Source organism: Rattus norvegicus, chromosome 5, assembly GCF_021556685.1.
Source record: "Rattus norvegicus strain SHRSP/BbbUtx chromosome 5, alternate assembly SHRSP_T2T, whole genome shotgun sequence".
Taxonomy (NCBI): Eukaryota; Metazoa; Chordata; class Mammalia; order Rodentia; family Muridae; genus Rattus; species Rattus norvegicus.
The window spans coordinates 95,249,261-95,321,349 of NC_141538.1; positions in this window are offsets into that span (position 1 = coordinate 95,249,261).

Sequence of the window (72,089 nt, forward strand, 5' to 3'; positions counted from 1 at the left end):
AGAAATTACAAAATGAGACATCCCTGGAGTTAGAAAACCTAAGAAAGAGATCAGGAGTCATAGATGCAAGCATCACCAACTCAATACAAGAGACAGAAGAGAGAATCTCAAGGATAGAAGATACCATAGAAAAACATTGGAACAATTGAAAAGAAAGTGGACAATGCAAAGAGACCTAAACCCAAAACATCCAGGAAATCCAGGAAACAATGAGACGTTAAAACCTAAGGATAATAGGTATAGAAGAGAGCGAAGACTCCCAACTTAAATGACCAGTAAATATCTTCAACAAAAGTATAGAAAACTTTCCTAACCTAAAGAAAGAAATGCCTATAAATGTACAAGGAGCCTACAGAATTTCAAATAGATTGGACCAGAAAATAAATTCCTCCCATCACATAATAGTTAAAACACCAAATGCACAAAACAAAGAAAGAATATTAAAAGCAGTAAGGGGAAAAGTCAACTAACATATAAAGGCAGACCTATAAGAATTACACCAGACTTCTCAGCAGAGATTATGAAAGCCAGAAAATCCTAGGCAGATGTCATGCAGACCCTGAGAGAATACAAATGCCAGTCCAGGCTAGTATATCCACCCAAACTCTCAATTACCATAGATGGAGAAATCAAGATATTTCATGCAAAACCAAATTTATACACTATCTTTCTACAAATTCAGACCTACAAAGGATAATAAATGGAAAATTCCAACATAAAAAGGAATACTACATACTAGAAAAAACAAGAAAGTAATATTCTGGCATCAAACACAAAAGAATAGAACCACACAAACATAATTCCACCTCTAACAATAAAAATAACAGGCAACAATAATCACTATTCCTTAATATCTCTTAATATCAATGGACTCAATTCTCCAATAAAAACACATACACTGTATGTGTAAAGAGTTCCCAACATTCTGCTGCATACAGGGAACACACCTCAGTGACAAAGACAGACACTACCTCAGAGTGAAAGTCTGGAAAACAATTTTCCAAGATAATGGTCCCAAGAAACAAGCTAAGTAGCCATTACTAATATGGAATAAATTTGACTTTTGACCAAAAGTTATCAAAAAGCTAAGGAAGGACATTCATATTCATCAAAAAATAAAATCCACCAAGATGAACTCTTTTTTTTTTCTTTTTTTTTCGGAGCTGGGGACCGAACCCAGGGCCTTCCGCTTGCTAGGCAAGCGCTCTACCACTGAGCTAAATCCCCAACCCCCCAAGATGAACTCTTAATTCTCAATATCTTTGCTCCAAATGCAATGGCACCTAAATTCATAAAAGAAACCTTACTAAAGCTAAAATCACACTTAGAACCTCATACAATAATTGTGGGAAATTTCAACACCCAATTCTTATCAATGAACAGATCATGGAAATAAAAACTAAACAGTGATATTGAGAAGCTAACAGAAGTTACGAACCAAATGGATTTAACAGATATCTATAGAACATTTCATTGTAAAACAAAAGAATATACCTTCTTCTCAGCATGTCATATTATCTTCTCCAAAATTGACCATATAATCATTCACAAAGCAGGCCTCAACGGATACAAGAAGACTGAGATAATCCAATGCATTCTATCAGATTGCCATTGACTAAGGCTGATCTTCAATAACAACAAAATTACAGAAAGCCCACATACACATGGAAATTGAACAACACTTTACTTAATTATAACTTGTAACTTGGTCAAGGAAGAAATAAAGAAAGAAATTAAAGACTTTTTAGAATTTAATGAGAGGGAAGGCACATCATACCCAAACTTATGGGACACAATGAAAGCAGTGCTAAGAGGAAAACTCATAGTTCTGTGTGAAAAAAAAAAATACCTGGAGAGAGCACACATTAGCAGCTTCGCAGCACTCCTAGAAGCTATAGAACAAAAAGAAGCAAATATACCCAAAAGGAGTAGATGTCAGGGAATAATCAAACTCAGTCAACCAAATAGAAATAAAAAGAATCAATAATAAAAGGAATCAATGAAAGCAGGAGCTGGTTCTTTGGGAAAATCAACAAGATGGATAAACCCTTAGCCAGACTAACCAGAGGGCACTGAGAGTGTATCCAACTTACTTCTGAGTTTTAGAGAGCATAAGAAATTAGAACATGACACACTCAAGAAACTAGAGCTGCTAGTTGCTCTGTGAGTCACAGAGAGTAAGATGGTTCAGCATTCTACTGGTCTCAGGAGGAATCTAATGTAAGGCATTTCGACAAGGAAATCCTGAACTATAATAATACATGAAGTTCAGATCTACAGTCTAGTGATTATCCCAGGTCTTTATCTTAGGCTTTGTGTTAAACTATAAAATCTGAAGCAACAGGAAAAAATATAACATCAGAGATAGTAGCATCTCAACAAAAGTGTTCATTTGAAGGCAGAAAGTTCTGAACTGAAAAATTTGAAAGATCTAAAACAACTTTGCCAGAATCCCTTCTTACGTCTATCTTAAAAGACAATAATATTTTTCAATGAAACAGTAATTCTTCCTCATCTGTTTGATACAAGATTGATTGTATCAAATATGGCTTTGTATCTCAGAGTCATTATCACTGAGAATTCTAAGCTGTTTTCACTGTCAAAACTATCTTTTCCCCACTTCTAGTATGATAGTTCTCATGTGTAACTGCCCTATATGCAAGTTAGACACTCTACTCCTTATAAAAAGTACAAACTTTGAGGAAGAAAATTATTTTGGAGTAAAGCTTGGCAAAACAATATCTTAAGTTGCCAACAATCTTTCCTGTAGGATTTCAAAACATTAACTTTTATTATTTACTCTCAAACTCAAGCCAATTTTACTTAAGGAAACACTATTGTTTGAGTTAAGAAAAATACCAAACCTAAACTGTGATTATGCATTTGAAATTCTTACTTTACATATGCAACCAATAGGTTTGCTAGTTGTGGTTATTTTTTTAATAACGTAAGCTTCACACAGTGTGTGTAGTGGTTTGAATGTGCTTGGCCCAGGGAGTGGTAGCATTATGAGAGATGGCCTTGGTGGAAGAAGTTTGTCAATGTGGTAGTGGGTTTTAAGACCCTTGTTCTAACTTCCTGGAAGCCAGTTTATTCCTAGCAGCCTTCAGATGAGGAGATAGAACTCACAGCTCCTCCTGCACCAGGATGTTCCTGGGCTCCTTCCTTGATAATGGATTGAACCTCAGAACCTGTAAGCCAGCCCAAATTAAAGGTTGTCCTTATAAGAGTTGTCTTGGGTCATGATGTCTCTTCACAGCAATGCAAACTAAGACAGTATGTACACATATAATCTTTTTCACATTCAAAAAGTTTTTTCACATTCAAAAATACAAATAATATGAAAATTTCAGGCAATTTTTTCAAAAAACCATCAGTGCTGTGAAATGTTCACCAATGAGAATTACCTTAATGAATCACAGGATACATAATTGAAAGAAACAATTATAAACATCATCAAAGAATTCAATGATTTTAAAGAACATATACACAATCTCAATTAATTTAAACAGTATATATATATAATGTATATACATACACACACACATATATATATATACATATATATTATATATGACTTGAGAATACTCAAACTTAAATGAAGTGGATAAAAACCAATAAGCAACTACAATTCTCAAAGAGAACCCTTATAAATGGGATGAATCAAGCATTAGATGACATAGCAGGACTTACTTAGCAGTAAAGAGTTTACACATAAGCAAACAATATTAAACTGTGTTTTTAAAACACAGGAGAGAAACATACAGGAGAAGTGAGACATTATAGAAAGACCAAACCTCCGAAATACAGAAATAGATGAGGGAGAAGAATTTAGGTAAGTAGTATAGGCCAGTTCTTCAATAAGATCACAGGAGAAATCTTATACACAGAGAAATGTTATACACAGAGAGATACAAGAAGAACACATATCACCAAATAGACAAGAGCAGAAGAGAAAATCCCCATTGGTAAAACATTAAGTATATAAAAATGAAAATATATTGAAAGCTGCAAGAAAAAATAAAAGTCATATGTAACAGAAAATACATCAGAGTAACATCTGGGAGAAACGGGGAAGCCAGAAGATTTTTGATCACTAATTTTCAAATTCTGAGAGACCATGATGGTTAACCAAAATAAATATTTGGGGCTGAAGAAAAGAATGAGCATAGCCAAGAGACTATTGCAAATTTTTGAAATAACTCCAGATATTCTATCTAATTAATAAGTAAACACACACACACACACACACACACACACACACACACACAAACTCTAGTAAATAGACAAATACTTGGAAATTGAAGAACATGTTACAAAATGATGACTTGTTCAAAGAAGAACTTGAAGAACAAAAACTGTCTAGAACACTAAAACCTCTGGAACACATTTGAAGCTCCAAATGTCTACATTGAAAACTCAGAACAAGCACCAAAAGTCCTTAATGATGCAACTAAAAATTTTAAAAAATGCAAACAAATGGAATCCAAACACAGTCAAAAGCAAGAGATAATAAAAATCAGAAAAGAAATAAAAATTAAAACAAAGAAAACATTGCAAAGAATCAATAAATCTTAGAGCAGGTTCTTTGCAAACATAAACAATATTGACAGAAAGCTGGCCCAACTAACAAAATTGACAGAAACAGATTTGAATAGGGAGACATTGTAACAGACATCAAAGAAATTTAAAATATTATAAGGGAATATTGAAAAAGAATAGTGTTCCAATAAGCTGGGAAAACCTTACAAAAGGAAGAATTCCTACATCAGCCAAACCACCAAAGAAAAAAAGAAGTCAACAACTTTAACCTCATAATGAATGAGGAGATGTAAATAGTAGTAAAAAAATTTCCAACTAAATATTGTCCAGGATCACATAGGTTTATAACAGAATTCCACTAAAATTTTAAAGATGTATATTCTATTACGATTAACATATTCAAAATGAAAACATAAAGAACACTCCCAAACTCAATCAATGAAGTCAGTATCAATCTACTACCAACATAGAGACAAGAAAACCAGAAAAAATACAGAACAATATCCCTGATGAACATAAAATAAAAAATACCCCCAAAATAATAATAATAATTGCAAGTTGAATATAGACATATGTGAAAAATCCCCTATGATGGATTTGGTTTAATTCAAATTTGCAAAGATCATTTAAATTAGGTAAATTTGGAATTGTAATAAGCTGACTACCTGAACTTAAAGGCAAAAATCACATTATCAATTCAACAGATGCAGAAAAATCCCTTAACATAATTGTGGCTATTGGAATAGGTTTTGCCCCCATAGATTTGTGTATTTGAATGCCTAGTCCCTGGGGAATGGCAGTGCTGGAGTTGTAGCCATTTTGGAAGTATGTCACCGTGAGGATGGGTTTTATGGTCCACGCAAATAGATAAGAGTCTCCTCCTGGATCCCTGTGAATCAACATGTAAAACTCTTGTCTCCCCTAGCACTAAGTCAACCTACACAGTGCCTTGCTTGACAAACCTGTAAGACAGTCCCAATCAAATGTTTGCCTTTATAAGACTTTCCTTGGTCATAATGTCTCTTCATATTAATAAAACCCTAATTAAGACAGTAATCCCACTTGCCTTCATGATAAAAAAAGAAACTTTCAGCAAATGGTGCTGGTTCAACTGGAGGTCAACATGTAGAAGAATGCAGATCGATCCATGCTTATCACCCTGTACAAAGCTTAAGTCCAAGTGGATCAAGGACCTACACGTCAAACCAGATACACTCAAGCTAATAGAAGAAAAATTAGGGAAGCATCTGGAACACATGGGCACTGGAAAAAATTTCCTGAACAAAACACCAATGGCTTATGCTCTAAGATCAAGAATCGACAAATGGGATCTCATAAAACTGCAAAGCTTCTGTAAGGCAAAGGACACTGTGGTTAGGACAAAACGGCAACCAACAGATTGGGAAAAGATCTTTACCAATCCTACAACAGATACAGGCCTTATATCCAAAATATACAAAGAACTCAAGAAGTTAGACCGCAGGGAGACAAATAACCCTATTAAAAATGGGGTTCAGAGCTAAACAAAGAACTCACAGCTGAGGAATGCCGAATGGCTGAGAAACACCTAAAGAAATGTTGAACATCTTTAGTCATAAGGAAATGCAAATCAAAACAACCCTGAGATTTCACCTCACACCAGTGAGAATGGCTAAGATCAAAAACTCAGGTGACAGCAGATGCTGGCGAGGATGTGGAGAAAGAGGAACACTCCTCCACTGTTGGTGGGATTGCAGACTGGTACAACCATTCTGGAAATCAGTCTGGAGGTTCCTCAGAAAATTGGACATTGAACTTCCTGAGGATCCAACTATACCTCTCTTGGGCATATACCCAAAAGATGCCCCAACATATAAAAAAGACACATGTTCCACTATGTTCATCGCAGCCTTATTTATAATAGCCAGAAGCTGGAAAGAACCCAGATGCCCTTCAACAGAAGAATGGATACAGAAAATGTGGTACATCTACACAATGGATACTCAGCTATCAAAAACAATGACTTTATGAAATTCATAGGCAAATGGTTAGAACTGGAAAATATCATCCTGAGTGAGGTAACCCAATCACAGAAAAACACACATAGTATGCACTCATTGATAAGTGGCTATTAGCCCAAATGCTTGAATTACCCTAGATGCCTAGAACAAATGAAACTCAAGACAGATGATCAAAATATGAGTGCTTTACTCCTTCTTTAAAAGGGGAACAAGAATACCCTTGGCAGGGAACAGAGAGGCAAAATTAAAACAGACACAGAAGGAACACCCATTCAGAGCCTGCCCCACATGTGGCCCATACATATACAGCCATCCTATTAGACAAGATGGATGAAGCAAAGAAGTGTAGGCCGACAGGAGCCGGATGTAGATCACTCCTGAGAGCCACAGACAGAATACAGCAAATACAGAGGCGAATGCCAGCAGCAAACCACTGAACTGAGAATAGGATCCCCGTTGAAGGAATCAGAGAAAGAACTGGAAGAGCTTGAAGGGACTCAAGACCCCATATGTACAGCAATGCCAAGCAACAGAGCTTCCAGGGACTAAGCCACTACCTAAAGACTATACATAGACTGACCCTGGACTCTGACCTCATAGGTAGCAATGAATATCCTAGTAAGAGCACCAGTGGAAGGGGAAGCCCTGGGTCCTGCTAAGACTGAACCCCCAGTGGACTAGATTGTTGGGGGGAGGGCGGCAATTGGGGGAGGATGGGGAGGGGAACACCCATAAAGAAGGGGAGGGGAAGGGATTAGGGAGATGTTTGCCTGGAAACCAAACCAGGAAAGGGAATAACACTCGAAATGTAAATAAGAAATACGCAAGTTAATAAAAAAAGAAAAGAAACTTTCTGGAGAAAGTAGCACTAGAAGGCACATCCATCAACCAAATAAAACTACATATGAGAAACAGCTAACATAATGCTAAATGAATAAAAACTTGAGGCAGTCCCACTGAAGTCAAACATGATACATGGTTGTCTATATCACCTACACTTTTCAGTTTTCTTCTTCAAGCCCTAGCTGCAGCAATAAAGCAATATAAGGTAATTAAAGGGATACATATATGAAAAGAATAAATCAAACTATTCTTATGTACAGATAACATGATGTTACATATTTGAGGTACCATAATGCCTACCAGAAATTACCATTAATTATAGCAAAATGGTAAAATACAGAATCAATTTTCAAAAGCTAATACCCTTTATTAATCAATAAGAAACATACACAGAAAAAGGTTGAGGACACTTATTCGCAGTCACTTAAAAAGAAAATAAAGTATGTGGGAATAAAACTAGCCAAGGCATTGAAGGAGTTCTACAAAGAAATGTAACCATCTGTAGAAAGTGATAGAAAAGGATTTTAGAAAATGGAAATATTATATACTTATAAGGTGATAAAATTAATATTGTGAAAATGACCACCTTAATAAATGCCATTTAATGGGTTGGGGATTTAGCTCAGTGGTAGAGCGCTTGCCTAGCAAGCGCAAGGCCCTGGCTTCGGTCCCCAGCTCCGAAAAAAAGAAAAAAAATGCCATTTAATCTTAATCAAAATCTCAATCTCTCATTCTTCACAAAAATAGAAAAAATGATTTAAAATCAACTTGAATCTACAGGAAACCCTGGACAAAAAATAAACCTAAGCAAAAATAACAGTGCTAGGACAATCATCATTCCAAATTGCAACATATATTAAAGAGTCATGATAATAAAAAAGTACGAAACTGCTATAAAATCAGACATATCAACCAATGGGACATAATTAAAGACCTAAACATAAGTATATGTATGGAAGTATATACAAACACTTAATACTTGCCAAGGTTTCAAAGATATGCTAAAGCAAATAACGAATCTTAAAAAGGAAAAAGAAAGTGCTGTGAAAGCTGAGTGTCCAAGCATAGAAAAATGAAATGTCATCTGTACTTCTCATCTTTCACAAAAACTAACCCCAAAATCGAAACTGAACCTTGAAACATGGAAATGATTACAAGAAAGTACCCTACATCTGTGTAGGAAAGGACTTTCTGAATAGGGCTACATTTGCTCAGGAATTAAGGTAAAATATTTATAAGTGATACCTCTTAAAACAGAACAAAACAAAATTTCTGTTCATAAGAAACAATCATTTAAAAAAGAGGAAACACATAGACTCTTAAGACTCTTTAAAACATTTGGCAGAGAATTAATATTCAGGATATATAAAAACAGAAGACAGAAAAATCAAAAACAAACAAAACAAAAATAACGTACTTAAATAATAGGTTTGGGTTCTGAACAGAGAGTTTTCAAAAGAAGAAATCAAAATAGCTGAGAAAAGTCTCGAAAAATATTCATCATTCCTGGCAATAAAGGAAATGCAAATCAGAAAACCTTTGGGTTTTTTTAGCACTACAATCACAATGGTAAGGATCAACAAAACAGCCAAAAACAATTGTTAGACAGGATGCAGTGCAAGGGTATCCTCATTCACTCCTGGGGGGAATTAGAAACTGCTGCAGTCATTGTGGAAGGCAGTGGGGAGAATTCTCAAAAATCTTAAAATAAATATACCATACAGCTGAGCTATACCATAACTTGGCACAAGCCCAAAGACTGAATATTTGGCTTTACAGACATTTAATCACGTTTATTGCTGTTCTCTTTACAATAGCAAAGAAATGGAAATATCCAAAATGTCATTCAATTGATGAGTAGATAATGAAGACATAGTACATATACTCTATGGAATGCTATCATTCAGCTGTATGAAATCATTTTGGAGCTCAGTAGATAGAACTTGAAAGGATCATATTCAGTAAGATAACCCAAACACAGAGACCAATGTCACATATCCCCTGTCATCTGAGGTTGCTAGCTTCAAAATTCAGATTAAAACATTTAGACTGCAGAAACCAGAGATTTAAAAACAAAAATAGAGGGGGATGATTTAGTTAGATATTGGTGGTGCATGCCTTTAATTCCTGCACTCAGGGGGCAAAGGCAGGCAGATCTCTGAGTTCAAGGCCAGTGTGATGTAGTACAAGTGTTCTGAAGGGGAACCAAGAAAGCAGTAAGCTTTAATTAGGGAAGGCAGAGAGAGATAAATACAGAAAAGGGAAAGGAAAGGCTAAAACAACAATAGGATATCTGAAAAGCTGTAAGAACTCATATTATTATCTACTTGAAAAAGCCTAGAATAGTTTGTATACATATATGTAGATAGTTACAAATGAAAATTTCTCATCTGGGCTGTCAATGCTCCATACCAGATCCATAGAATATTGAAGGAAAACACCAATGGCAAGTACTAAAAGCTCTCTTTTGTAGTTCTGAGTTGTCCAAGAGACTTTCGAAATATTGTAGACTATTACTTTTGTGTTTGGTTGTCTCTTATGGGTGGAAGGGAAGTCGCTATTGTTGAAGACATCATGTATTTTGAATGTAGAAACTAAATGACCTAAGCTGTATCTGACCTGAATGCTTATTCCTTAAGGATTGGCTTTCATGCTACCAGAAGTTACCGTGCAAGCTTCCAAAAGAGAAAAACGACCAACAGTTTTACATGTCTATAATGCCCAGGAACTTTCAAACAACCAGCACGGCACAACAAATTTAACGATTCATTAGTGGCAGGAATTCCTTTGTGATAACCAACAGCTCTCTAGCTGGACTTAAGACTCACTCAGCCAGGGAAAATCATACCTCAAAAATCTAGCAACTACCCAGGACTAGAAAAGTCATAGATCCTGGAAGAGAATCTGCAACCACTAATTTACTAAACTAAGACAATCCCTAACAATACTCTAAAACCCAACTATATACTCATTGGTGAATGAAGGCTTCACCCCTCATCAAAGAATCTCTGCAACAGATATTAAACATTACAGAAAACTACAACTGATCAAAATGCAGAGTTGTGCAGGTTAGTCTCAACTTCTACAACTATATCAAAAGTGCAACAAAAGAAGGGGAAAAAGATTTAAGAGCCAGATGAACAGGATATTTTCTGTGAACTGTGCATTCTAGAAATTTTGGAGAGGCCATTTATGAAATCTCACCATCATAGCTACTTAGACATGACCCAGATAAGAACAGCACTAATAGACATGTTAAAATGAAAAGGGGACTATAGTCATCCTCACTTGTGCCCTTTGGCTTTTTAACATTCTTGAGTTCAATCGCCCTTGAGAGGGAGAAGAAAGCCATCATGTGGAGCAGGCAGAGGGAGGGAGGAACCTGGATGGGAGGGAGGAGGGAGGGGAAAAAGGGAACATGATCAGGTTTGGATGATAGACAGTACTAAAGCCCTGAATGTCAGCAGAAAGAATGAAAACAGGCAACACCAGGAGGAAGGAGTAGGGGGCATAGAATGTACCAAAGACCTGGGAGGTGAGAGACTCTTAAGACTCAAAAGGAGGAAGAGCTTGGAAGGGCTTGAGACCCCATATGAACAACAATGCCAAGCAACCAGAACTTCCAGGGACTAAGCCATGACCCAAAGACTATACGTGGACTGATTCTGGGCTCCAACCTCATAGGTAGTAATGAATAGCCTAGTAAGAGCACCAGTGGAAGGGGAAGCCCTTGTTCCTGCCAAGACTGAATCCCTAGTGAACGTGATTGTTGAGGGAAGGGTGGTAATAGGGGGAGGATGGGGAGTGGAACACCCATATAGAAGGGGAGGGGGAGGGGTTAGAGGGATGTTGGCCAGGAAACCGGGAAGGGGAATAACAATCAAAATGTAAATAAGAAATACTCAAGTTAATAAAGATGGGAAAAAAAAGACTCAAAAGTAGGGACCTTAGATGAAATGTTTTACAGTAGAGAGAGGAAGTTGGGTAGTTCACCTCCAGTAAAAAGATAAGGCATCAAGTGGAGGGATCAGGTTGCCATCCCACAGTCAAAAACACTGACTCAGATTTGTTCCTGTCTAAAAGAACTACAGGGACAAAAAAGGAGAAGAGACTGAGAGAAAGAAGTTTCAGTGACAGACCCAAATTGGGATCCTGCTCAAGGGGAGGCTCCAAGGCCTGACAGCATAACCAGGCAGCATACAACATCTGATATGAGGCCCCCAACACATATACAGCAGAGGACTGCCTAGTCTGACCTCAGTGATAGAAGATGTACCTAACCCTTATGAGACTTGAGACTCCGGGGAGTGAGGAGATCTGACGAGATGAAGGTGAGAGGTTGGGGACATCCTCTTAGAGATGGGGAAGGAGGTATGGGATGAGGAACAGCTAGAGGGTAGACCAGGAAGGGGATAAAGACTGGAAGGTAAAAAAATAATTATAAAGATTTATTAAGGGGGAAAAAAGAACTACAGCAACCTACGGAATGCTGAGACCAGAAAAAATATTCTTTCCCAAGGAAGAACATATGAATTGGTTATACAATAACAATGGTCATCCTTGCAAACATATAAGGACATGTAAGACTATACAGAAAGAGCAGGCTGTATTTACATACTTAGGGACACACATATATGGAAAAATAACTGAAAAAGGAGAGGCTGTGATTTGAGAGAGAGCAAGGGAAGTATATATGTTAGGGGTTGGAGGAATGGTGTAATTACTATTTCAAAAAGATTAAAATTGTATATTTCAGTGTGTTTCATTTACCATTCTATTGTGCCCCAACCAGAACCATTAATGCTAGAATCTAAAATAATAGTCTGTAGAAGCTACATTTTTATGAATGTAAACCAAAAGGTTGCCAGTTAAAGGCTCACAAATGAACACCAAACTAAATATCCTGAACAGTTAGAAACTAAATTAGAGGAACATATCAAATTGCATCATGAATTTCCTTAACCTAAAAGAAAGAAGGGTCTGTATATTTGGTTTGATCTGGGGTGGGATTATTGTTTGTATGTTTTGTTTCATTTTGAGTTCCCCGTGTCCTAGGTTCTAGTTTTATGATGAATAGATTGAAAGCAATTACAGACTCTTAACTACTCCTGCTATTGCTTCTGAGCAATTGTACTGGAACAGCAAATGAAGGATTAGAGGTTAACTCTCCAGGGGCAGGGAAAGTACACATCAATCTGTCCCAGTTATAGTGTAATACAGAAGATATAAAGCTAGGCTGGCCAGAGATCATAGCGCAATGTGCTTTGAGAGGGAAGGGTCACTGTGAAGAAAAATAATAACAACTCTTTTCTTTTCATCTGTAACTGTTCAATGTTACTCATACCCTCATGGGCACACTGTTAAGAACAAAAGGCAGGAGGATCACAAGAAGTAGAGTGTGTGGTTGATTTCCAGATTGGTTCATACATTACTGCTCTAGCCTGACTCTGGGTATTAGCATAGGGTATGTTTGGTCAGAACAGCTCTTGCTTCTAATGGTAAAGATGAAGGTTCTTCAAAATCACCCTGGATGACTGCAGCTAAACGTATTTGCTCCAATTCACTCTCTGTACAGCTCACAGTTGCTGTGATGAGTGCTTTCAATGTGTTACTAATGGGAATGTATTCCAAATGTGAATCAGAAATCTTAGAAAGAAATTTCCTGGACATTTTCATAAATAGTTATATTGGTTTGATTTGTTTGTATTGTTGTACCTCTTGAGGGAAAAACAAAAGGGCGAGGGTTGCTTCTCTTCCATTCTGCAGACTGCAGTGCGTTTGGAACTTGAAAGCAGAAGCTGTGAAGATGAAAAACAATGAGGCTTGTTGGTTGCCTTAGAACCATATCAAAGACTAGATCTCAAAACAATGCCAGAAACAAGATACGGGGGCAAGGGGGAGATGCTTATACATAAAGGTTTTAATGAGAAAGACAGGAGGGAAAGAAGAAGGAGGAGGAGGAAGGAGAGGAGGAGGAGTAGATGGAGGAGTGAAGGAGGAGCAGGAAAAGAAAGACAGACTGTCCAACCTACCTTTGAAGATAAGATGATTCTTTCCTCATGAGCAAACGTACATTCCAACAAGATTACATAGCTACTTCAAAGAATTACGTTGGTGTCTTCGCTCTTCTCTTGCAGTTATGTGTGTATCTGGTCATGGGTTTAGCTTCTATACATCATCTGCTTAGGATTTATTTAGAGTTTTTCTAAATCCCAATACTGTAGAGCTTGCTAGAAGCTCAAACATTTGGCCTTACTTTCAAGCTCTGGATTTCCTAGCTGGATGAGCCTCAGTTTCAGTGCTACAAATAAAAGATTTTTAGGTTTAATGCTACCATTTTTTAACCTAATGCTACTTAGAAAGTTGCTTAAACTTCTGAATCAATTTCCATGTCAGTAAACAATAGTACCTAATTAAATTGTAGCAATCGTATAATTAATATATGCCTGCTTACAGAGCTTTCAGGATTGTGGCTGGCATGGTAAATTATAAAATGAGTCTTAATCATTAACATCCTTATCTGTACAATGTTATGGAGAAAATCTGAATGTAGCAGAACACATATACAGAGCATGATTTGGTATTATACCAAATGACATATCATAACTCTGTGTAACAATGTAAACATTCAAAGATGTGGATGATATTTAAAGGTACCATGCTATGGTTGATCCTAGAGTGAATTTAGATAAGCAAATAGTTCAAATCTAGAATAATAAACAAGGGCTTACATGAGCTCTCTCATCCTGTTGTTAAGCCTAAAAAAGTCAGCCAGTTCTGCTCTCAATTTGTCTCACACTCTGCAAGCTTACTGTCAAAATAGACATTAAGGTACATGCCACTTGAACTCCTGAAATGGATGTTTGAAATCACAAATAGTATTCACAAGGTAGAAATAGAAAAAACAAATCTCCTAATGTGATGACTTTTTTGTTCAGATGCTCTGGAAAGACATTTAGGTTAAGTTTTCATTTCTATTTGGTGAGAGTTCTACTCAAGCTATAATGAATTTTGTCAGTACATACATGAAGTCCCAGGAGGAAGAAATCTTCAGACAATGCTGAACATTCCAGAAAGCCATTCGACGAAGCCATGCGATCCTCAGTGGATCACTTGGTGTGCTAAGGCTTTAAGGGACACTTCAGAAGAATGACCTCAGTTGTAGTTCATATAATCAATCCCAGCCACTGTGTCCACCTTCTTCATTCCCTAGAGTGAAATAAGCTTATATAAAATAAATTAAAACTGTCTAATCAAGACAGGAAAGGCATTGCATGGAAATTGGAAAGAGGGACTGGAGAAGGGGGGATAGAGAACTAAGATAGAGGTGAGGAAAAATGATACATGATAGTCACTGCTTCCTCCTAAATGTGTCAAGAAGGGCAGTGTCTGACTAATTTTTATAGTACTGATCCATTTCTCATTATGCTTCTAACTGAAGATGTTCCATGAAGCCTTTATCAGTCTGGTATATGAGTCCCTTCTCTTTTGTTAGTATCTGATATGAGGGCAGTCACACGGAGAAAAAGAGATGCTTGGCTAGGAATTTTATCATCTGAAATAAAAGCCTTTTCTGCAACTGTGTCTGTAAGAGTTGAGCTAGTTCCTGTAAGAAAGTAACTAAGGCCAAGTATTTCTAGTTCAGTACTTGTTTATAACATGATCTAAGGAAAGAATAACTGACCTCTGCACAAAGCATTAGTTTTAACAGAAATGGCTCTCGTTGGATATGGTTGGGCACATCTCTAATCCCATCACTCAGGAGACATAGGCAGGTAGATATCTGTGAGTTCAAGGGCAGCCAGGGTTATATAGTGAGACTGACAGAGAGAGATGGGGAGGGAGCAAGCAAGAGCCCCAGAGTTCTTCAGGTAAATTCCATAGCAGAGTCAATACTGCCAACATAGAATAGAAATAAACTCCTGAGGCAAATCTACCAGTATACACTTTTAAATGCATCCCTACAATTTATATTTCTAACAAGTCTATTTGTCAATGAGGAAACATTGTATACAAACTTTGATTCACAAAGATATTTATTTCTCACCTCTGGAAAGTATCATCCTTCCAAAGCATTCAGTTGTAGGTAATGTCTAGGCAGACTTCCCATACCAAATATCATCCTCACCCAGGATCACAGCTGACGCCTTTGTTCCAGACCTAGCAATCTGGACCCTTCTTAAGGCATACCTGATAAGTTTCTGCTCCCATCACTCTGAACCACAATTTATCACACTTCACTCTATCAACTTTCCTTCTGCTAACTTCCATGATTATTGATCACTAATAAATATTTTGACCCCAAACCTCTTCTAAGCATTTGCTTCTAATAGCCCCATTATGCAAGTGGACTTGACCATAGCCTCTCAATGCAACTTGCTTGGCATTTTTTTCTTTTGCACATGTCAGCAGACATAATGCTCACATTTAGATAGTTTTAAATCACTAAAGTGATGTTCAAAGGAGTAACAGCATCAAGTACTTACTTAAATTAATAGTAGAGCTGGGAATAGAAATTCTCTATAAGTTCTGAAACCTCTGACTTCAGGAAGATTCCTCTCTCAAAGAAGGGAAAAGATTACTATGTATCTTGGAAAGTACATAACAGTGTTATATTGAACAAAAATAAGATTAGAAACAGGACAGAATAAAGTCCAGAAAGTTTAGGGAATAAATGGCAACAAAAGATACTAAAATCAAACTCATATCACAAAATAGCAAAATAGAATCACTTATAAGTGGAGGAGGAAATTTTCTTCTTTGTTTAATGTACACGGGTGTGTGGGTGGGTATGGGTGTGTATTTCCAAGGGTATACATGCCACCATTCGAGTGTGCAAGTCAAAGGGTTCAAAGACTTGTCTTCGTCTTCCACATTGAGATCATTTCTATTCTGTTGTTTGCTGTTGCACATGCCCATTTTCTGGCCTACGGTTTTGGGAATTTTCTTGTCTCTATTCCCATTTTTCTGGGATTACACATAGTTGTTCTCATATTTCGATTTGTGTAGTCTCTGGTGATCTTAACTCAAGTTCTCATGCTCCCATTGCCAGAACTTTGTTCACTGATTTCTCTCCCTAGCCAAGAAATTATTCTTTTCAGATAGTCTTCATAGTCTCATTTGAATATAAATATATATTTGAATGTTATTATGCATTACCTACTTCTAAGATGAATCCAATAAGCCAAAGAAAACTCTGACTCCACAGTAAGTTTTACTGTAGTTTCCAACTAATGCAGAGTAGGTCATTTTTGTGTCTCCTTGGTTACTGCTTCTTTGTTATGCTACTCTAACTTTCTATAGCCATCCTCAGCATGGTTTCACAGATTCCATACTCCCCACAAATGCATACACATCCCTTCTGTTCGGCTGAACCAGCTGCTTGCGATTCATCTGTTTGGTACTGGCAGATGGGAGCAGTGTGACCAAACAAGTATAGTCAGAGACTTGGATAAAATCCAGCTGACTGCTGGCATCCCTGTACCCTGTCAAAGTGAGCCAGGCCAATGTAACCTAAGAGTACATATAAATGAAGTGAAAACAGGGAAAGAATTTAAGCCTTTCTATTAGGGACTACTTAGGTAAATGCACTAATTCAAAAGAATACCATTTTTTGACCTGTCATTTTTGAAGGACTATAGTTTAAATAGTTAATGGATAAGGAAATAGAAGGTTAGGGGGATTCAGTGAGTTAGACAAGAGAAAAACATCATTCCTGAATGAAAAGGTATGAAAAGCGACAGGACAACAGTGAAAACTTTCATTACTGAAGACCTAAGTTTTTAATACACTTCAACCTGACTTTATTCTAACAATGGTATATGAAATTTCTGTGAACAGAATTTCTTTTTCCTATTCAGAATAAGTTTTGAAGAGGATACAAAGCTTGCTTTTATAAACTGCATCACTGGCTGAGTGAAAGGGCTGGAATCCAGGTTCTTTTAGTTCTGAGTCCAAGATATCTCCTCATTAGACCACGATGAATGTCTTCTAGGACAGAAGAGGCTGGATACTGTGCTGCCAAGAGCCCTAATCTATTTACAACCCAAAGAAAACTTGAAAGAAAACAAAGGACATGGTCCTTAGAAACAAACCATCTGTTAGAGAGCAGAGCAAAGCAGCCAGGCATACACACACCCAAGCAGTGCTGCCAGGACCTGGCTGGGGAGACTCTGCTGCAAGTTTCTTAAATGCTAATTCCTGTAAAACTGGAACAATATCAGCTGGTGAGTGACAAACTTGGGGGTGGTAGTACAAAAATGATACAACAAATTCTACTTGGTCTCGTTTTTTTTCTTCTTATGGAGGAGGGGCACCTTTATGTGGATCACTTACCAGGGCCTGTATTCCCAAGATGGGTATTCTGTTATGTTACAACTTTTAGACTATTTAGAAAGACTAACAAGGGTATTCATTCTTCTCTCAATGTAATGTTATCCTAAACTTCTCTGTATGCTTACCGTTTTATCAATGTCTGTAGCTTAGTGATATAAAAGACCTGAGAGCATGTGTATTGTTGTTTCTCCCCCTTTCTTTTTAACTCCAATTTGTCATGTCCATTTACCATTTTCATTTTGTTTGTTTTTGTGAGACAGGGCTTTACTATATACTCTAGGCGATTCTTCAACTTAAAAACTTCGTAACTCAACTTGCGAGGTCCTAGAGTTAAAGGTGTGAGCCACCACACCCCCATTTTCCCTTTGTTGTCAAAAACTATATTAAAATATTTAAAATTATTGTTGGTATTATAAACTGGTATAACCACTTTGGAAATCAAGCTAGTTGTTCCTCAAATATTGGAAATAGTGCTACCTGAATATCCAGCTATACCACTCTTGGACATATACCCAAAAGATTCTCTACCATAACACAAGGACATGTGCTACACTATGTTCATAGAAACCCTATTTGTAAGGGCTAAAATCTGGAAAAAAGCCAGATGTCTATCAAGCAAAGAATGGATACAGGAAATGCTGTTCATTGGAATGAAATAATATTCACAATGAATACTATTCAGCTATGAAAAACAAGGACATCATGAATTTGGCCAGCAAATAGATGGAACTAGAAAATATCCTGAGTGAGGTAACCCCGATCCAAAAGACAGAGATGGTTTGTACTCATTGACAAGTTGATATTCGCCAAAAATTACAGAATACCCATCTTACAACTCATAGACTGTAGGAAGCTAAACAAGGAAGGCCCAAGTGTGGATACCTCAATGCCATTTAGAGTGACGAACAACATAATCACCAAAGACACAGGAAGGAAGGGACCTGCATAGAAGAGAGGAGGGAGAGGGGGAAAGTGTGTGTGTGTGTGTGTGTGTGTGTGTGTGTGTGTGTTTGCGTGTGTGTGTGTGTGTGTGTGTGTGTGTGTGTGTGTAGGGGATGTTAGGCAGAATCAGGTATTGCAGGGAGGGGGGAACATGAGAGAACCCCAGAGGGCCAGAAGAATTTTTGGATATATCCAGTTCTGGGGTATGTGGGTTGGGGGAACCTCTACAAAGTCCCAGAACTCAATGGGGATGAGCTTAACTAAAATGTCCAACAGTAGGGAGATTGAACCTGAAAAGATCATCTCCATGGCCCCAGTTAAGTCATGGTGCCACCCACCCATCTTCAAAATTTTCAAGCCAGAATTGTTCTGGTGTAAAGGAAATGCAGGGACAAAATGTAACAGAGACTGAAGGAAAGGCCATACAGTGTCTGGCCTAACTTGGGATCCATGCCATGCTCAGGCACCAAACCCTGACACTATTACTGATGTCATGTAGGGCTTGCACGACTGTCCTCTGAGGAACTCTAGTAACCAAGTGAGACAGATGCATATACTTATAGTCAACCATTAGACTGAGGCCTGGGACCCCTAGGAGTTCGGGGAAGTATTGAAGGAGCTAAAGGTGATTGTAACCCCATAGGAAGAACAGCAATATCAAGTATCCCGGAACTCTCAGAGCTCCCAGGGACTAAACCATCAACCAAAGAGCATACATGGGCTGGCATGACCCACCCCTAGCATGTTTGTAGCAGAGGACTGTTTTGTCTGGCCTCAGTGGGAGAGGATATACCTAATTCCTTAAAAAATTGATAGCCCAGGGAAGAGGGATGCTAGTGTGGGTGAGGTGGAGTTTTGTGGGTGAGGGAGCACCCTTTCAGAAGCAAAGAGGAGAAAGATAGGGTGAAGAACTTGGAGAAGAAGGGAAAACAGGAAGGGGGACAATATTTGAAATGTAAATAAAACAATTTAATAAATAAAAAAGGGTAGGTATTGCCAACTATTTTTGAAAGCTTTGTATTTTCTTAAATATGAGTGATTTTTGATGAATACATGTATTCTTTTATAAGGTAGTATGAAAAATGATTCTTGAGAATGCCAGAAACAATCCTGTCTTAGGACATTGCAAATGCCTTTCCCTCTTCATAAATTCCTTCCCAGACAATTTTATTTCTTTTTCTCTCTTCTCTTCTATTTTTATAAATAATGTTAATCAAGTCTTTTCTGATCATTATTTCATGTGTGAAATCTCTTCTATATTCTATATCTTATTTTTTACTTATTTTTTTCTTATAAGAATCTTTGCATTTAATCTAGGTACACTGGTACATACCTAAAGTCTCAGCACCCAGGAACTTAGTCTTGAGAATTTAGAGTTAAAGGCTAGATTGGGGTGCAATACTAAGATGCTATGTCAACAAATGACTTTTAAAACTGCCTTTAAATTGGTTATTACTCTTAATAGTATTAATGTTTTGTAAGTGGGGTTGGGGAAGAGATAAGAGGAAAACCTTATAGAGTCTATTCTCTCCTACCTTTATGTACATTGTGGGGGTCAAACTCAGGCAATACGCCTTTAGTTCAATGCCTTTTAACATCCTCGGTAACTTACTTCATAACCTGAAACAGAAGACTGAGAAATCGACCCTGGAGCCCATCTGCTGGTTCAAATTTTGGCTAGGTCTTTTGCTAGCTCACCAAATCTAAGGCAAATTGCTAAACATTATCTACAAAATAGGGATTGGAACAATAGTAAGTTTCTCATTGGGAGATTGTAGCAAGTTGATTGATGCTTGGCACACAATAAGCACTATTAAATTGTTAGCTACTAAGTACTTATTTCCTGCCATTATTTTGTAAGGATTGTAGTTGATTTTGTCTCTTTTGTTCACTAATGTATCCCAATGAATAGATTTGTTCTTGGCACTTAGCAAATGAGCAATAAATATTTATTGAACTTATGAATGAATGAAGAACAAATGCCTGGGAGATGGGTTGTCCTTTTGTGTTCAGGCCTCCAATCTTAGTTAAATTTCACTACACACAAAGACACTGGATTTGTTAGTTTCTTATGACACATCTTTACTGTAGAAGCCTCTTATATATGTTAAAGGATCGACTTTTTATGTCTTCATATATTGGTTTTAATATCTATGTTTGTAATAGAAAAATTAAAATGAAAATTTATATTATATAAAAGTTTCAGTGTCTACAATTCCTCAAGATTTTTAGGTGTGGTTCGTCTATTTTTACATCTGCAAGTTTAGAGTTTCCTAACATGCAGCACGGTTGGATTAGAGAGAGAGCAGGAATGATTTAAGAAACAGGAACAACGCAATGAAAGCCAGGATGAAGAACAGATATTTCCCCACAGTACATAAGTCTTAAGCAAGAGAATAAAGCTGCAGACAACAGCATAACCTGGTCTATGTTAGTAGCCAATTTGCACAGTCAATGTGCTTCTCTTTTCCTCTTTGAAGTTACAAAAAAAAAAAGAAAAAAGAAAAAAGAAAAGAAAGAAAGAAAGAAAGAAAGAAAGAAAGAAAGAAAGAAAGAAAGAAAGAAAGAAAGAAAGAAAGAAAAGAAAAGAAATAAGGAAATGGAAGCTCAGTTATTGAGTCTCAAAATAAACTTTTGGATATGTGTCCAAGATATTGGCATGAGCAAAAAGAAGAAATAAATATTTTAAAAGCCTTGGTCTTGGTTTTGAATTACTCAATGTGCCATCCCAGGGGATGTGAGGCATAGAGTTCACAAACTGAACAATAGACAGGAAACAATGCTAAGCTGAAATGGGTGTAGTGTGGTTGGGCTATCTCATCTCACCTTAGCCTTGACTTGGGAAAGTTGGTTCTGCAGGCTCGAAGAGAGACATAAGACAGAGGAAAGCCAGAGCGTAAGAACACAGAATGGTCAGGAAAGGGGCCCTGTGCCTGTGCTACTTATTCCAGCTTAAAAGAGGATCTGGAATCTGAGAATCTCGGGTAATCTGGAATTTCTGATGGTGGCAACCACTTGTACCTTGCTTTGTATTTCAGCTTTGAAATGGCAGGCAACCTTGGCTGCCTATTTTGTGTCGAATTCAGGAGAGGAAATTTCTAGAAGAATCCACCCAGTATAATACAACCTTAGGAAAGTGTTCCTCTTCAGAGTGGTATGACAATGTTTACTTTTGACCATGTACTGCAAGCAATGAAAATGTAGCTGGACAACAGTGGATGTGAGAACTTGAGGTATTAAAAGTCACGTCTGGAGACCATGTTTTAATGCTCTTGGGAGGGCTACTCCAAACTGGGCACACTGGTTACTAAAGATGATGGAAAATATATCATCAGCTCAACACTATGTGGCTTTTATATCAAAATTAAACAAACAAAAATGATATCAAAAACAAACAAATAAAATGAACAACAAAAGAGAAACAAACAACAACAAGCCCCCCAAACAAACAAAGAAACAGTAACCCAAAAACAAAAAAAACAGAAAAGTCAGACTGACTCCAAACTTTCAATCCTTCTGCCCTAGCCAGTTAAGTCCTAGGACTCCAGGAGCATCGCTCCAGAAGAAACTCTGTGTTTGCGTGTGTGTGTGTGTGTGTGTGTGTGTGTGTGTGTGTGTGTGTGTGTGTGTGTATGTGTGTGTGTATATGTGTGTGTGTTTGTGTGTGTATATGTGTGTGTTTGTGTGTGTGTTTGCGTATGTGTGTGTGTGTGTGTGTGTGTGTGTGTGTGTGTGTGTGTGTGTGTAAAGAGTGAAGAAGCAGCTCCAGGTTCTGTGGTTTCATCTATTCACAGAAATTCATTTTGCCTTTTGCTTGTTAGTCTACACTGCACTTCATTTTTTTAATTACATATATAATTGTAATTTTTTTTAACTTTTTTCTTTATTAGCTTGAGTATTTCTTATTTACATTTCGATTGTTATTCCATTTCCCGGATTCCGGACCAACATCCCCCTAACCCGTCCCTCTCCCCTTCTATATAGGTGTTCCCCTACCCATCTTCCCCCCATTACCACCCCCCCACAACAATCATGTTCACTGGGGGTTCAGTCTTAGCAGGAGCAAGGGCTTCCCCTTCCACTGGTGCTCTTACTAGGATATTCATTGCTACCTATGAGGTTGTAGCCCAGGGTCAGTACATGTATAGTCTTTGGGTAGTGGCTTAGTCCCTGGAAGCTCTGGTTGGTTGGCATTGTTGTTCATATGGGGGCTTGAGCCCCTTCAAACTCTTCCAGTCCTTTCTCTGATTCCTTCAACTGGGGTCCCATTCTCAGTTCAGTGGTTTGCTGCTGGCATTCGCCTATGTATTTGCTGTATTCTGACTGTGTCTCTCAGGAGAGATCTACATCCGGTTCCTGTCAGCCTGCACTTCTTTGCTTCATCCATCTTGCCTAATTGGGTGACTGTATATGTATGGGCCACTTGTGGGGCAGGCTCTGAATGGGTGTTCATTCTGCCTCTGTTTTACTCTTTACTTCCCTATTCCCTGCAAAGGGCATTCTAGTTCCCCTTTTAAAGAAGGAATGAAGCATCCGCATTTTGATCATCTGTCTTGAGTTTCATGTGTTCTATGCATCTAGGGTAATTCAAGCATTTGGGCTAATAGCCACTTATCAATGAATGCATACCATGTGAGTATTTCTGTGATTGGGTTACTTCACTCAGGATGATATATTCCTGTTCCCTCCATTTGCCTATGATTTCATAAAGTCATTTTTTGAATAGCTGAGTAATATTCCATTGTGTAGATGTACCACATTTTCTGTATCCATTCCTCTGTTGAAGGACATCTGGGTTCTTTCAGTTTCTGGCTATTATAAATAAGGCTGCGATGAACATAGTGGAGCACGTGTCTCTTTTATATGTTGGGGCATCTTTTGGGTATATGCCTAAGAGAGGTATAGCTGGATCCTCAGGTAGTTCAATATCCAATTTTCTGAGGAACCTCCAGACTGATTTCCAGAATGGTTGTACCAGTCTGCAATCCCACCAACAATGGAGGAGTGTTCCTCTTTCTCCGCATCCTCGCCAGCATTTGCTGTCACCTGAGTTTTTGATCTTAGCCATTCTCACTGGTGTGAGGTGAAATCTCACGGTTGTTTTCATTTGCATTTCCCTTATGACTAAAGATGTTAAACATTTCTTTAGGTGTTTCTCAGTCATTCAGCATTTCTCAGCTGTGAATTCATTGTTCAGCTTTGAACCCCATTTTTTAATAGGGTTATTTGAGTCCCTGCGGTCTAACTTCTTGAGTTCTTTGTGTATTTTGGATATAAGCCCTCTATCTGTTGTAGCATTGATAAAGATCTTTTCCCAATCTGTTGGTTGCTGTTTTGTCCTAACCACATTGTCCTTTGCCTTACAGAAGCTTTGCAGTTTTATGAGATCCCATTTGTCGACTCTTGATCTTAGAGCAGAAGCTATTTGTGTTTTCTTCAGGAAATTTTCTCCAGTGCCCATGTGTTCAAGATACTCCCCCACTTTTTCTTCTATTAGTTTCAGTATATCTGGTTTGATGTGTTGGTCCTTGATCCACTTGGACTTAAGCTTTGTACAGGGTGATAAGAATGGATTGATCTGGTGCACTGAAGCTCCCGGAAGGGGCGGCACAGGTCTTCCTGGTTGCTGCCGCTGCAGAGAGCCCGTGGGCAGCACCCCACGAGCGAACTTGAGCCTCGGGACCACAGGTAAGACCAAATTTTCTGCTGCAAGAAAGCTGCCTGGTGAACTCAAGACACAGGCCCACAGGAACAGCTGAAGACCTGTAGAGAGGAAAAACTACACGCCCGAAAGCAGAACACTCTGTCCCCATAATTGACTGAAAGAGAGGAAAACAGGTCTACAGCACTTCTGACACACAGGCTTATAGGACAGTCTAGCCACTGTCAGAAATAGCAGAACAAAGTAACACTAGAGATAATCTGATGGCGAGAGGCAAGCGCAGGAACCCAAGCAACAGAAACCAAGACTACATGGCACCATTGGAGCCCAATTCTCCCATCAAAACAAACATGGAATATCCAAACACACCAGAAAAGCAAGATCTAGTTTCAAAATCATTTTTGATCATGATGCCGGAGGACTTCAAGAAAGACGTGAAGAACTCCCTTCGAGAGCAAGTAGAAGCCTACAGAGAGGAATCACAAAAATGCCTGAAAGAATTCCAGGAAAACATAAATAAACAAGTAGAAGCCCATAGAGAGGAGACACAAAAATCCCTGAAAGAATTCCAGGAAAACACAATCAAACAGTTGAAGGAATTAAAAATGGAAATAGAAGCAATCAAGAAAGAACACATGGAAACAACCCTGGATATAGAAAACCAAAAGAAGAGACAAGGAGCTGTAGATACAAGCTTCACCAACAGAATACAAGAGATGGAAGAGAGAATCACAGGAGCAGAAGATTCCATAGAAATCATTGACTCAACTGTCAAAGATAATGTAAAGAAGAAAAAGCTACTGGTCCAAAACATACAGGAAATCCAGGACTCAATGAGAAGATCAAACCTAAGGATAATAGGTATAGAAGAGAGTGAAGACTCCCAGCTCAAAGGACCAGTAAATATCTTCAACAAAATCATAGAAGAAAACTTCCCTAACCTAAAAAAGGAGATACCCATAGACATACAAGAAGCCTACAGAACTCCAAATAGATTGGACCAGAAAAGAAACACCTCACGTCACATAATTGTCAAAACACCAAATGCACAAAATAAAGAAAGAATATTAAAAGCAGTAAGGGAAAAAGGTCAAGTAACATATAAAGGCAGACCTATCAGAATCACACCAGAATTCTCGCCAGAAACTATGAAGGCCAGAAGATCCTGGACTGATGTCATACAGACCCTAAGAGAACACAAATGCCAGGCAAGGTTACTGTATCCAGCAAAACTCTCAATTAACCTAGATGGAGAAACCAAGATATTTCATGACAAAACCAAATTTACACAATATATTTCTACAAATCCAGCACTACAAAGGATAATAATTGGTAATGCCCAACATAAGGAGGCAAGCTATACCCTAGAAGAAGCAAGAAACTAATCGTCTTGGCAACAAAACAAAGAGAAGAAAAGCACACAAACATAACCTCACATCCAAATATGAATACAATGGGAAGCAATAATCACTATTCTTTAATATCTCTCAATAACAATGGCCTCAACTCCCCAATAAAAAGACGTAGATTAACAAACTGGATACGCAACGAGGACCCTGCATTCTGCTGCCTACAGGAAACACACCTCAGAGACAAAGACAGACACTACCTCAGATTGAAAGGCTGGAAAACAACTTTCCAAGCAAATGGTCAGAAGAAGCAAGCTGGAGTAGCCATTCTAATATCAAATAAAATCAATTTCCAACTAAAAGTCATCAAAAAAGATAAGGAAGGACACTTCATATTCATCAAAGGAAAAATAAACCAAGATGAACTCTCAATCCTAAATATCTATGCCCCAAATACAAGGGCACCTACATACGTAAAAGAAACCTTACTAAAGCTCAAAACACACATTGCACCTCACACAATAATAGTGGGAGATTTCAACACCCCACTCTCATCAATGGATAGATCATGGAAACAGAAATTAAACAGTGATGTCGACAGACTAAGAGAAGTCATGAGCCAAATGGACTTAACGGATATTTATAGAACATTCTATCCTAAAGCAAAAGGATATACCTTCTTCTCAGCTCCTCATGGTACTTTCTCCAAAACTGACCATATATTTGGTCAAAAAACAGGTCTCAAAAGGTACAGAAAGATAGAAATAATCCCATGCGTGCTATTGGACCACCACGGCCTATAACTGGTCTTCAATAACAATAAGGGAAGAATGCCCACATATACGTGGAAATTGAACAGTGCTCTACTCAATGATAACCTGGTCAAGGAAGAAATAAAGAAAGAAATTAAAACTTTTTAGAATTTAATGAAAATGAAGGTACAACATACCCAAACTTATGGGACACAATGAAAGCTGTGATAAGAGGAAAACTCATAGCGCTGAGTGCCTGCAGAAAGAAACAGGAAAGAGCATATGTCAGCAGCTTGACAGCACACCTAAAAGCTCTAGAACAAAAAGAAGCAAATACACCCAGGAGGAGTAGAAGGCAGGAAATAATCAAACTCAGAGCTGAAATCAACCAAGTAGAAACAAAAAGGACCATAGAAAGAATCAACAGAACCAAAAGTTGGTTCTTTGAGAAACTCAACAAGATAGATAAACCCTTAGCCAGACTAATGAGAGGACACAGAGAGTGCGTCCAAATTAACAAAATCAGAAATGAAAAGGGAGATATAACTACAGATCCAGAGGAAATTCAAAAAATCATCAGATCTTACTATAAAAACCTATATTCAACAAAACTTGAAAATCTTCAGGAAATGGACAATTTCCTAGACAGATACCAGGTATCGAAGTTAAATCAGGAACAGATAAACCAGTTAAACAACCCCATAACTCCTAATGAAATAAAAGCAGTCATTAAAGGTCTCCCAACCAAAAAGAGGCCAGGTCCAGACGGGTTTAGTGCAGAATTCTATCAAACCTTCATAGAAGACCTCATACCAATATTATCCAAACTATTCCACAAAATTGAAACAGATGGAGCCCTACCGAATTCCTTCTACGAAGCCACAATTACTCTTATACCTAAACCACACAGAGACACAACAAAGAAAGAGAACTTCAGACCAATTTCCCTTATGAATATCGACGCAAAAATACTCAATAAAATTCTGGCAAACCGAATTCAAGAGCACATCAAAACAATCATCCACCATGATCAAGTAGGCTTCATCCCAGGCATGCAGGGATGGTTTAATATACGGAAAACCATCAACATGATCCATTATATAAACAAACTGAAAGAACAGAACCACATGATCATTTCATTAGATGCTGAGAAAGCATTTGACAAAATTCAACACCCCTTCATGATAAAAGTCCTGGAAAGAATAGGAATTCAAGGCCCATACCTAAACATAGTAAAAGCCATATACAGCAAACCAGTTGCTAACATTAAACTAAATGGAGAGAAACTTGAAGCAATCCCACTAAAATTAGGGACTAGACAAGGCTGCCCACTCTCTCCCTACTTATTCAATATAGTTCTTGAAGTTCTAGCCAGAGCAATCAGACAACAAAAGGAGATCAAGGGGATACAGATCGGAAAAGAAGAGGTCAAAATATCACTATTTGAAGATGACATGATAGTATATTTAAGTGATCCCAAAAGTTCCACCAGAGAACTACTAACGCTGATAAACAACTTCAGCAAAGTGGCTGGGTATAAAATTAACTCAAATAAATCAGTTGCCTTCCTCTATACAAATGAGAAACAAGCCGAGAAAGAAATTAGGGAAACGACACCCTTCATAATAGACCCAAATAATATACAGTACCTCGGTGTGACTTTAACCAAGCAAGTAAAAGATCTGTACAATAAGAACTTCAAGACACTGAGGAAAGAAATTGAAGAAGACCTCAGAAGATGGAAAGATCTCCCATGCTCATGGATTGGCAGGATTAAAATAGTAAAAATGGCCATTTTACCAAAAGCGATCTACAGATTCAATGCAATCCCCATCAAAATACCAATCCAATTCTTCAAAGAGTTAGACAGACCAATTTGCAAATTCATCTGGAATAACAAAAAACCCAGGATAGCTAAAGCTATCCTCAACAATAAAAGGACTTCAGGGGGAATCACTATCCCTGAACTCAAGCAGTATTACAGAGCAATAGTGATAAAAACTGCATGGTATTGGTACAGAGACAGACAGATAGACCAATGGAATAGAATTGAAGACCCAGAAATGAACCCACACACCTATGGGCACTTGATTTTTGACAAAGGAGCCAAAACCATCCAATGGAAAAAAGATAGCATTTTCAGCAAATGGTGCTGGTTCAACTGGAGGTCAACATGTAGAAGAATGCAGATCGATCCATCCTTATCACCCTGTACAAAGCTTAAGTCCAAGTGGATCAAGGACCTCTACATCAAACCAGACACACTCAAACTAATAGAAGAAAAACTAGGGAAGCATCTGGAACACATGGGCACTGGAAAAAATTTCCTGAACAAAACACCAATGGCTTATGCTCTAAGATCAAGAATCGACAAATGGGATCTCATAAAACTGCAAAGCTTCTGTAAGGCAAAGGACACTGTGGTTAGGACAAAACGGCAAGCAAGAGATTGGGAAAAGATCTTTACCAATCCTACAACAGATAGAGTCCTTATATTCAAAATATACAAAGAACTCAAGAAGTTAGACCGCAGGGAAACAAATAACCCTATTAAAAAATGGGGTTCAGAGCTAAACAAAGAATTCACAGCAGAGGAATGCTGAATGGCTGAGAAACACCTAAAGAAATGTTCAACATCTTTAGTCATAAGGGAAATGCAAATCAAAACAACCCTGAGATTTCACCTCACACCAGTGAGAATGGCTAAGATCAAAAACTCAGGTGACAGCAGATGCTGGCGAGGATGTGGAGAAAGAGGAACACTCCTCCATTGTTGGTGGGATTGCAGACTGGTAAAACCATTCTGGAAATCAGTCTGGAGGTTCCTCAGAAAATTGGATATTGAACTGCCTGAGGATCCAGCTATACCTCTCTTGGGCATATACCCAAAAGATGCCTCAACATATAAAAGAGACACGTGCTCCACTATGTTCATCGCAGCCTTATTTATAATAGCCAGAAACTGGAAAGAACCCAGATGTCCTTCAACAGATGAATGGATACAGAAAAGGTGGTACATCTACACAATGGAATATTACTCAGCTATCAAAAACAACGAGTTTATGAAATTCGTAGGCAAATGGTTGGAACTGGAAAATATCATCCTGAGTGAGCTAACCCAATCACAGAAAGACATACATGGTATGCACTCATTGATAAGTGGCTATTAGCCCAAATGCTTGAATTACCCTAGATCCCTAGATCAAACGAAACTCAAGACGGATGATCAAAATGTGAATGCTTCACTCCTTCTTTAAATGAGGAAAAAGAATACCCTTGGCAGGGAAGGGAGAGGCAAAGATTAAAACAGAGACTGAAGGAACACCCATTCAGAGCCTGCCCCACATGTGGCCCATACTTATACAGCCACCCAATTAGACAAGATGGATGAAGCAAAGAAGTGCAGACCGACAGGTGCCGGATGTAGATCTCTCCTGAGAGACACAGCCAGAATACCGCAAATACAGAGGCGAATGCCAGCAGCAAACCACTGAACTGAGAATAGGTCCCCTATTGAAGGAATCAGAGAAAGAACTGGAAGAGCTTGAAGGGGCTCGAGACCCCAAAAGTACAACAATGCCAAGCAACCAGAGCTTCCAGGGACTAAGCCACTACCTAAAGACTATACATGGACTGACCCTGGACTCTGACCCCATAGGTAGCAATGAATATCCTAGTAAGAGCACCAGTGGAAGGGGAAGCCCTGGGTCCTTCTAAGACTGAACCCCCAGTGAACTAGACTATGGGGGGAGGGCGGCAATGGGGGAGGGTTGGAAGGGGAACACCCATAAGGAAGGAGAGGGGGGAGGGGGATGTTTGCCCGGAAACCGGGATAGGGAATAACACTTGAAATGTATATAAGAAATACTCAAGTTAATAAATAAATAAAAAAAAAAGAAATACTCAAGTTAATAAAAAAATGGTCATTTTGCCAAAAAAAAAAAAAAAAAGAATGGATTGATCTGCATTCTTCTACATGTTGACATCCAGTTGAACCAGCACCATTTGCTGAAAATGCTATCTTTTTTCCATTAGATAGTTCTGGCTCCTTTGTCAAAAATCAAGTGACCTTAGGTGTGTGGGTTCATTTCTGCGTCTTCAATTCTGTTCTATTGGTCTATTTGTCTGTCTCTGTACCAATACCATGCAGTTTTTATCACTATTGCTCTGTAATACTGCTTGAGTTCAGGGACAGTGATTCCCCCAGTAGTCCTTTTATTGTTGAGGATAGTTCTAGCTATCCTGGGTTCTTTGTTATTCCAGAAGAAATTGCAAATTGTTCTGTCTAACTCTTTGAAGAATTGGATTGGGAGTTTGAAGGGGATTGCATTGAATCTGATTTTGGTAAAAATTGGTCATTTTTACTATATTAATCCTATTAATCCATGAGCATGGGAGATCTTTCCATCTTCTGAGGTCTTCTTCAATTTCTTTCTTCAGAGACTTGAAGATCTTTGTACAGATCTTTTACTTGCTTGGTTAAAGTCACACCGAGGTATTTTATATTATTTGGGACTATTATGAAGGGTGTCGTTTCCCTAATTTCTTTCTCGGCTTGTTTCTCTTTTGTGTAGAGGAAGGCTACTGATTTATTTGAGTTAATTTTATACCCAGCCACTTTGCTGAAGTTGTTCATCAGCTTTAGTAGTTCTGTGGTTGAACTTTTGGGATCACTTAAATAGACTATCATGTCATCTGCAATTAGTGATATTTTGACTTCTTCTTTACCAATCTGTATCCCCTTGACCTCCTTTTGTTGTCTGATTGCTCTGGCTAGAACTTCAAGAACTATATTGAATAAGTAGGGAGAGAGTGGGCAGCCTTGTCTAGTCCCTAATTTTAGTGGGATTGCTTCAAGTTTCTCTCCATTTAGTTTAATGTTAGCAACTGGTTTGCTGTATATGGCTTTTACTATGTTTAGGTATAGGCCTTGAATTCCTATTCTTTCCAGGACTTTTATCATGAAGGGGTGTTGAATTTTGTCAAATGCTTTCTCAGCATCTAATGAAATGATCATGTGGTTTTGTTCTTTCAGTTTGTTTATATAATGGATCACGTTGATGGTTTTCCGTATATTAAACCATCTCTGCATGCCTGGGATGAAGCCTACTTGATCATGGTGGATCATTGTTTTGATGTGCTCTTGGATTCGGTTTGCCAGAATTTTATTGAGTATTTTTGCGTCGATATTCATAAGGGAAATTGGTCTGACGTTCTCTTCCTTTGTTGGGTCTTTGTGTGGTTTAGGTATAAGAGTAATTGTGGCTTCATAGAAGGAATTCGGTAGTGATCCATCTGTTTCAATTTTGTGGAATAGTTTGGATAATATTGGTATGAGGTCTTCTATGAAGGTCTGATAGAATTCTGCACTAAACCCATCTGGACATGGGCTATTTTTGGTTGGGAGACCTTTAATGACTGCTTCCATTTCATTAGGATTTATGGGGTTGTTTAAATAGTTTATCTGTTCCTGATTTAACTTTGGTACCTGGTATCTGTCTAGGAAATTGTCCATTTCCGGCAGATTTTCAAGTTTTGTTGAATATAGGCTTTTTTAGTAAGATCTGATGATTTTTTGAATTTCCTCTGATTCTGTAGTTATGTCCGTTTTTATTTCTGATTTTGTTAATTTGGACACACTCTCTGTGTCCTCTTGTTAGTAATGGCTAAGGGTTTATCTATCTTGTTGATTTTCTCAAAGAAACAACTTTTAGTTCTGTTGATTCTATCTATGGTTCTTTTTGTTTCTACTTGGTTGATTTCAGATCTGAGTTTTATTATTTCCTGCTTTCTTCTCCTCCTGGGTGTATTTGCTTCTTTTTGTTCTAGAGATTTTAGGTGTGCTGTCAAGCTGCTGACATGTGCTCTCTCCTGATTCTTTCTGCAGGCACTCAGCGCTATGAGTTTTCCTCTTAGCACAGCTTTCATTGTGTCCCATAAGTTTGGGTATGTTGTACCTTCATTTTCATCAAATTCTAAGAAGTCTTTAATTTCTTTCTTTATTTCTTCCTTTACCAGGTTATCATTGAGTACGCATTGTTCAACTTCCATGTATATGTGGGCGTTCTTCCCTTATTGTTATTGAAGACCAGCTTTAGCCTGTCAGGTGGTCTGATAGGACACATGGGATTATTTCTATCTTTCTGTATCTGTTGAGGCCTGTTTTAGTACCATGAGGTGCTGAGAAGAATGTATATCCTTTTGCTTTAGGATAGAATGTTCTATAAATATCTGTTAAGTCCATTTGGTTCATGACTTCTCTTAGTCTGTCTATGTCTCTGTTAATTCCTGTTTCCATGACCTGTCCATTGATGAGAGTGGGGTGTTGAACTCTCCTACTATTATTGTGTGAGTTGCAATGTGTGTTTTGAGCTTTAGTAAGGTTTCTTTTATGTATGTAGGTGCCCGTGTAATGCGAGCATAGGTATTTAGTATTGAGAGTGCATCTTGGTGGATTTTTCCTTTGATGAATATAAAGTGTCCTTCCTTATCTTTTTTGATGACCTTCAGTTGAAAATCGATTTTATTTGATTTTAGAATTGCTACTCCAGCTTGCTTCCTCCGACCATTTGCTTAGAAGTTTGTTTTCCATCTTTTCACTCTGAGGTAGTGTCTGTCTTTGTCTCTGAGGTATGTTTCCTGTAGGCAGCAGAATGCAGGGTCCGCATTGCATATCCAGTTTGTTAATCTCTGTCTTTTTATTGGGGAGTTGAGACCATTCATGTTGAGAGATATTAAAGAATAGTGATTATTGCTTCCTGTAATATTCATATTTGGATGTGAGTTTATGTTTGTGTGCTTTTCTTCTCTTTTTTGGTTGCCAAGACGATTAGTTTCTTGCTTTTTCTAGGGTGTAGCTTGTCTCCTTATGTTGGGCTTTACCATTAAATATCCTTTGTAGCACTGGATTTGTAGAAAGATATAGTGTAAATTTGGTTTTGTCATCGAATATCTCGGTTTCTCCATCTATGTTAATTGAGAGTTTTGCAGGATACAGTAACCTGGGCTGGCATTTGTGTTGTCTTAGGGTCTGTATGACATCTGTCCAGGATCTTCTGGCTTTCATAGTCTCTAGCGAGAAATCTAGTGTGATTCTGATAGGTCTGCCTTTATATGTTACTTGACTTTTTCCCTTACTGCTTTTAATATTCTTTCTTTATTTTGTGCATTTGGTGTTTTGACTATTATGTGCCTGGAGGAGTTTCCTTTCTAGTCCAATCTATTTGGAGTTCTGTAGGCTTCTTGTATGTTTATGGGCATCTCTTTCTTTAGGTTGGGAAAGTTTTCTTTACGTTTGTTGAAGATATTTACTGGTCCTTTGAGCTGGGAGTCTTCACTCTCTTCTATACCTATTATCCTTAGGTTTGATCTTCTCATTGAGTCCTGGATTTCCTGTATGTTTTGGACCAGTAGCTTTTTCAGTTTTACATTATCTTTGACAGTTGTGTCGATGATTTCTATGGACTCTTCTGCTCCTGAGATTCTCTCTTCTATCTCTTGTATTCTGTTGGTGATGCTTGTATCTATGGCTCCTTGTCTCTTCCTTTCGTTTTCTATATCCAGGGTTATTTCCCTGTGTTCTTTCTTGATTGCTTCTATTTCCTTTTTTAATTCCTTCAAGTGTTTGATTGTGTTTTCCTGGAATTCTTTCAGGGATTTTTGTGATTCCTCTCTATAGGCTTCTACTTGTTTATTTATGTTTTCCTGCATTTCTCTAAGGGATTTCTCCATGTCTTTCTTGAAATCCTCCAACATCATGACCAGATATGATTTTAAATCTAGATCTTGCTTTTCTGGTGTGTTTGGATATTCAGTGTTTGCTTTGGTGGGAGAATTGGGCTCTGATGATACCATGTAGTCTTGGTTTCTGTTGCTTGGGTTACTGCGTTTGCCTCTTGCCATTGGGTTATCTCTGCTGTTACTTTGTTCTGCTATTTCTGACAGTGGCTAGACTGTCCTTTATGCCTGTGTGTCAGGAGTGCTGTAAACCTGTTTTCCTGTTTTCTTTCAGCCAGTTATGGGAACAGAATGTTCTGCTTTCGGGCGTGTAGTTTTTCCTGTCTACTGGTCTTCAGCTGTTCCTGTGGGCCTGTGTCCTGCATTCACCAGGCAGGTCGCTTGGAGCAGAAAAGTTGGTCTTACCTTTGTTCCTGTGACTCAAGTTTGCTCGTGGGGTGTTGCTTTTGAGCTCTCTGTGAGTGCAGCAACCAGTAGGGCCTGCGCAGCCTTTTCCAGGAGCCCCTGTGCACAGGGGTCCCAAATGCCATTAGGTGTTTTCCTCTGGATCAGAAATGTGGGCAGAGTGTAGTCTCTTCTGGCTTACCAGGCATGTCTGCCTCTCTGAAGGTTTAGCTCTCCCTCCCAAGGGATTTGGGTGCAGAGACCTGTTGATCCGGTTCCTTCAGGTCCCAGTGGTGTCTTGCACTTCATGTTTTAATACAGGTTTTGTCATATCTATATTATCTTTCTTATTTTTGTAAGATAAGTTCAACAGGATCAGGAGACAGGAAGTGTAATCTCCCAAGCAACTCAAGCAGTGTCTGTGTTTGGGGAGCACCAGTGCTTTTCAGGAGACAGAGGAGGACCTGCACGCAGAGACTTTACTAGGTTTTCCATGGTAAGAAACAGGAAGTCTTAGGTCAGGATAGTTTAATAATTTCTGTGGACTCTCATTTGTAGGACCTGTTCTTAATTATAAGGTGCCTGGCCATGACTTTGTTAAATCATATATCTACTGACTATTTTCTGCTTGACAGAGGCTGTTGGAATATCCCAATATATAGCATGTCCATAGCGTGTGTAAATAAATCTCCATGTTCAACACCACAGGTGAATGTGTGTGCACATACACTCACATAAATGAATGCATTTGAACACACACACACACATCACATAAACATATAAGTGCTACATTTGAGCAACACTTTTGTAGTCCTGGGATTTTAGAAGCTGAAAAAGTGGATTGAAAGTTTGAAGCCAGCAAAGGGATAAAAAAGGCACATAGTGTTGATCTGATATATTTCTATCTTTAGTGGTTACCTGAATCAATAGAGCTTTAACATTGCTAGCATAATGCTAAACTGATTATGTTTATAATCTTTAACAAATCTGAGCTGGCTGAGCTTTAGTTTCTGTTGACTCACCAGAGTGTAGACATTCGTTTAAATTAAAGAAAAGGAAGTCGTATATTTTGTCCTGAGATTGTGGCCTACAATTCAAATTCTCGAAAAGGTAGAAGAAAGATTTGGTAAATAAAGAAAGATAAATAAATAAGCTAAAGCAGACACTGGCAAACTATGGCCCATGGGCTAAGTCTAAATTGGTTTTGTAAACAAGATTTCATTGAATCAAGGGTACACTCATTCATTTCTGTGTTATTGAAGGTTGACTGCCAGCTGCAGAGAGGCTCAATAGCATGATAGAGACCATATGTTCTACAAAACCTGCACTGTTTTTTTTTGCCCTATATAAAAAAAATTTTCCTTGAATTAGAATATAATACAAGGCAAGCCGAAATTAAATTAATCTTAGAGTTGTACTCTACTGTATATAAGTTTTTAAATTCTTCTTACTTAGACTGAACTCAATCTAAGAACCTGGGGCAGGTGTCCAAGCCACAGACAGCATGAGAAAGAAAAAAAGACTGAAGAAATAACACCTCACTCTAGCTTTCCTCAGACATCATTTGCAGGGAAGGTGATTTGATTTTATCACTGGAAAATGAGTGTTTTAAATTATTTTTATCTGAGTTAAAGTGGATTGATAACTATGGAATCTAACTTTTCAAGTTCAAATTCCCCAAGGCAGTAAACAAAATAAGAACAAACAAAAAGAGGACAACAAGTGGCAGAGATCATGATTTTAATTTTGTCATACTTCTTGAATAACTTTGTACAGGAGTTCTTGGTCAGCAATTTTCAATAGTGAGGGAGGCTTTAGTTCACTCACATCACTGTGATGGTTTTTAAACTTCATATTTCAGAGCATTGTTGCTATAAACATGATCTTTACAGTTGAATAGAGTCTAGAGTTGCTTCTAAATCTTATTTGTGGGGAAAAGCCCTCTAGAATAAAGAATCATGGGAAAATATGTGACATTGCCAGTACTAAGAAATTTTAAATTAGAAATATTGTCTTCATTGTGCATATAACACACACACACACACACACACACACACACACACAAGCACAAGTGGCCATGTCATATAAGTTTTAAAATGATGCCCTATATAATAAACATCATTCTTGTTGTTCATTACAAGTCAAAACTTATAATACCTTACACTGAGCTGTTTCATTTTACTGAATGTAATCTAAAATTAATTATATATAATTTTGTTTTCCAGGTTTTGCGAACATAATTCTGTGTTCTATCAAATGCCACTTTGGTGTGTTGACTGACAATGACCCCTGTAGGTTGATATATTTGACTGTTTTGCAGTTGGTAGACTGCTTGGAAAGAACGAACAGGTATGGCTTTGTTGTAGGAGGTGTGGATATGTTGGAGGAGGTGTTTCACTTTTGACATTTCAATAGCCTAAACCCAATCTCTCTCTCTCTTTCTTCTCTCTCTCTCTCTCTCTCTCTCTTTCTCTCTCTCTCTCTCTCTCTCTCTCTCTCTCTCTCTCTCTCTCTCTCCCTTCCTCCCTTCCTCGCTTCCTCCCTCCATACCTCCTTCCCTCCCTTTTTCAAACTTGTAGACTTGGATATAATCTCTTACCTCTGCTGCAGTGCTGTTCTAGTCTGTCCACTACAATGATTGCCATCAAGATAATCATGAACTCTCATTGTCTGGAGCCACTAAACACCAAAACAAAAAGCTTAGTCATAATGTCTTGTCAGAGCAAGGTAAAAGAGACTAAGAAAACCAGTCATTGCATACATGCACAGAATTTTTTTCTTCAAAAGCATGAGCCATACAGTGGTTTTACGGTGTGAAGCCAAAGTCCACAGACCAGTGTTATATGAAATATGCAAAGGTAAATGATTGAAATCATCACATCAGCTGGTAGGCTCTTCAGCTCTAAATGACAGCATATTTGATCAAAATAGGCCTCAAAGACATAAGAAAGTGGTTTTACAAATGCAGGCCTGAAATCAACCAAGTAAAAACAAATGAACAAACAAAACACTACAAAAACAAAATATCAACAAAACCAGGATCTGGTTCTTTGATAAAATCAACAAAATAGATAAATCGCTAGCTATACTAATCAGAGGATACAGAGACAATATCCAAGGTAACAAAATCATAAATGAAAAGAGAGACATAAGAATACAAACTGAGGAAATCAAAAAAAAATCATCAAATCCTACTACAAAATGAATTTACAAGTTTCTCTTTCTTACTCTATGAAGAATTGAGTTGAAATTTTAATGGGGATTGCATTGAATCTGTAGATTGCTTTTGGGAAGATGGGCATTTTTACTATATTGATTCTAAGCCCACATATACATGGAAGTTGAACAGTAGTGTACTCAATGATAATGTGATCAAGGAAGAAATAAAGAGATTGAAACATTTAGAATTTAAGGAAATGAAGGCACAACATACTCAAATTTATGGGACACAGTGAAATCCACGCTAAGAGGAAAACTCATAGCTCAGAGTGCCTCCAAAAAGAAATTAGAGAGAGCATACATTAACAACTTCACAGAATACTTCTCACAAACCGAATAGAAAAACACATGAACATGTAACATGATCCAGTAGACTTTAGCCCAGGGTTGGGGAGCTGGTTAGTTTAAATATATGTAAATCCATCAATGTAATTCACTATTTAAATAAACTCAAAGGGAAAAACACATGATTTTTTTTATTAGATGCTAAATTTTTTTGACAAAAATCATGCTACACTTTTAGAAAGGCCAGGAATTCAAGGCCCATACCTAAACATAATGAAAGCAATATACAGTAAACTTGTAGTCAACATCAAACTAAATGGAGAGAAACTTGAAACAACCCCACTAAAATCAGGGACAAGACAAGGCTGGCTCCCTCTCTACCTATTCAATATAGAAATCAAAGTCCTAGGCAGAGCAATTAGACAACAAAAGGTGGTCAAAGGGATACAAATTGGAAAGGAAGATGTAAAAACATCACTATTTGCAGATGGTATCATACTATACTTAAGAGACAAAAAAAAAAAAATTCACCAGAGTACTCCTAAACCTGATAAACAACTTCAGCAGAGTGGCTGGATATAAAATTAACTCAAACAAATCAGTAGCCTTCCTCTACTCAAAGGATAAACAGGATGAGAAAGAAATTAGGGAAACAACAACATGCACAATAGTCACGAATAGTATAAAATACCTTTGTGTGACTATAACCAATACAGTGTAAGATCTGTATAACAAGAACTTCAAGTCTCTGAAGAAAGAAATTGAAGAAGATATGAGAAGACAGAAAAGTCTCCCACGCTCATGGATTGGCAGGATTAATATTGTAAATATATCCTGTCGATTGGCAGGATAAATATTGTAAATAGACAAAAGCAATCTACAGGTTCAATGCAACCCCAAACAAAATTCTGACTCAAATTTTCATAGTGTTATAAAGAGAAATTTGCAATTTCATTTGGAATAACAAAAACCCACAATAGCAAAAACTATTCTCAACAATAAAAGAACTTCTGGGAGAAAACCATCACTCACCTCAAGCAATTTTACAGAGCAATAGTGATAAAAACTGCATGGTATTGGTAGAGAGACAGGAAGTTGGATTAATCCAATTAGAATTGAAGACCCAGAAATGAACTCACACACTCACTTGATCTTTGAAAAAGGAGCTAAAACCATTCAATAGAAATAAGATAGCATTTTCAACAAATGGTGCTGTTTCAACTGTAGGTCAGCATGTAGAAGAATGCAAATTGATCCATTCTTATCTCCTAGTACAAAGCTCAAGTCCAAGTAGATTAATGATCTCCACGTAAAACCAGATACACTAAATTAATAAAAGAGAAAATGGGAAAAAACCTCAAACACATGGGCACAGGGGAAATTTTACAGAACAGAACACCAATTTCTTATGCTATAAGATCAAGAATAGACAAATGGTACCTCATACTGTTGCAAAGCTTCTGTAAGGCAAAGGACACTGTCCATAGGACAAAAAGGCAGCCAACAGATAGGGAAAACTTTTTACCAATCTTGTATCAGATAGATGGTTAATATCTAAAATATACAAAAAATTAAAGAAATTAGACTACAGACAACAAAATAACCCTATTAAAAATGGGATAGTGAGTGAAACAAAAAATTCTCAGCTGAGAAATATCGAATGACCAGGAAGCACCTAAAGAAATGTTCAATATCCTTAGTCATCAGGGAAATGCAAATCAAAACAATCCTGAGATTCTTCCTCATCATCACACCAGTCACAATGGCTAAAATCAAAAACTCAGGTGGCAGAAGATGCTGGCCAGAATGTCTAGAAAGAGGAGCACTCCTCCATTGTTAGTGGGATTGAAACCTGATACAACCACTCTGGGAATCAGTCTTGCATTTCTTCATAAAATTGAACATATACTACCTGAGAACCCAGCTATACTACTCCTGGGTGTACACCCAAAAATGCTCTAACATACAAGGATACATTACATGCTCTACTATGCTCATAGCAGCCTTAATTATAATAGCCAGAAGCTGGAAATTACCTAGATGTCCTTCAAAAGAAAATGTGGTACACTTACACAATTAAGTACTACTCTGCTATTAAACATAATGACTACATGAAATTCTTAGGCAAATTGGTGGAACTAGAAAATATTATCTTGAGTGAGGTAACCCAGTCACAAAAGAAAACACATGGTATGCACTCACTGATACGTGGATATTAACCCAAATCTCAGAGTACCCAAGAAATAATTTATAGACCATAGGAAGTTCAATAAGAAGAAAGACCAAATTGTGGATGCTTCAGTCTTTTTAGAAGGGGGAACAAAATACTCACAGGAGGAAATACTGTAGCAAAGGGTGGAGCAGGGACTCATGGAAAAGTCATGTAGAGACTGCTGAACCTGGGGATCCATCCCATATGAGGCCACCAAACCCAGTCACTATTGCTAATATCAAGAAGTGCTTGCTGACAGGAGCCTGATATCTATGTCTCCTGAGAGGCTTTACCAGAGTCTTACTGATACAGGTGAGGATGTTTGCAGCTAACCATCAGACTGATCTAGGGGTCCCCAAAGGAGGAGTTAGAGAAAGGACTTAAGAAAATGAACGGATTTGCAAACCCATAGGAAGAGCAACAATATCAACCCACTAGACACTCTAGAACAACTAGGGACAAAACTACCAACCAAAGAGTACATATAGAGGGACCCATTGCTCCATCTGCATATGTAGCAGTGGATGGTCTTGTCTGTCATTAATAGGAGGAGAAGACCTTGGTCCTGTGAAAGCTTTTTCCCCAGTGTAGGTGAATGCCAGTCTGTTGAGATAGGAGTGGGTGAATGGGAATGGGAGCTTCATCATAGAAGCAGGATGAGGGGGAAAGGGAAATGGGAGAGGGGGGAAAGCAGATAATATTTGAAATTCAATAAAATATTTATTAAAAAAATAATAAAAATGGGGTAAGGCTAAACAGAGTTCTCAACTGTGGAATTTTGAATGGCCCTGAAGCACCTAAATAAATGTTCAACATCCTTAGTCATCAGGGAAATGAAAATCAAACGGACCATGAGATTTCACCTTACATCTTACAGAATGGGTAAGATCAATAACAGCAAATGCTGGTGAGGATGTGAAGACAGAGGAACACTTGGTGGGATTGCAAGCTGGTACAACAATTCCGGGAATCAGCCTGGCAGTTCTTCTGAAAAATGGACACAGTACTACCTGAGGACCTAGCTATACCATTCCTAAGCATCTACCCAAAAGATGATCCAATACATAACAAGGACTCATGCTCTACTATGTTTATAGCAGCCTTTTTATAATAGCCAGAAGCATTGAACAACCCAGATGTCCTTCAACAGAGGACTGGATACAGAAAATGTGATACATTTACACAATGGAGTACTACTCACCTATTAAAAACAATAACTACATGAAGTTTTTAGGTAAATGGATTGAACTAGAAAATATTATCCTGAGTAAAGTAATGCAGTCACAAAAGAACACACATGTTACGCACTCACTGATAAGTGCATTTTAGCCCCAAAGCATAAAATACCCAATATGCAAATTACAGACCATATGAAGCTCATGAAGAAGGAAGTCCAAAGTGTGGATGCTTTCATCTTTCTTTTAACAGGGTAATACTAATAGGAGGTAGATAGTGGGAGTGACCTGGAAGGAAGAGAGGAGAAGGAGGGGAAAATAGGGGGGCAGGATCAGGTATAGGAGGAAACGTGGATGATATACAGAGGGTCAGGAATTTGAATAGAGGTGTGTAGCAATGGGGGATGAGGAACTGAGTGTAGCCACCAGTGAGTACCAGGTGCCAGGAAAGCAAGAGGCTCCCAGGACCCAACATGGATGAGATTATCTGAAAAGCACAACAGTTTGGAGGTAGAACATGTAGAGATCATATCCAAAGGTTAGGTAAAGCCCCTGGTTGTGGGATAGAACCATCCAGTCATCTCCAAAATTTCACACAGTATGGCCCTTGTCTAAAGGAAGTATTGGGACGAAGTGTGGAACAGAGAATAAAAGAAAGGCCATCCAGAGACTGCCCCATCTGGGAATCCATGTCATATACAGACTCCAAACCCAGACACTACTATGGGTGCCAAGAAGTGCTTTCTGACAGGAGTCTGTTAAAGCTGCCTACTGAGAGACTCTGCCAGAGCCTGACAAATACAGAGATGGATGCTAACAGCCAACCACTGGACTGAGCATAGAGACACCAATGTCTGAGTTAGAGAAAAGACTGAAGGAGCTGAAAAGTTTTGCGACTCCATAGGAAGAACACCAATATCAACCAACCAGACACCCCAGAGCTCCCAGGGACTAAACCACCATCCAGTGAGTACACATGGAATAACCCATGGCTCCAGCTGCATATGTAGCAGAGGGTGGCATTTTCTTGCATCACTAGGAGGAGAGGCCCTTGTTCCTGTGAGTGCTTGATTGCCCAGGTTATGGGAATGAGAGTTGGGAGTGGGTGGTTGAGAGGTGGAGCATCCTCACAGTAGCAAGCATAGGGTGTATGAGATTTGGGGATGCTGGAGGGGAAACCAGGGAAGATGATAGCATTTGAAATGTAAGTACATAAAATATCCAATAAATAAAAGAAAAGAATAAAAGAAGTAGTTTTACTCTACTACAAGAAGCCTGAACCTATATGGAAACAGTCTAGACCCAAAAGTGCCAGACCAAGAGGAGTTTAAAGAAAACTCAGCACTTGGGCTTTCCCTCAAGGCTAAATTTAACTTCAGCATACTTCTGTGTTCAAGATAAAAGAAATTGAGAGGCATCTTCTTCTACTTTGTCTCTACTTTAGTTTTGGAAACAAAGACCTTCCCAAAGCTTCCCAGTGGATTTTGACTATGTATTTTGAGCTTAAACCTGGCTACATAAAGTCCTATCTGCAAAACATTCTAAGAAGGATGCATATTTCCAGCTCTATATAAAAATGTTCATGGAAGAAGGAGTCTGATTATGGCCTTTGGGAAACCTACAGTAGTTTCCTCCAAGACTCAGAAGGTTGTCAAACATATTTTAGTATAAATGGCCCCACTTCTATGTCAGTTTCCACCAGCTACAGTTCTAAATATTCAAGGAAAATCATCTACATTATGTGCAGACAATATTCTTATCATTCTTCTGTAAACAATACAGAATAACTAATACTTTATAACATTTAATTATATTATGTATGTAAGTAATCCAGAGATGATTCCTAGTGTGTGGGAGGTGGTACATAGATTATATATTTTCACTACACCATCAGGGCACATAATTAATTGTCCTCTGCTGTGGTTACATGGGGAGTTATAAAACCTCAGGTACAGAGATACCCATGTTTTTCATTTTGAAATGAACAGAGTATGCATTGAACATTGAATTAAAGGAGAAAGGTTAGACATGTAAAAACTGAAATCCTTATGCAATTAATATAGAAGTTAAAGATGAAAATATTATCAATGTTATATTTATATTAAATAGAGAAATATGAAGTTAGAAAGATGCATAATAATGTAAACAGAGATGTTCATATTTATGTTTTTAATCAAAAGTAGTAATATTTCACTTTGAAATGTAGCTATATAGAGAGATAGTAATGAGGGTTTGTCGTCTGAGAATTCTACAAGTCCCAGAGAGCTTTCTTGTTTGAAGACTAATACCCATTAGTACAATGCTATAACAACATAGTAATTCTTCTTATGGAGTCTAAACAGAGACATTCATCCTTCCTCCTGTAGCTTCACACTGGTGCACTATCAAAGACCTGGTCTCTGCTAGGTGGTCCTTTGTACCTGGGATTTGGACTTCCTTAGTGAGAGGAGAAGGATTTACCTATTGTAGTTTTGAAAATATGCACCAGTCTTCCCCAGAAAGGAGTGTCTTCACTGTTCTTTTCAAAAACAAAAACAAACAAACAAAAAACCATCTTGTTTGCAATGATCTTTCTGAGAAAGCACTCTTTTTATTTGCTTGAGGTAATAAATCCAATTGTAGTCTTGCGAGCAAGGGCTTTGTGTGACAGCCTAATTATTGGTAGATAAATATATTGTTGTTTTCAATGTTTAGGCAAATACTGTTTATGAAGCTGCATCACAAAGAAGCTGTGTGTCCTACACCTGCTATCCAAAAGCTACTATTACTTATAAATTGACAACAGGTCTCAGAGAGAAGAATGGAAATATAAATGCTCAATATAAATTTGGTATTTTGCTGTTTGAGTTTTTGTATAGTGTAAACAGTCTCCTTCAATGTGTATGAATTCTGTGCACTTTTCTTTCATAGTACCTTATCAAGAAAAAGGTTTGTCTATCGAGCCTACAGAAAGTGAGGCTCTGTTTGCTACATTTCTGTACTGTTACTAGCTGAGACATTATAGGACAAAATTCCCTGGCTCACCCCCACCACTACCTAAATAAAAAGGAACAACTCTGAATCTGCTCCAAAAGCCAAGCCCTGATGGAACGTCAAACACAATGATAATGAAAGACTCTTACCCGTATCTGAAAGCTACTTGGATAACAAATAGCACATTTTTAGGCAGAAAACCTTCATGATCTGATCTCAATCTTACAGAACAAATAAATGTAAATGAGTACCAGCCCAGCAGACAATAATCTCCACTATCTCAACTTCACAGCAGCCTTTGCACTGGGGGAGAGAAAGACTGAGAGGGAATTTCTTCCATTTTGTTTAGTACACAACCGCATGGTTTAAAGAAAATAAAATTTCCACTTTGTTAGAATAATAACATTATTCAGCTGATTTCCTGAGAACATTAAGTACCCCTTCCTCCAAAGAAGGAACAGTAGAGTAGAATAAGAGGAAATGTGAATGTTAATTGTTTCATGTTGTTTAATTTAAGACTTAATAGCACAGGCTGGGTGCCACTGAGTAAAATCTTCATTTGGCGAAAAAGTATGTTAAGAGACATACTTTGAATTAGGAATGATTTAAACATATTCTAAGAAATCTCTTCTGCATTTCACACATTTTAAAATTAGCAACCACATAGACAAAAACTGGACACCATGAGCAATGCTGGGAATTGATAATAGCAGGGTTTAAGCTTGGTGCTTAGGCACCTGCCCTTGATGCTTAAAACATTACTGCAGCATAGATATCAACAAGTGGACAGTTATGTGGTTCTATATGTTAGAAGCAATGCTGTGATTATAGCATGAAAATATATCTCTGATTAGCAGGCTGTAATCCTGGTTGAATTTGTCAAATCATTCAGTTGCTGTCAACGCCTGGTTTCTGATATCCTGTCTTTTAAGCATGGTATCATTACCCAAGAAAGCAAAGCTTGTCACTATAATGCCTCTCCTTTATACTTTAAACCTGTTTCTTAAGTCTTCCTATAGCAAGCCCTACCCATATTCACATGCTCCCTGGGAAAGTCTGAGTGAATAACAGAAGGGTAGAGGAAAAACACAACTGTTTTTCCCCTCAGGTGTCTCGACCCTGCCTTTTCCAGTCTGCCGTAAAATGCCTTGAATAAGGATGTCATCACTTCCCGGGATGAACAAAGAAGGTTTATTTATAGGCAGCGATCCACAAGAGAAAGATATTTTCATAAGTCAGAAGCACTGTTTCTTTTTCCATGTTCCTACAAAGTCTACCTGGTGTGATTGTTTTTTCAGTTTAGATCTCTTTTCCAATACGAAGATGTTTGTACCTAATAATTTCTGAAAGAATTATTAGAAAAGAGGAAAATATTTCTTCAAATTAAATCTTTTCTCTAACCAAAAGAAAAGCATAAAGAAGAAAGATGAAGAGAGGGAGAAGGGTGAATGAAAATGGAAGAAGGGAGAGAGTAAGGAAAAGTATCCTTAGAAAGGAAGAAATGACTTTTTTTTTCCTTTTTCTTTTTTTTTTTTTTGGAGCTGGGGACCGAACCCAGGGCCTTGCGCTTCCTAGGCAAGCGCTCTACCACTGAGCTAAATCCCCAACCCCAAGAAATGACTTTTAATAGTGTGTTTAAATGGGTAATGCCCACAAGAGCCAGATCTAAGTTTTTATTGTTGTTTTTCTATCCCAAACACTGCCCTATGAGTATTGCACAATGGCCCATTCACAAATTCAAGAAGCACACCGAGCATCTGCTGAGATAGCATAGTTGGCGATTCTCAGAAGATGGTACTGAAGAAAAATACAACTATCTTCTACCTCCTTGGGTTTAGTTTATAATCCATAAAAATGAGAATTAAAGCAGCAATGCGCATACTTGGCATTTTAATAGCATTTTACACACATCTTAGATGTTAATCTTCATCATAACCACTGAACAAGAGGTTGCCAGGAAGAACCATACCTTCAATTGAACTTCACAAAAAGCTGAATAACTGGTTAGAGCTTCAATGATTGTGTACAGAATGGGATATTGTATGTCCAGAGCCTAATTGCAATTTAATTTGAACTGTCTTTATCCCTTAAATAGTCATCCCTCGCCCTATTCTATGTCACATGCATAATCCCAGGAATGTGGTCAACCATTTTGCAAATTATTAATTTAAGAAAATCTTAGTCTTCACCAACTAAAGCCTGAGTCATCACCTATATTCTGATCCCTGTAGCAAGGTTTACCACTTTAATTCAACCCACTTACCCGAAGTTTCCAGAAATGCATTTGAAAGAGGTCTCAATGTATGACTTCCTCGAGTCAGTTACACAAAAAGTATTTTTTCCATATTTAAAACATGTAATTTAAGGTAACCAAAATCCATGTCCCAGGCCATTTTTGCTCATACTTGCTTCCAGGAAAAAAGTGATCTTTTATCCCTTTTGAAATAAGAGCTATGTTTGTGTGGCAGAACCTGCAAGTCAAGAATTATTAGTACCTGTGCTTTACAGGGGTGAATACTGGGGCACTTCACTGAATATCTAAAAGTATAACAAATTTCTTATGCAACATGACATACACATGTTACAGCATGCAAAGTATTGTTTGCATGGTTATGCATAAATGTGCATATATGAGCGTACAGCATGCAGACCAATGACAGCATAAACATGAAGTGTTGTAGTTTAGGTGGGTGCTGGGCATATCTCTAGCCTTAGCCTTGCCTTTTTCAGAGCTGTTTTAAAGTCACTTCTTTAATCCCAGTCTTTCATTTGCATACAAGCCTCTCAAGTTCAGAGGAAGAAGGTGACTTTTTTAAAGGCTCACAGATAATTACCGGTAGAGCCCAAAGTGGAGCATTCTAATTTTCAGATGAAAATTATTGAAGCTAAGAAACATCAAATAGTGAAATTTTCAGGCAGTCATTTGCAAAATTGGAATTAAATGATCCTTCACCTTTTTCCTTCATAATTTCTTCTCAAAAAATCCCCTGACCCCTACAGCCTTGCCATCCCTTAGCTCATGTCTCTATACCATGCTACAGAGTTGTCATCTTCCAAACATACTGGAAGTATGTTTTCACAAAAGATGTTATAATATTTTGTTAAGATCTTTTTCTAACTCAGGACACTCTTCCAACCCTTGCCAGACTGAAACAGGAAAGCATGAAAATTGGTTAGCAACATGAAACTTCACTCAACTTAGACTATGCACACATTTCTATTCTAATAATACATACAGCAAGCTAAGAACTTTTTCCAACACAAACTATGCACATAAACACATCTATCTAAATCATGTATTCAGCAACCTATTAGAGGCCTTAAACTTTCATCTACACCCAACTACACCAACTTCTACTCTAGTAAATAGAGTAAGTTTCCCCTGTACTTAATGACCATCAAACACAGACAGCATTTTTTAAGCCTATTCTAAATATGTCTAGGTACAAGGATTACAGGATGAATCCATCCTAAACTAGTTTGGGTTCATACAAACTAAGACAACCAATTTACATTCATATGCATCTGCATAATCAGGCATGTGTCTTAGTTTCTTTTTCTACACTATGACAAAGGTAACTTGTAGACGGACGGGTTTATTTAAAGCTTATGGCTTCAAAGGGATCATCATCACTTCAAGAAAGTATGGACACAAGCTGTAAGCATGTTCCTGGGACTGGCAACTTAGAGCTGAGAGCTGAGAGCTCACATCTTCAACCACAAATAGGAAGCATAGAGAGCAAACTTGTGAGGGAGCATGGTTTTTGAAAATTCAAAGCCCACCTTTAGTGTTATACCTCCTCAAGCAAGGTCACACCTCTAAACCTTCCCAAACAACAGTACCAGCTGGAGACCAAGTATTCAAATGACTGAGATTTGGGAGAGATCTCCTTCAAACTTCAGAGCATTTATACGATTAAATCAGACATGTTAAAGAAAAACAAAACAGGAAAAGAGGTTATATAACTTGAAAATTGTCAGTTAAAAGAGAAAGCCACTTAAATTAATAAACAAACTACTTCTTCTCTTTGAATAATGGAGACAGAAGCTCCAAGAATGATCAGAATCTTTGTGCACCCTCATTCTTGTGGTCTTGTGGACACCATTCCTAAGAGCATCTAGCTCTCTGAGCTGTACTATAGCTTTGCTGTTGAATATCGTTTCCTTGATACCTTACCATCTGTGTGGGTCTTAAATTCAATTCTTTGAAAAACAGACTAGGCTCTTATATTCAGTTTCGAATATGTCTTTACAGTGAAAAATTAAAGTGATAAGTGTTGGGATAGCACTCTCCTTATTTGGGATGACCTACATAGAGTTTAAGGTAACTCCAGGACATTTTCTTGTGTATGGAGAGTAACAAATATTCTTTAACATGTGATATGAGGCATACTGGGTTGGTGTTAATCTCTGATTCTTATTGATCATTGAAAAATTAAAATGTAATATGTTTGTGATCAAAAAAAAAAAAGAAAAACAGACTAGGAACCTAAAAACATTTGTCCCAGAGCCCGATCATACATAACAAAACACTTATACTACAAAAGCCACAATAATGCCACTTCCTTTAAAGCTTCTCAGTGTTCCATACCATGATCCCACTACTTTTCTTCATGTACAGATATAGACACATACGTTTTTTTTAGCTAGTTGTTTGAATAAATATAAGACACTCCCAAAGCAATATACATTATTGTCATTGCCTTTCAGAAATTAAAGTTTAGACCCTGTTGCTGGGTAAACCCTATGCTTTGGACACAGGACTTGATGGAATCAAGCTAGAATGGGCACAACTAGGGAATTTCCCAACTATAAAGCCTACAACTCCCACAGTGGTTGATAGACAAGATATGCAGTTCATCACTTGATTTCGGCTAGAGAGATCATAGACCTGAGAAGGGAACTTACTACTAAAATTTTCCTAAAGCATTATAATTTCTTTTATATATATATATTTTTTTATTAACTTGAGTATTTCTTATATACATTTCAAGTGTTATTCCCTTTCCCGGTTTCCGGGCAAACATCCCCCTCCCCCCTCCCCTTCCTTATGGGTGTTCCCCTCCCAACCCTCCCCCCATTGCCGCCCTCCCCCCACCAGTCTAGTTCACTGGGGGTTCAGTCTTAGCAGGACCCAGGGCTTCCCCTTCCACTGGTGCTCTTACTAGGATATTCATTGCTACCTATGAGGTCAGAGTCCAGGGTCAGTCCATGTATAGTCTTTGGGTAGGGGCTTAGTCACTGGAAGCTCTGGTTGCTTGGCATTGTTGTACATATGGAGTCTCGAGCCCCTTCAAGCTCTTCCAGTTCTTTCTCTGATTCCTTCAACGGGGGTCCTATTCTCAGTTCAGTGGTTTGCTGCTGGCATTCGCCTCTGTATTTGCTGTATTCTGGCTGTGTCTCTTAGGAGCGATCTACATCCGGCTCCTGTCGGTCTGCACTTCTTTGCTTCATCCATCTTGTCTAATTGGGTGGCTATATATGTATGGGCCACATGTGGGGCAGACTCTGAATGGGTGTTCCTTCAGTCTCTGTTTTAATCTTTGCCTCTCTCTTCCCTGCCAAGGGTATTCTTGTTCCCCTTTTAAAGAAGGAGTGAAGCATTCACATTTTGATCATCCGTCTTGAGTTTCATTTGTTCTAGGCATCTAGGGTAATTCAAGCATTTGGGCTGATAGCCACTTATCAATGAGTGCATACCATGTATGTCTTTCTGTGATTGGGTTAGCTCACTCAGGATGATATTTTCCAGTTCCAACCATTTGCCTACGAATTTCATAAACTCGTTGTTTTTGATAGCTGAGTAATATTCCATTGTGTAGATGTACCACATTTTCTGTATCCATTCCTCAGTTGAAGGGCATCTGGGTTCTTTCCAGCTTCTGGCTATTATAAATAAGGCTGCAGTGAACATAGTGGAGCACGTGTCTTTTTTATATGTTGGGGCATCTTTTGGGTATATGCCCAAGAGAGGTATAGCTGGATCCTCAGGCAGTTCAATGTCCAATTTTCTGAGGATTCTCCAGACTGATTTCCAGAATGGTTGTACCAGTTTGCAAGCATTATAATTTCTAACTGTGTCACTCAAAATGCTTATACTCATACCCATATGGAACTATAGCTCTCACCCTTCATCAAATAAGCTTCATTGTGCATGAGGCAGAGAGCATTACAAATATCCACAATTGAGTATATATAAAATAAGGAACTGTGATAAAAGCCTATCTACAGTAACATACCTCCTCAAGCAAGACTACACCTCCTAGTTCTCAATTCCTATGAGCACAATTGAATCACAACCCCTGATCTAAAGATCAGGAAAAATGATGGAAGAAGGGAAAGACTGTATGAGTCAGAGGCCTAGCATACCTGTTGCTAGATTATGTCTGCTACACATGAAAGAAAAAAATTCACCCATTTAATTTTAACAATAGTTTTGCCTGAACAATAATGGTTATGACATCACTAGTTAAAAAGTCAGGATAAACAGGGAAATGTTATATAGCCTTACCACTGTTTGAAGAGTTACAGATGGTCAATGGCCACTGAGAAGAAGAGAATCAGTTTCCTCCATGGAAACTCCCTAACAGGTTGTTTGAGCTCAAGTACTCAGCCCTGGCCACATGTAACTGTTAATGAATGCCATCATTAACAGTTTCAATAAGTTGTATACACAGGTATATATGTGCAACAGTTGTGAATTTAGGAGGAAGTGGTAGAATCCAGAAGTGGCTGCAGCCAGTAGGGGAAGAGGGAGAATGATGTAGATGCAGTGCACATGAATAAAGTTTAAAAATAATTAAATGAGCTCTCTCCTCCCTCTCCCTCTCCCTCTCTCTCTGTTTTTTTTCCCCCGGAGCTGAGGACTGAACCCAGGGCCCTGCACTTGTTACGCAAATGCACTACCACTGAGCTAAATGCTTGAATTACCCTAGATGCACAGAACACATGAAACTCAAGAAGGATGACCAAAATGTGAAAGCTTCACCCCTTCTTTAAAAGGGGAACAAGAATACCCTTGGGAGGGAATAGGGAGGCAAAGTTTAGAACAGAGGCAGAAGGTACACCCATTCAGAGCCTGCCCCACATGTGGCCCATACATATACAGTCACCAAACTAGATAAGATGGATGAAGCAAAGAAGTGCAGGCAGACAGGAACCAGATGTAGATCTCTCCTGAAAGACACAGCCAGAATACAGCAAATACATAGGCGAATGCCAGTGGCAAACCACTGTACTGAGAACGGGCCCCCCATTAAAGGAACCTTAGAAAGAACTAAAAGAGCTTGAAGGGGTTTGAGACCCCATATGAACAACAATCCCAAAAAACCAGAGCTTCCAGTGACTAAGCCACTACCCAAAGACTATACATGAACTAACCCTGGACTCCAACTGCATACGAAGCAATGAATAGCCTATTAAGAGCACCAGTGGAAGGGGAAGCCCTTGGTCCTACCAAGACTGAACCCCCAGTGAACGTGATTGTTGGGGGAGGGTGGTAATGGGGGGAGGATGGGGAGGGGAACACCCATAGAGAAGGAGAGGGGGAAGGGTTAGGGGGTGTTGGCCCGGAAACCGGGAAGGGGAATAAGAATCTAAATGTAAATAAGAAATACTCAAGTTAATAAAGATGAAAAATAAATAAAATGGGGTACAGAGCTAAACAAAGAAAATAATTAAATAAAAAGAAACTGAATGGGGACTGAGTCTACCAAGCAATTGAACTCAAAATTCTTCTTACAATGTTTCTACTAAGTCTTATTCTTTCTAGCATAATTCTTAAATCATTTTATACTCCGACATTTAAAATTTTATCTATTCCTAAATGATTAACATAATTATATTTAAAATTTACTTTTTCAAATAAAACACAGTTGCTTCATTTCCCCCTTCCTTTTCCTCTCTCCAGCGTCTTACATACATCACCCCTTTCTGCTCTCTCTGAAATTAATAGACTCTTTTATTTTAATTGTTGATGTTGGTGGTGGTGGTGGTGATTGTAGTAGTGCTCAGTTTGTAGAGTGCTATTGTGTGTATATAATTTCAGGACTGACTTCTTGGTGTTAGATAAGGAATTGCTGTGCTCTTCCCTGGAGAAAACTATTTCTTCTACTTTCAGCATTCCGAAGTTGCCTGTAGAATTTTATCTAGTATGGAGACCCATGATATTTACATATTCCCTGTTAACCCTTCATCTGATGTATCTACAGGACTACTTCTGCACCTAAAGACTTGGGAAACACTGAAGACTAAGTAGACAGATTATAAGAGCCAGAAAAATAGGAAGTCTGTGATAACATTGTCTATTAGAAGTGCCAGGAAGCCGTACACATGAATGTCAACAACACAGTTACCTAAACAAATTCTGAATAGCCTAATTTGTATCTTAGTTTTGATGCAATTAAATGAACATTATAGCACATTTTCATATGTACTGCCCATTTCTCACAAGCTCTAGCTGACTTAAGTCAGCTGTTTGTGTTAAAAATTCTACGTTTTTACACTTTCTTAAAATAATTATTTCGCTATTAAATAGAATTTAGATTTTTAAATTAACATTAATTTTTAATTACAAACAATTTATTTTAAATATTTTACTAGGTACTCTTCTTGAACATATCTCTTTTTTTATATCCAAATTCCGAGATCTGAAGCAGTAGAACTTATTCCTACTTAAAACAAGGAAATAACCAAGTTTCCAACCACCCAGGTTATATTGATAATGAGATTGGAAATGCTAAAATAAAACAAATTCTTAGATACACAAATGATTCTGCTACAGTTGTCTGTATTTTCTGTAAGAATACATGTACTCATGTTCATCTGCTAGGTAAGTATGCCTAGATAATCCATAGTATTTGACTTAGTAATTATCAAATATACAAGCTCTAAATTACAATAATAACTTGATAGACTCAAATTCCAAATGATGTGAGTACACCCAAGGTATGGGACATTCTGGAAAGTACAGGACATGCACAGGATTCTCCATCCTTTTAGATCAACATGCACTCCACTGATTTCATCAAGGATACCCAAACTTTTTGAATTGAGTCCTGTTAAGTTATATAAAAAAGAGTCTCCAATGGCAACAATATCCAGTACATGTTCATAGAAATCAGCCATTGCTGGAGACAGAGGATTATGTTCTGTACTAAACAGATTTTGATAAATTAAATTTTTCACTACTAAGATATAACTTAAAAAATGATTAGTCAGTCATGATTGGATAGATTCTCTCTATAATCACAGGCCCAAGGAGGCTGAAGCAAAGGGTTGCTGTAAGTTTGTGACTAGACAGGCTATGTCATTGAGTTCTGGGTTAGCTTGAGCTGTATGGTTAAAACTATCTTTTCTAAAAAAAGATAAATAAACAAAACAAGAAACTGCATTACAAAATATTTTTTAAAAGAAATGACTTTTAACTTAAGAAACTATACCTCAAGACCCTCCTATTAAAATCTAATTTTCTATTCTATTATAAATTTGTTTATATCCACAAAATTTATATCTTGATTTCTATCAAATCTGGTTTCTCTCTCTCTCTCTCTCTCTCTCTCTCTCTCTCGATATATAGGTAGATAGATATAAATACATAGATAGATACATAGATAGGTAGATGATAGATATCCCAGAAGTTTATAGTAATGCTGTATTATTATTGCTTTTCTGAAATATAAATATAATTATGTATTTAATCCTCTAAACATATATATGATCAAAATAACAGAAAGAATAAAATTAATAGTGACAGCTAACAGTTATAATAATTTGGAAGTAGTTCTTAAAATTGGATCTACCCTCTCTACTTGAAAATTTTACTAGAAAACAAAACCGACTGAGGAAAAATCAAAGTTAAAGATAATAAATTACTTAAAATTAAATTACTTAAATTACTGCAACATTGAATAAATATTTCATAAAATATTAAACATCCGCATATATAAAGAAAAAGTTCTATTTAATCAGTCTATTTTAAGAGTGTATTGGCACCCACAGTGGGCTTGTCTTCATTGTTTTAACACTGTATGCTGTTCCTCTTACATGTTCCTGTAAATGTTATTTACAGAGGGAAAATCTATCACACCCAGATTGTTATGGCTGATATCAGTATGGACCAAGGGTTACTTCCTTAAGGATAATAACAACTAGTTCTCTCTCATAAATAATGATTTTTCTGTCTGCCCAGCCTTATCCTTATCTGATCCCTATGATGTTTGACCAAGAGGAGGAATTATAAACTAAAGTTTCTATAAACCCACAATTATCTGGAAGATTCTAAAAGACTGATTGAATAATTAGAACTTCGTGACTGTAAAGTACTGAGTTGTTATAGATCCAGAGCTAAGCTAAGATATATTACATCCCTTCCATGTCTGAGCTGGCATCCTATCAGATAAAAGATTCAAAACATATTAACATAACATTAGCTTCGACATCCCAAAATTAAGACTGTCACCAGATAGTATCTAAATTTTCTCAGTGTTTTGCTATATCTCAACTGTGAGGTGTTCTCATCAGCATAGTTGGCAAATGGCTTGACTTACTGTTTGTTTTGTTATGTGAGTATAAAACTTCATGTAACCACTCCCCTAAGAAACATATCATTTGGGCAACCTGAATCTCTGTTCCCATGCCAGGTTCACTCATATTTAGTTCAAAACAAAGTATTTCTTATACTCTTTGAAGTGATGGCTTTGTTTTACATAAACACCAGCCTTTGTAAGTAGTAAGACTCATCCCTTCCCCAGAAGAAAAAGAAGTCTTTGATTAGCTTCCAAGATGAGCCCACTAAGGAAAATAGAAAATGGTTTGTTTGCCTGGGTGAAATTACCCAAGATACAATCCACAGACCACATGAAGCTCAAGAAGAAGGACGACCAAAGTGCAGATGCTTCAGTCCTTCATAAAAGAGTGAACAAAAATATTCATAGAAGGGTATATGGAGGCAAAATATGGGGCAGAAACTGAAGGAATGGCCATTCAGAGCCTGCACCACCTGGAGAATCCAGCCCACTATAAATACAGCCACCCAAACTAGATAATATTGATAAAGCTAAGAAGTGCAAGATGACAGAAGCCTGATATTGATCTCTCCTGAGAGGCTTTGCAAGAGCACGACAAATACAAAGGCGGATACTTGCAACCAACCATTGAACTGAGAATAAGGTCCCTGTTGAAGGCATTAGAGAAAGTACTGAAAGAGCTGAAGGGGCTTGCAACCCCATAAGAACAACAATGCCAACCAACCTTCCAGGAACTAAACCACTACCCAAAGACTATACATGGACTGACTCTGGGCTCCAACTGCACATGTAGCAAAGAATAGCCTTGTTGGGGCACCAGTGGAAGGGGAAGCCCTTGGTCCTGCCAAGGCTAGACCCCGCAGTGTAGGGGAATGTCGGGGAGCAGAAAGGGGGAGGGGAACGCCCTTGTAGAAGAAGGAAAGGCGAATGAGAGAAGGGGTTTATGTCTCCAAATAGCTTTAGATCGTGGTCTTTATCAATATTATTATTTGAATTGATGAGACAATGCACCCTGAAGCCACTGGCTTGAGATAGGTTTGATGGTCATTCATTTTGTCTGTCACCTAAAACTTTCTAAGTTATACACAGAACACCCTTTGTAGTATTCAAAGACCCATTCCTCCTTTATTTTAAAACTTCTGGACTACTGAATTTGGCCTATCCACTTACTGACAAAAAATCCTTGGCAAATGCTGGGGGGGGGGAGACAACGGTGGAGGGGATGATTGTGGGAGGGATTGACTGGGCAGAGGGAGTGAGTAGGATGTTAAGTGAATAAGTATAAAAATAAAATTAATTCAAAAAATAAAATAAGCTACCTAAGCAGGGAGGGGAAATCTTTGGCAAATTACTTCACTGTACCATGCCTCAGTGTACCTTTATACTTTGAATATGAAATGTTCCTCAGAGGCTAATAGTTGAAGAGTTGCCCCTTACTTAGCTGGTGGCTCTTTTCCTGGAAGTCATAAGAACTTTAAAAGGTAGGAAACAATGAAGAAAATAAATCAAAGGAGACCTGTTTTCAAGATCTGTGTTATGTTATGACATTCCCCCCTCCCTTTCTGCTCCCTCATTACCTGAAGTAAGCAGTCTCTACTACATACTAAGGATGCCATGACATTCTGCCATGACCCAGAAACACTGGTTTCAGGCAACCGTTGATAGAAACCTTTGAAATTATGGACTAAGAAAATCTTTCCTCCTTTGAGATTGTTTCTTGACAACAAAAGTAACACCCTCCATTCATCTTTATGATCTAATATTAATATACTTATTACAAGTAAATAACATTTTATGAAGATGAACTTGAGCTCCTACATGAAACACCTTAAAAAACCAATATTAGAACCCAGCAGCTACCTATAACTGACCAAGGAAAATGGACCTGCTATTAAAACAATTTCATGTGAGTGCATCTAATCAAATCTCTAAAGTGTGGAGAGATTTGGCAAACTGAAGACCAAACTACAGTAGACAGAAATACATCTAGGTCACATGAAAATATGGCTAAGTAATTTTATATTCATAGATAGATTTAATTTCTTTAAGCTCCCAATATTAAGTTCACAAAATTAGCCTGTATATCTTTCAGAGTACCCTGGTTTCACTTCTGTTGCTAAGATAAAACATGCTGACAAAAAGTGATTCGAGAAAGAAAATTTATTTCAACTCATGATTCCAGATTATAATCTGTCATTGTAGGGAAGTCTATATAACAGAAATGTAAAAGAGATGGTAACATCACATCCACAGTTGAGAGCAGAAAAAATAAAAGTCTACATAACTGTATTCAACTTACCTTTTCTTCTTTAGGACTCAATGTAAAGAATGATGACATCTACTTTTAGGTTGATCGCTATACAAACTCATATAACCAAGGCACTACCACATTTGTGCAAACATACTCACAGACCAATCTGATCTAGAAAGTGGCTCACAGACATGCTTTTCCAAGATGATTCTAGACTGTGTCAAATTGACAGTTAAAACCAACTATCCCATTGGATAATAGACAATGTCATGTTAATAGTTAAAACCAATTATCCTGAAGGACCATTTTGGTGAAAGTGAAGATAGACAGGTACAAAGACAGATGCAGAGCAGCCTGTCCCTTGTAGTATCTGGTATCAGATCCACATAGGACAGTTAGTTCATGTGTGGTATCTCTTCCATGTATGTCTAGTGAGGAGTAGACAGGAACTTTCCCCTCTTTTATTCTTCCGTCCTTTCTTCCTTCCTTCCATCCTTTCTTTCTTTCTTCCTTTTGTTTTCTTTCTTTGCAGAAATATTCTCTTGTGCATTGTGTGGAAGTGTCACCTGGCAGCTGAGGGCCAGTAGGCTGAGGCAGGATTAGAAGATGGCCGTTCCAGTAGAGCAATTGGAAATCTGGGAGATAGCCAGGTGCAGGAGGATTCCTCACCCAGATGCTGAGGAGGTCGGATATATGAAACTAAGGAGAAGAAATAAGTGATGTGGCTTAGATTAGAAGAAATAAGATAATAAATTGAGTTATTCAGGAAGCTAGTCTATTTTATGGCCTAGGCATTTACTCATAAATAAAAAAAGACCTCCAAGTCAGTATTTGGGAGTTGGGTCACTTGTGAAAAAGCCTACAGTTACTTTGTTTGTTTGCTTCCAGAATAAAGCATAAATGTAGTTTCCATCATTATTATAAACTGATGCCCTGGAGTTTTGCACATACAAGGAAATATCAAGGTACTGCACCACCAGAGGTTAATGGATGAGCCTCACCCTGGGAATGCACCCTCTTTGATCACAGTGCCTCCCTGCCCTCTCCATGCTCATGGCATCTCCCTAGCCATGTAAGTGCTTGTGATTGCTTCCTATTTCCAGAAATATCAACAGATACTAAAAGTTTAAAACAGAAAAGTAAATTGATATCCTCAATGCCTTTTTTTGTGGCTCATTAGTAGATAGCACCACATACAGACAAACTTGGACAGGGACTGTACTATAAAGTTGCCAAGAAAGGCAAAGGGAAGCAGAAAGCTCAGCTCTACTTTATAATATGTAACTGATGAGCTCCCTTAAACTTTTAGAGACATTGACTCAGCCAAGCTGGATCGAGTGGCTTCAACTCTGAAAAGAATTTCAGAATTGATCAGTATAAAGCAGCACTGTTTCTAATATTGCTGCTTTAGAACAGGCTTAAGCATGAGAGTTAATAGAAACATTCGGAAAGAGGCAGTGGAAATCACGGGTGTGGACTTCTTTAAGAGTGAGCCCCAGATTGCTGTTTTTATAAGAGTCATATGTGGGTTTTGAGGGGGTTGGTGCTAAAGAACATAAATGAGATCATCAGGTGGTTTCCAGGGAGTAGTGAATAAGATTAAAGCTATAGAGCTCACTGATAAATGAAGACTGAGCATGTTCTACAACCAACAAAGTTGATGGTCTTGTTTGAGATTCCCAGAGACTATCTAAGAAGAGGAAATTCTAAGATTTACACTTCATGACTGAGTCATTGCTTTGACATAAAATACATAAACATAAAAGGGATATTAACTCTATATCTGTCAGCAACTCCACCGCAGGAATTATTAATTATGCTGGATTTCTTGCTTTTCCAATAATAAAAGGCTTTAACCAAATTGTGAGACCAAAGAAAGAGAGACACACCTTTTCAACCAGATCCTCATAATTCTCCATGTTTTTCCATCAGGGGCCCTGGTGCCATCATGTGTATGTACAGTTCTGCAGTCGGAAGTGACCCAGCATGGGCAGCCTACAACAAAAGATGAGAAATATTGACAGAAAACAGTTCTAACCCCTAATCATGAAAATATTCATGTTGTTGATGACTAGTGAAAATGTTGTTGAGCCCGAGTCTCATTTTTCTTCTCATTCTCACTCTCCTTTTCAAGACAGCCAGCTTCTCAGTGAAATTCACATCCCAGATAAGACCCTAGCTGCAAAAGTAAGATAGCAGACTTCAAGGCTCACTGATGATGTAAGTTACAACCAAATCAAAACCAAAACTCTCTGTCCTGTCCAACAGAGATATGACATTTATATCAATATTTTCTGACTTTCTCAATTAGTAAAGGAGAAACTAGGGCTCATCATCGTAATGGGGTGATATGATTTTCCTCTATGCATGGTATTTGCATTGTAAATCTTTCAGAGGGCAGAAATGACATGCTCTCACCATGTAATATTTCAAAGTAAGACTATGGAAAAGGGAAGATTTTTTAATAGAATGAGAAATACTGCAGTTCATATAAGGGATCAGATTGCCTGGGAGCTTGATGGATACCTAGTTACTGCTGGAACTAATAAACTGTGGGAAGCGATATAGGTCTTTTGAAATTCCTGAAGTTCCTTATGTCTAGATGTGGCTAAAATGTGGTAAACATAGTAATAGGAAACCATAGACTCTCAGATCATAAATGCCTTAAAAATAATGAGCTGTTATTTCCTTAGCCTAGCTTAAAAACAGATTTCTTTTTTTCTGAAAATAAATATTTTTTCATCATGTAATGGCAGTTTAAAAAGTCAAAGGTGTTCATTAAGATCATGTCACTGTCATTTAAATCATTTTAATAGTTCAGAGTTTTAAACAAAGAGACTATATTTGAAAATTTTTTCCTTAACTTCCTTTAACAAGAAATGGACTTGAAAGAAAAGGTCTTCTTCTATTTGCTGCAATTAAATTTTCCTTTAATTAAAGTTTTAAAATTAACATTTACACTGCTAGATGCACAAACACCTTCTACATTTCCTTAGTCCCATTTGTACAAACTGCTTTGCAGTTTGTGCAGCCACAGAAGTAGCTTTTCTTTGATCTTTCTTTGTACTTTAATTGTGACCAAAACAAAAGTACTAATATTCATTTGGAGCATACATCCTGCCTATTACTAAAACCATCAAGAACCAGCCAGTTTGATCAGAGTTTAGAAATATCTCTCCAGGCATGGGATACAGAGGAAGAAAGGGAATATGGAGCTGGAGAGATGGATCAGCAGTTAAGACCACTGACAACTCTTCCAGAGGTCATAAGTTCAATTCCCAGTAACTACATGATCGCTTACTACCATCTCTAACGGGATCGGATGCCCTCTTCTGATGTGTCTGAAGACACTTACAGTGTACTCATTTACAGAAAATAAATAAATAAATCTCTTAAAAAACAAAAAGAAAGAGAATGTGGAAACGTGGGAGCACTGAGTTCTCTTTCTTTTCCCTGGTAGATGTGCCTGCCTTTGGAAGTTGAGGGAGAAGGACTCTGGGACTGCTCTGAGTAAACAAGGCTGACCACACCCTTACTATACTTCAAGTGCCCTTCTGATGGACCACATGCCTGTGAATTTTTATAATTGAAAGTGGATCTTAAGTACTGAGAAGACAGTCCAAGAATAAGTGATTATAAATAGAGTTGTTTATTTAGCTAAGGTGGTCAACTGCTGTCACTTGTATGTGGTAAAGAATGGAAAGTTATGCAGCGAAGTAAAAAAGCTCTAAAGATGGAATCTTTGTAGGTTATTGAAATAGGAAGTTGGAAAGAGCTAGATAGAATCAAGGCAGCACATATGATTCCATAGGATGCTTAACTATCCATTTTAGTCTCTTAAGTATTGAAAAAAAAAATGACTTTGCCTCTATATTCTGTATCTAGTTTGAGCAGCACCCTGAGAGCTACATACCTGGACATCCCATATAGTTCTTGAAGTTCTAGGCAGAGCAATCAGACAACAAAAGGAGATCAAGGGGATACAGATTGGTAAAGAAGAAGTCAAAATATCACTATTTCCAGATGATATGATAGTATATTTAAGTGATCCCAAAAGTTCCACCAGAGAACTACTAAACCTGATAAACAACCTTCAGCAAAGTGGCAGGGTATAAAATTACCTCAAATAAATCAGTAGCCTTCCTCTACACAAAAGAGAAACAAGTCGAGAAAGAAATTAGGGAAATGACACCCTTCATAATAGTTCCAAATAATATAAAATACCTCGGCGTGACTTTAACCAAGCAAGTAAGAGATCTGTATGATAAGAACTTCAAGCCTCTGAAGAAAGAAATTGAAGAAGACCTCAGAAGATGGAAAGATCTCTCATGCTCATGGATTGGCAGGATTAACATAGTAAAAATGGTCATTTTACCAAAAGTGATCTACAGATTCAATGCAATCCCCATCAAAATACCAATTCAATTCCGGAGAGAGTTAGACAGAACAATTTGCAAATTCATCTGGAATAACAAAAAACCCAGGATAGCTAAAACTATCCTCAACAATAAAAGAACTTCTGGGGGAATCACTATCCCTGAACTCAAGCAGTATTACAGAGAAATAGTGATAAAAAATTGCATGGTATTGGTACAGAGACAGACAGGTAAACCAGTGGAATAGAATTGAAGACCCAGAAATGAACCCACACACAAACCATCCAATGGAAAAAAGATAGCATTTTCAGCAAATGGTGCTGGTTCAACTGGAGGTCTGCATGTAGAAGAATGCAGATAGATCCATGCTTATCACCCTGTACAAAGCTTAAATCCAAGTGGATCAAGAACCTCCACATCAAAACACATACACTCAAACTAATAGAAGAAAATGTGGGGAAGCATCTCCAACACATGGGCACCAGAGAAGATTTCCTGAACAAAACACCAATGGCCTATGCTCTAAGATCAAGAATCGACAAATGGGATCTCATAAAACTGCAAAGCTTCTGTAAGGCAAAGGACACTGTTGTTAAGACAAAACGGCAACCAATAGATTGGAAAAAGATCTTTACCAATCCTACAACTGGTAGAGGGCTTATATCCAAAATATACAAAGAACTCAGGAAGTTAGACTGCAGGGAGACAAATAACCCGATTACAAAATGAGGTTCAGAGCTAAACAAAGAATTCACAGCTTAGGAATGCTGTATGGCTAAGTAACACCTAAAGAAATGTTCAACATCTTTAGTCATAAGGGAAATGCAAATGAAAACAACCGTGAGATTTCACCTCACACCAGTGAGAATGGCTAAGATCAAAAACTCAGGTGACAGCAAATGCTGGTGAGGATGCGGAGAAAGAGGAACACTCCTCCATTGTTGGTGGGGTTGCAGACTGGTACAACCATTCTGGAAATCAGTCTGGAGGTTCCTCAGAAAATTGGACATTGAACTACCTGAGGACCCAGCTATACCTGTCCTGGGCATATAGCCAAAAGATGCCCCAACATATAAAAAAGACACATGCTCCACTATGTTCATAGCAGTCTTATTTATAATAGCCAGAAGCTGGAAAGAACCCAGATGCCCTTCAACAGAGGAATGGATACAGAAAATGTGGTACATCTACACAATGGAATATTACTCAGCTATCAAAAACAATGACTTTATGAAATTCGTGGACAAATGGTTGGAACTGGAAAATATCATCCTGAGTGAGGTAAACCAATCACAGAAAAACACACATGGTATGCACTCATTGATAAGTGGTTATTAGCCCAAATGCTTGAATTACCCTAGATGCACAGAACAAATGAAACTCAAGACGGATGATCAAAATGTGAATGCTTCACTCCTTCTTTAAAAGGGGAACAAGAAAACCCTTGGCAGGGAATAGGGAGGCAAAGTTTAGAACAGAGGCAGAAGGAATACCCATTCAGAGCCTGCCCCACATGTGGCCCATACATATACAGCCACCAAACTAGATAAGATGGATGAAGGAAAGAAGTGCAGGCTGACAGGAACTGGATGTAGATCTCTCCTGAGAGACACACCCAGAATATAGCAAATACATAGGCGAATGCCAGCAGCAATCCACTGAACTGAGATCGGGACCCCCGTTGAAGGAATCAGAGAAAGGTCTGGAAGAGCTTGAAGGGGCTCAGGACTTCATATGAACAACAATGACAACCAACCAGAGCTTCCAGGGACTAAGCCACTACCCAAAGACTATACATGGACTGACCCTGGGCTCCAACCTCATAGGTAGCAATGAATAGCCTAGTAAGAGCACCACTGGAAGGGGAAGCCCTTGGTCCTGCCAAGACTGAACCCCCCAGTGAATGTGATTCTTGGGGGGAGGGTGGCAATGGGGGGCGGATGGGGAAGGGAAGCCCATATAGAAGGAGAGGGGGAGGGGTTAGGGGGATGTTGATCCGCAAACTGGGAAGGTGGATAAGAATCGAAATGTAAATAAGAAATTCCCAAGTTAATAAAGATAAAAAAATGTAATATTTAAATGATTTTGAAGACTTCTGTAGAATAGAAAATTCTTTTAAGGTATCTCTTAATTTTATGTATAATCAAATAATAGGACAGATTGAATAAAGAAATCACAATTAGTACTGGGAACAAAAATGATTGCTTTTATGGGCAAATATGATTTGTAATATTAATATTTTTCTCTTTTATCACCATGGCAGCTAGATCTAGAAAGCACCTGGAGTCTGAGATTTGGAGATGAGGGAAAGGAAACCAAGTGTAGTGATTAAATCTTGAGAAGGGTGTTGACCAAAACCACACATTTTACCTCACAGAAGATAAGAAAGAATATTCTGAGGCCAGTATAAGTGGCCATGGTCTGGGAGCACTGATCTATTTTTATCACCAAGTCGTTGCTCAAATGGTGACTGGTTCATGATATTTTTATAGAAGCAGTTCAAAGAGAATCATAAATTCAGATACTTTTTAAACACATTAGTAGAAACATTAATAGATAATGTAAAAGAAAATGAAAAATCTCTATTATATGATATAGATACTGTTTGATGACATCCATAGACTTTTGTTTTGTGGAAACTAGAACTTTATTAACTTCGTACATTACACAAGGTTTTACCTGTGAATCATAGTAAGTTTGGTTAGACACAAAGATGGGCTAGGAATTGCTATTTAGCAGATTAGTCACAGCCCACAGCCCAAGATAAATTATAACTAAACTCTGGACCTGCAATATCTAACCTCTCCACCATCACTGGATTTATAGTAAGTTAACAAACCTTACATAAGGTTCAATGGAAGGTACAAATTCTTTTTTTTTTTTTTTGGTTCTTTTTTTCGGAGCTGGGGACCGAACCCAGGGCCTTGCGCTTCCTAGGTAAGCGCTCTACCACTGAGCTAAATCCCCAGCCCCGGAAGGCACAAATTCTTTACTGAAACTTTATACATGAGAGTAACCTCAAAGTCAGAAGGGAAAGGACTAAGTCTGTCCATAGGGAAACGAAGAAAAAGCTGTTTAATGTCTAGAGCTAACACCTTTTCCCTTCTAGCAAAAGTGTGAAGCAAAGTCCCTTATTGGGCGCACAGTGGTATGAGGGTGCTTCCTAAGGGCCTATAGCACATTCATCAAATCCCATACTTTCATGCATCTCATTTGTAATGCTGGTTGTTTAAAAAAAAACAAATTCTTCAAGAATGACATACAGTTTTAATAATTTTAATACTATTAAAAGACCCACTATTGTTTCCTATGATCCTTTGTCTATAGCTTTAAGAAAGGAAAACTAGACCACGACTTAAAGGTTTTTATTGTTGAAAGGATAGCTGCATGTTGCAAGCATCATGGTGGGTTATCTCACCTGCAGGGTTATTACTTCCTCATCCTCCCAGAACCAGGCTTTAATTACAGAGTAAAGAACAAACTGGACTTGATTGCTCTGTGGAAAGATTGACATCTCAGTGGTTCCCATGAAATTCCTATTGATGTTGCTCTAAAGAAGATTCAGAGTACAAAGGAACTCTGTGCTGGCAGCAGTTGAGGAAGCATCCTTTGTCTTCCTAATTCAACTGTTTTGATGTGGAAGTCAACGCAAGATTTAAAAAAAATCAAACATGAATTATCATTTTCACAATTGCTCTCATGGCTGTGTTTCAAAAAACATCTACAAGATAACAATTGATGTTTGAGAGATGCTACAAGAAATAAAGGAAAACAAACACTTCAGTCAACAAAATTGACCATATCTAAGATTTCTACTTAGCAAATGTATTGTTTACAATAATTATAGCAATATTCTCTATCATATTGAAAGATAGATGCAGATTTATCATTCAAATAAGAAAGAGAAACCCTTATCAAATATTTGGTGACATATAAATGGTTTTAAATGCTGTCTGAAGTTAATTAAAATGGACTTGAAGTATATATATATATATATATATATATATATATATATATATATATATATATGAGAAAAGGGAGGGCTGGGGGGGAGAGAGAGAGAGAGAGAAAGAGAGAGAGAGAGAGAGAGAGAGAGAGAGAGAGAGAGAGAGAGAAGAAAATATAAATTCAAAGCTAAATATCCTCTGGATTTAAATATGTCAAAATAATTCCTTCTCATAGCAGAGAAGGGCTTTATTACAAGACATTTTTAGAGACATACGTACAAGAAAATTAACAACTGTTTTTAGTCAGGTACCCAGGGTGGACAATACAGAGTAATGAATAAATGAAAGCCGAGCCACACGGTTACATTGTTTGTTTGTCTGTTTTAATACATAGATAAGAGACCCTGGTAGTAACACGAGAGAAAAGGCAGAAGATGACATTCATGAAGGAATATAGCTAGCTGGCAGTATTCTCGGATGTTTGACTGCATATTCTTGATTCTTTTAAGTGTGCAGAGCTTTCCCCTGCTTTCTGGTTCTTTCTTTCCTCTCCATTACAACTGCAAATCTCAACTAGGTAAAGTGGAGAAGATGAGAAGGGGAAAGAATGAGGGGATCAGAAAAAAGCTTTCATCAAATTCTTGGGAACAGAACAGCAACAGCTTTAAAAAAATCATTATTTTCAAACCGCAATAAACTAAGATCTCTAATAAAATAAAAAGGCAAAAAAGCAGTCTATAAAATCCACACAATCTTTCAACATTCCTGAAGAGAGTGTGATGTTGATAAGAAGAAGTGACGAAATCTAAAACAAGAATTCAGTTCCAGTTAATTCAAGCAAGTTTTTGGCACCCTTGAATCTTCATCATTCTCAAATGCACAGAAGGAATGCTTTAAATAATTCATGAAAATGGCAAAATGGAGCTTCAGAATTCAAAACATTTCAGTGTGAAGCAGCCCAAAAGAGCAGCATCAGAACGGTCATTTTTTATTGGATAATTTTTTATTTACATTTCAATTGTTATCCCCTTTCCTGGTTTCCCATCCGTAACCCCCATCTGAATCCCCCTTCCCCTTCTTCTATGAGGGTGTTCCCCTTCCCAACAACCCACCCCTTGCTGCCTTTCCCTACACAGGGGGGTACAGCCTTGGTAGGACCAAGGGCTTCTCCTCCCATTGGTGCCCAACAAGGCCATCCACTGCTACATATGCAGCTGGAGCCATGGGTCTGTCCACGTGTACTCTATGGGTAGTGGTTTAGTTCCTGGAAGCTCTGTTTGATTGATATCTTTGTTCTTATAGAGTTTTAAACCCCTTCAGTTGCTTCAATCCTTTCTCTAATTCTTCAGTGAGGACCCTATTCTCAGTGCAATGATTGCTGCTAGCATTCACCTCTATTTGTCATGCTTTCCCAGAACCTCTCAGGAGACAGCTTCTATCAGGCACCTGTCAGCATGTACTTCTTGGCATTAGCAATACTGTCTGGGTTTGGTGGTTGTATGTATATAGGCTGGATCCCAAGTTGGGGCAGTCTCTGAATGGCCTTTCCTTCAGTCTCTACTCCAAACTTTGTTTCCATATTCCTTCCTATGAATATTTTTGTTCCCTCTTTTAAGAACTGAAGCATCTACACTTTGGTTGCCCTTCCTCTTGAGTTTCATGTGGTCTGTGGATTGTATCTTGGGCAATTCGAACTTTGGACTAATATCCACTTATCAGTGAGTGCATACCATGTGTGGATGTGTGGGTTTTTTTTTTGTGATTGAGTTACCTCACTCAGGATGATATTTTCTATTTTGATCTATTTGCCTAAGAATTACATGAAGTCATTGCTTTTGATAATTGTGTAATTATACCACATTCTCTGTATCCATTCCACTGTTGAAGGGCATCTGGCTTCTTTCCAGTTTCTGGCTATTATAAATAAGGCTGCTATGAACATAGTGGAGAGTTTGTCCTTGCTATATGTTGGAGCATCATTTCGGTATATGTCCAGGAGTGGTATACCTGAGTCCTCAGGTAGTACTATGTCCAATTTTCTGAGGGACTTCCAGACTGATTCCTAGAACATTCATCTTAAGCAACACATCAAGTGATGGATTTAGCAGACAGTGTGGACACAGAGAATAAACTTGTATCCATTGCACTTTTGATTTGTGGTAGTAAACAATTTATAAATTTCTGTAAATTTATAAAATGAAATCCTGAAGATAATATCTTCTGTATAGAATGAGATAATAATGATGTCTGAAGATAGCCAATGATGTGAAAAACATCAATATTGACATCCTAAATGAAAGTAGTGATATTAGATTTACATTTAACAATTGAGGGTGGGGTCTATAGATACCTGATCTGCCAGGAGCACTCTCCCTCCTAAGCCTAAAGCATACAGGTTGGACCCCACTTTCTCTCTATTGACTGTACAAAGAAAATACAGGGCTCAGATGCTACAGAGAGGCCTGGGATAGGACCCTTCTCTTCTGGACTCTATCTGCACCCAGAGCTGGGGATGTTCCAGAGCTCTCAGACCCAAAACCTGCCAGTGGAGAGCTAGTCTTCCAGGAGAGCTCTCACTCCAAAGATCACAGGCTCACAGGCTCACAGGCCCACAAGCTCCAGTCACAGACTGCAAGACCAACTAACATCAGAGGTAACCAGATGGCAAGAGGCAAGCATAAGAACCTAAGCAACAGAAACCAAGAGTACATGGCATCATCAGAACCCAGTTCTCCCCATCACAGCAAATACTGGATATCCCAACACACAGGAAGAACAAGATTTGGATTGAAAATCACATCTTATGATGATGATAGAGGACTTTAAGAAAGACATGAATAACTCCCTTAAAGAAGTACAGTAAAACACGGGTCAAAAAATGAAAGACCTTAAATGAATTTAAAAATCACTTAAAGATTTATAGAAATCACAACCAAACAGGTGAAGGAATTGAAAAAAACCATCCAGGATCTAAAAGTGGAAATAGAAAAAATAAAGAAATCACAAAGAGAGACAACACTGGAGACAGAAAAACTAGAAAAGAGATAAGGAGTCATAGAAGCAAGCATCATCAATAGAATACAAGAGACTGAAGAAAGAATCTCAGGAGCAAAAGATACCATAGAAAACATTGACACAATAGTCAAACAAAATGCAAAAATCAAAAGGCTCCTAATCCAAAACATCCAGGAAATCCAAGACACAAGGAGAAGACCAAACTTAAGAATAATAGATATAGAAGAAAGTAAAGATTCCCAACTTAAAGGGCCAGTAAATATCTTCAACCACTGAGAATCTCTCCTCTATCTTTCTCTCTTCTATCTCTTGTATTTTGTTGGTGATGCTTACATCTATGACTCCTGATCTTTTCAGTGGGTTTCTCTCTTCAGGGTTGTCTGCCTTTGTGCTTTCTTTATTGTAAGTCTAAATCTTGCCTTTCTGGTGTGTTTGGATATCCAGTATTTGCTTTGGTGGCAGAACTGGGCTCTGATGATGCCAAGTAGTCTTGATTTCTGTTGCTTATGTTCCTGTGCTTGCTTCTCGCCATCAGGTTGTCTCTGGTATTGGCTTGTCTTGCTGACTCTAAAAGTAGGTTTTCCCTCCTGTAGGCCTGTATGGCAGCACTCCTGTAGACCTGTTTTCTTTCAGCTGGCTCTGGGAACAGAGAGTTCTGCTCTCAGATATGTAGGCACTTCTGGTGACTGGCTTTCAATTGGTTCAGGCAGAAACTGGAAGGGTCCTGCCCCTGATCGTGCCTAGGTCACTGGCCTGGGGGCACAGATAGCTCTAGGTGATTTCCTCTTGGGTCATGAATGTAGGCAGAAAGTATACATCTCCTCAAGGTTCTCAGGAGTGTCTGCACTTTTAAGGGTTCAGCTTTCTTCCCCCACAGGATTTGGGTGCAGGAAGCTGTGTGAACAGTCCAGGAGCAGCCAGAAACCAGCTGGTTCCTCTTGCTGACTGGTCCTATATCCCAAAATACTTTCTGTACCAAATACATACTATTTTTCATCATCAAGACCCTTTCTGTCACTGCCCCAGAAATTAGTTAAACAACTGGAGCCTTAAGTGGAAAACCCTTCAGAAAGTGCAGAACTGCTACTAAAAAGGAAGTTCACTCCAATTATTGCATCCTATTTATGGTGGTTTGAATTAAATGGTCCCCATAGACTTATCTTTGAATGCTTGACCCATAGGGAATGGCACTATTAGGAGGTGTGTGGTTTAGAGTATGTATGGTCGTGTTGAAAGAAGTGTGTGACTGTGGAAACAGGATTTCAGGTCCCCTATGCTCAAGCTATTCCCAGTCTAACACACAATCTCCTTTGCTCCCAGCTAGACCAGAACCCTGCATGCTTCATATTTCTAGCTAGACTGGTGTGCAGTACTGTCTGGACACTCTTAGAGGGAAAAAGCAGAGGACATAGAACCATAGCTGGTCTCCAGAATGAATACCAAAACAAAGCCAATGATAATAATTATCCAAAGTCAATTCTAGTAAAATTTGAATGACAAAAGAACCAAGATTAATAGTTTGTTTTACAAGAAAACTGCAACCATAGAGTACAAATGGAGGGACTCACAGCTTCAGCTGCATATGTAGCAGAGGATGGCATTGTCTGGCATCAGTAGGAGAAGAAGCTCATGGTCCTGTGAATGTTTGCCCATTGTAGGGGAATGCCAGGGTGTTGAGGTGGGAGTGAGTGTGTGGGAATTAGAGCATCTTCATAGAAGCAGGGGAAGGCTAGGGGGCATGAGAGAAGGGGAAAGGGGGATAATATTTGAAATGTAAATATATTAAATATCCAATTTAAGAAAAACAAAACTAGTATAACTCCTTCAGTGGTGTACTGAATGAAAACTAAATGGCTATATTGCTAGGAATTGCTGGTAGGACTGTATTTGAAAAACCCATAATAGAAAAGGAAGTAGAAATTTGATTTATACTTTAAAAACCTCTTTTGCCTTTGCATAACTCCTCCAAACATAGGTTTAACAAAAAGGCCAGATTCTGGTCTTACTCATCCCTTATTATTGGAAAAACTCTCCATAGGATTATAGCAGCTCTTGTTTCTAAAGTAAACAAATAAATAAATGAGTAAAGGAAAACATAAAAGCCACGTATTAATTGTGTTCTGGGAGAATAAACTGAGATCTGATTTCATAGTTTAGTGATCAAATTAATTAGTGATTTTCAACATTTAAAAAAGCACATGTGCTAAAGCACTGAACTCCAGCCCCTGGTGAAATGTTTAAGAGTCTTTTGAGGCAGAAATGGAGAAAAAATAATATACAACATAATGAGAAACATTTTATGCTATTTAGAGATGTTTACTTCTCAGAATTCAATTACTTTAAGAGAGTGGCTTACAACAGTCACTGCATTAAGAAACTGGGCAAACAACAGAGTTTGATTATTTCTGCTACAGTGCTGACATCACACACACACACACACACACACACACACACACACACACACACACACACGCATGCACAAATGCATGCATAAAGAAGCACAGGAACTCATTCATGATCTAGTAGTAGTATCCTGCCTATTGTGTCATTATCTTTTGTCCCAGTTTATTTCCTTTCTTTCTCTATTCTGAGGAGTGAACATCACATTGCTAAGAATACTCACCTGAAAAGACCAGGAATATGTGGGAAATTCATGTAGAAATAGCCCTAAAATATAATTCTTTCTTAGAAATATCCTTCACTGTTTGTTTTGAAAGACCCACCCCATGAGTCTTAACTCAGAGTTGCAACAGGCTTGAATGAGCCCAGGCACGCCCAGATACCTAGGGCCCAGTCACCGTTAAAACTAACAGACCATAAAAGGAAAGGAATACAGAACAGACTAGGAGTACCGGATCTGGCAGGAAGGGATAAGTCCCTAGCCCCCCGACATTCAGGACGTCCCAGCCCGCACGTACTCTTACCATGTTACAACCTCATTCGAATATGATTCAAACCTGCCAATGTGTGTAGCTATACCTTATTACCTCATCTTGTGAAATAACCAATCATATGTGAACATGTCTATATGCCTCGTTTAAATCCACCAATCCCCGTAACTATGCATCTGCTTCTGTACACCGCTTCTGCTTCCCCAAACCCTATAAAAGCCCCATGCTGGAGCTGCTGGGCGCGCAAGTCCCCCGAAGAGACTGTGTGCCCGCAGGTACCTGTGTTTTCCAATAAACCCTCTTGCTGATTGCATCCGAGTGGCCTCGGCTCGGTCATTGGGTGCTTGGGGGTCTCCTCCTGAGGGAAAGGTCCTCTCCGGAGGTCTTTTCAGTTTCATACCCACACAGGGCAGGTATTCATCGTGTGGGTTCATCAAGAAAGCTGACAGCGATAGCTCAAAACTGTGTTGTTTATAACTCTTCATAATTTGAAAATTATTTCATACCCTATATCTTGCCCCACTGAATACAAGTTTTTGAATATTTACACACTCAGTTCTTGTGGGGAGCGGGTGTGGCGGTAGTCCCAAGATGGCACCCGGGACTGCAGCTAAGTCTCGTGACTAGCACCTGACTTCCTCACACACCCAAAACTAGCCATGTCCATTGTGAG